The sequence below is a fragment of the Trichosurus vulpecula genome, chromosome 6 (assembly GCF_011100635.1).
Source record: "Trichosurus vulpecula isolate mTriVul1 chromosome 6, mTriVul1.pri, whole genome shotgun sequence".
NCBI lineage: Eukaryota > Metazoa > Chordata > Mammalia > Diprotodontia > Phalangeridae > Trichosurus > Trichosurus vulpecula.
In genome coordinates, this window is record NC_050578.1 from 269,272,460 (window position 1) to 269,344,548 (window position 72,089).

At 37.8% G+C, this 72,089-nt stretch overlaps 2 protein-coding genes and 1 pseudogene across 2 annotated transcripts; all 3 read left to right on the forward strand.

Annotated features, from left to right (window-relative positions):
- Positions 1-4,401: 4,401 nt before the first annotated feature.
- LOC118855178 (olfactory receptor 9G4-like) lies at positions 4,402-18,676 on the forward strand (the record flags this gene model as incomplete). The annotated part of the gene is made up of 3 exons (XM_036765270.1): positions 4,402-4,408; positions 9,296-10,233; positions 18,659-18,676. Coding segments are annotated over exons 1-3 (963 nt in total), but the record flags the coding sequence as incomplete, so codon positions are not given.
- A 16,587-nt stretch (positions 18,677-35,263) lies between these two features.
- Positions 35,264-36,282, forward strand: LOC118855179 (annotated as a pseudogene).
- A 22,474-nt stretch (positions 36,283-58,756) lies between these two features.
- LOC118854358 (olfactory receptor 1013-like) lies at positions 58,757-59,686 on the forward strand. The gene has a single exon (XM_036764718.1). The coding sequence runs from the start codon at positions 58,757-58,759 to the stop codon at positions 59,684-59,686; it is 930 nt and encodes a 309-aa protein (XP_036620613.1).
- Positions 59,687-72,089: the final 12,403 nt, after the last annotated feature.

Genomic DNA, 72,089 nt, shown 5'->3' on the forward strand with positions numbered 1-72,089 from the left:
TGGCCATTGTGGGGGCCTTGCCTTTTTTGCTATGTTGTACTCCTTTAGTGCCGAATATGTTTTGGGGCCCTGTATACAGCCATTGATTCATTGGCCCAAAAACAAAAAGGGAGAGTCGTTATGGGCCAAGTTAGAGCCCAGCCCTGCCCTCCTCGGACCTCCACGCCCAGGGTCTGCTGAGATAAACTCAGGGCTCTGAGATATGGGTGGAGCCAGGAGGAGGGGTCTCGCCTTTGTTGCCTCCATAGGAATTCCAGGTCTTTGCCCAAACCTGCTTGACCGCATGGCACTTCTGGCTCTCTGTCTGCACTTGCCAGTGTACATGGAACCTCTGGTTCTTTTCCTGGACTGTCTGCCCACAGGGAACTTCGGGTTAGGGCGGGAAGGGAAGGGGAGGAGAGTAGGTGGGACCAGGGCTGCCCTAATGCCTATGTAACCAAAGATATAAAAATGCTGCTTGCTGAAACAATAAACGGAATCACTCAACACCTTTGGCTCCTGCCCCATACATTGTCCGGGAGATCAGGCCCTTTGCTAGGCAAAGGCCTGGGTCTTGGGGGGGTAACAGACTCCGCTGAGTTGGTTGTTGAGGCTGAGGACTCACAACAGCCAGTCACTCCATTGCTGGCAGGTTATTGAGTGTCAACTGTCAACTCAAGCCATTGATGTGATGGGCTCAGCAGGTAACTCCTTGGGCGTGCACTCACTCCATGGACTTGGCTGCTGTGAGCACTAAAGTCTGTGCTATGAACTCCCATCACTCGGTCTTTCAGAGATTATAATTTTGTTTTTTCTCCAAATCTTACTAACTGAAAACCAGGAAAGAGTAAACACAACAGAAAAAAAGGAAAAGCTGTGTTCAAACCACATGATATTCATTTTCCTTAACAGATGGTTCATGATTCTCCTTCTTCATGCAAAATCAACCATGGAAAAAGAAAGTTCATCAGCTTCTACTTTTTGTACTCATATTCAGTTCCAACGCAACAGCCAATTTGCAGAATTTCCACCTCTATTCAATAAGGCAAAATGATATAATCATAGAATATGTCCCAATGCTTTCAGCTATGGCAGAGATCCCTCATTGTGCATCACCAGAAGCAGGTCCACCATATCTCCATTTAGATTGTCAACAGGAAGACTATCCCAGGCATGCTGCAAAGGCTAAACCTTCATTAGCCAGTTTCCAATTACATAAAAATGACAAATCATGGAGTCATCAATTTACAAATGCAGGAAATGCAAATGAATTATATTGTTTTGTTAATATTAATGATCAGAGCCACTACTAACTTTAATCTCTACTCTAGGTGCACCAGGTAATTCATGTTGTTCTTGACTATGCTATAGTCAATATAGTAACTTAGAATTGCCTAAAATTAGGTTAGCGCATTTTGTCTATTTCTGTTCAGATGAATGAATTAATTATTCATCAACTCTCAATGATCATTATTTTGCGTAAAGGAGTTGCAATCGGCATCTTCAACATTGCCAAACTCACCAAAACATAAAGTAGGAAGTCTTGAAGTAAGAAAACTTTAAAGTAAAACGTACTTGTAGAAGTACCTTTATAATCATAGGCTCCCTTACATTTCTGTGTTTCCTCAAAACCATATAAATGTTGAAATTTAAGACTTTCTGGAAAAGGTATGCGCCTAAAAATTATGTGGCTCAAAATTCATTATCTCGATTCCATATAAAACAAAGAGATCATGTCATTTTCAATTTATCACTTTGGTATTGTCCATGGAGTTTTCTTGACAAAGATACTGGAGTGTTTAGCCAATTCCTTCTCCAGTGGATAAATTTTTGTCAGAACTTTCCACTATGACTTGTCCATCTCCATTATGACTTGTCTGTCTTGGACAACTGTGTATGGCGTAGCTCACACATTCATTGTGAGAAAGGGTCAATAGAATTCCTCAGAATTTCAAAGATGTTCATGTCATCAAAATGTTAATAATTCTTTCTTTAATATCTGAGGAGTCATTGGCCAACCCTGTCCCCTTCCATAGCATTTATTTTGCTTCTCATTTCCCTGAGGTAAAGGATGTGACTGTTGATAGTCCAGGGGAAGTGATAGTGATGAAACTTCACTGACACACCAGGTTAGAGATGGAAGTTTTCTTAATAAAAAAAGGAAGCTGAAAGTCATGTTGTTGAGTCCCCATGAGTCTACCAGTGAAATATTGTTTTATAATGATGAAAAACTGAGAGAGAGCAATACCAGATGGAATGTCTCATGTATTTAATATTGTTTTCTAATTGCTATTCACAGAATCATAAAACTTCAAAATTGAAAAGAAACTCAGACACAATCTAGTCCAAAGAGTAACTGAATTAGAATGCAGAAGTCAAGTAGCCAGATAAACAATACCCTTATAAATAACAGATTTTTTTGTTCTCCAAGCCATCAAAACATTTCCTATCTTCTGAAATGGGCAGTAAAATGATTCAAGGTGACCAGCATGACTCTGTATTATGGGAACATACACAGAAAGAGTGTATGGTTCCATAAAAGCCTATTCCATTCAATTCAATAAATTTATTAACCAAATTTATGGAATGGAAGGCTCTGTGCTGAGTGCTGGGAAATATGCCAAGACTCAGTTGTATGACTGAGAAAATTAATGTGGCATCCCTCCTATTACTGAGGAATTCTTTTTAAAAATTATTTTCCATAAGTCCTCTGTAGATTAATCAATCCACCCATCAATAAAAATTTATTAAGTGTGCCAGTCAGTATCATAAGTTCTGGAAATACAAAGAGAGTCAAAAGACAGCCCTTCCCTCAAGAAGCCTATAATCTAACAGAGATTGAGTGTGTGTGTGCTGGAGTTCCTGTAGGTCTCTTTGAATTTCATGGATTCCCATGCAGAACTCAGGTCAACTGATAAATGTCTTTATCTTATTAGACCTTATTTTGACCATCAAAAAAAATGAATGAGTTGTACAACATGGCCTCTGAGGTTCCTTCTCACTGGAAATCAGTGATCCTAAAATTAGTTGTTTTTAGCTTTTACTTCATTGTAAATCTTTCTCTTCTGATTGTGCTTTTCTTTGATGCTATGTCCTCTCCCATTCTTTTCATTTAGGTTTTCAATGGAAATCTATTTAACACTTCTGGTGCCCACATTACAATTCTCCCTTATATGCTGAGATATTTGAAAATTTCATTTTTAGGAAATTGTGATTTTCCAACATTTAACCCACAGTTTATCATTAGCATATTAACACAAAGGATTGAACATTGTACATGAGAACTGGAGATACACGAACAAAAAACACATACATGCAATATCCTTGACTTCAAGAGACTTACAGTCTAAAAGTAGGAAATACACAGGGTACACAAAGAAAGTTGCTACAAGGTAAAATATTAAGGGGCAAAGATCCAGACAAACCATTCTACGAAAACTTGCAGAGTGAAAGGAATTAGCTGAGGGACCAAGGAAGAGATTATGGAATAGCAAACATCTGAAGTAACCTTTGAAGGAAATTAAAGATTCTCGTTGGTAGAGGCATTTGAGATGAGTGAATTCCATCTACATAGAATCACTTGTGCAAGTGTATAGTATTGGAAGATCACAGACTGAGATCAGGAAATAGCTAAAGGTGTAATTTACCTGGAATATAGAGAAAGAAGGGCATTAATATTCAAGACAGCTAAAAAGGTAGATTGCATTTCATTTCTTGGGTGTCAGGTCTAGGAAGAACGGCATTGAATATCAAGATTTTCACAAGGAGAGTGCATAATGACAATAATGATTCAATGACCTGCAATTGCATCCCATCTATGGTAAAGAAAATCAAAAATTGTTGCAATAGTAATGCCAATGAAAAATCAATCATCAATCAGTCGAGATCTCTCAAAACTTTGGTGAGCTAATCTTCAGACGACAAATAGAAAGTGTGTCACTAGACCCAACCTTTCCAGCTCTGTGAAATTGGCCAAAATCTACCTTACACTCTTTTATTATTTGAAAATCTAAAATTCCTTCCATACTACAACAAGACATCATGGTAGGACTACAATAGAACAATAATAATAGCTCACATTTATTTTACACTTTGAAGTTTTTACAACTTCATTACACAAAAACAACCTTCTTTGGTAGGTCATGAAAATATGATTTCCATTTTATAGAAGAGTAAATAGATTCTGAGAGATTAAGTACATTTCCAAATGCCATAATGTTAATGTTTGAATAGGGATTCAAATCCAATGATACCAACTCTAAGCAAGCCCCTTATTGATCAGTGCCTCAGTTTCCTTGCCTGTAAAATGAGGGTGTTGAACTTGATGACCTCCAAGGTCCATTAGTATTCTTTAACCATGATCCTATGGCTCTCAGGCTTGCACTCTTCCACAACAGCAGAATAGCCCCAATATGACGACAAATGGAAGGTAAAACCACCATGAGAGCAAAAGGACAGATTAGAAATCAAATGAAGTGGTATGAATCAAAATGATGTAAAGCTTAGAATACAAGTCAGAATAGGCTAAGAGCCAGAAGAGAAGAGGAATCAAATCAGTTTCATTAATTTCTAGTTGAGGTCAACAATGAAGCATTCTTGGATGAATGGACATGAACCAATTCTTGATAGATAGGTAAAATTTTGACAGGCATAGAGAGGAGTTATAAGGGCAAAATGAAAAAGGGAAGGGAGCAGTGGGTTTGCATTACAGGAAGATAAAACATAATAAGCAATGATATAAATGCTAAAAAGAGTCCATAGTATGTTTGTTTGGGATCAAATTGATTATCCTCTTTGACTAGTATCCAGAGGGGCCATAATGAATGATAGCTTTAGAAAGGCACCCTAGAAAGATATGTATACCAAACAGATGGCACAGATCAAATTATTTTTGTACCAGATGGTACAAGGTCTTTCAATGTGAAAAAAAGAATTCAGATTTTGTTCTCATAATTTCCTAGACTGTGGGACATTCAGGTCAGCTGGTCCAATCTCATCTTACGGATGAGGAAACAGGATTTGAAAGCTTAAGTACTTTGTCCAAGGTCACATAGTGAATACCTTGAAGGCCTAGGTCTAGGATTTGAGCCTAGGTCATTTGTCTTCCAATTCAGGGATTTTCATCCCCTTCCCTCATGCACTGTACCATGTGGAACTTTCTACTGATTCAGACGATGGACATCCAGGAGTACCTTCAGGGAATCTTTCTTCTCAACATTAGTATAAACAAGGATATTCACAAAGGAAAAGCATACTTTGAACAAAATATGACATATTTTCTTTGTTTCCAATTAACATGTCATCCCTTAACTCTGGAAAACTCTAATTGATTCTCTGGAGAATGAAGTGCGGATTTCTGAGAGATGATGTAGGAGAGGTCCCAAAGGAAGCAATAGGAGATATGCCTGAGTCCAACAGAATGCATATCAGAGCTGAAGAGCAAGAAACAAACTGACTTTTCCCACAAGCTGTCCATTGCCAGACTGAAGGTAAGTGGCTGGAAGTAGAAATTGCTATGTTGGCACAAAGTGAGCGGTATCTAATGTATCAAAGATTTTAGAGTAGGAGAGAACTTTGAGATGATTTTGCGTTACATTTTATTTTAGAGATGAAGAAACTGAATGTCAGAGAGATTAGGAAGGACCTTTCCCAAGACTACACGAGTAGAAAATAGCAGAACCAGGGTTCATAGCATAATAAGATCATCAGTAAATCAATGGCAGGGAACATAGAGGTTGCTCAGTCCTACCTCTTCATTTTACAGTTAAGGAATGAGTCCCAAAGATGTTAAATAACATATCCTAACTCACCTTGGTAGTACCAGAGTCAGGATTTAAAATGAGGTCTCATCCCTTCAAATCAAGTGCTCTTTCTACTACAGTAGACTGCATCTTTAATAATAATATACTGTTCCTGTATTATGCGACGATGGTAAGTAACATTTTTCAGCTTTCCTTTCTTACATATGGGAATTCTAATTGTAGCTCTACCAGTTCTGACAGGATTATGAAGACAAGTGCTCTCCCAACCTTAAATTGTTATTTACACACTACAATTTTTTAAATCACTTAATATCAATTTTCTGATTTATCGTAATATTGCTGCTGTTTTTCTCCTAAGTGATTGTCCTGGTTCATGTCTCTCAATCCTCACCCTCTCAGATCCATCTTCCATACTGTTGCTAAAGTGTTTGTCCTAACAGTCAGGTTTGATCATGTCAATACCTTACTTAACAAACCCCAATGCTTCCAATTACTTCTATGATCCAATATAATGTCTTCCGTATGGAATTAAAAGCACTTCATAATGTGGCCTATTATTATCTTTCCACTCCCTTAGCATATTCATCCCACATAATCTAAAACCTAGCTATCTTGGCATACTTTTTACACTCTTGTCTTCCACTTTTTTGTTTCTTTCACTGCCTGTCCCCCATATGTGCAGTGTACTTTCTCTCCTCACTTCCAGCTCTTAAGGAACAAAAAAAGTTTCTTTCAATACTCAGCTCAAATACTCCCTCTTGCATGAGCTTTCTCAGTCCTTTTAGCCAACACTGAGTTTTCTTCCAAATCTACTTTGCATCTGCTCTGTATTTATTTTGTATGGATGAATTTTCTGTTATTTCTCCCATTAGCAATGTAAGCAATTCAGGGCAAAAACCTGGTTTGTATTTTCCTTTTACTCTGTAGCTCCAGCATGTAAGACAGCACCAGTCATGTAATTAGCAATTGAAAAATGTTTGTTGAATAATTGATTTAGTAATTGATTAATTAAATGATTAATAGACAGTAATACAGTCATTTCTCCTCACTGTATCTTCAGTATATCCTGTATGCCAGAGTGGAAAAGACACTGGCTCCAGATTCACAGAATGTGACATCATATCTCATCCATGATGCTTACTGCTACTAACCTATATGACCACAAAAAAAGTTATTTCAACTTTCTGGGCCATAGTTGTCTCATCTATGAAATGAGAGAGTTAGAAATGAAGAGAACCATTAAAAAGACTTTAAAATCAAATGAAAGAGGTTGAGGAAAAACTAAAAAAAATAAGAACAATACAAGAAAAAAGAAGAAAAGTGTGAAAAGAAAGTCAACCAATTGGAAAAGGAGATCTAGAATCTTTAGGAAGAAAATAACTCCTTGGAAATCAGAATTGGATAAGGGGAAGGCAATGTAGTTATAAGAGATCAGGGAACAATAAAACCAAGTAAAAAGAATAAAAATAGAATACAATGTGAAATGTCTCAAAAGAAAAAGAACTGATATGGAGAACAGATCAAGAAGAGAAATGGACTGGAGTATACCTGAGGTAAAACCATGTAGGAACACCTAAAAAGAGTATATTTACCTTTTACAAATGAAAGGCTTAAGCAATGGGAGGGCATGGTAGGGGATAGAGGCAAAGTAGAGGAATCAGAGAGATAGAAAATAAGAGATACGCACAAACCTAAAAAGAATATCAGGAATAGAATTTGTCTATGGTAAAAGAGCCAGGATGGTAATGATGAACTTGGACAAAGTAAAAACTAAATAGATTTAATCAAAAGAGAAAAATAGGAAAGCTACAATATGTGTCAGCCATATTTATCAACATTGTTTCAGATTATTTGAAACAACTAGAGAGTGTAAGGTCAGAATATTGCTTTGATGTGTAAAATAATGAGTTGGTGGACTTGGAAAAATATGGAAAGACATTGAATTACAAAGTAAGAGATTATCCACTCTCAGAGAAACGGAGAATAAATAAGTGTAGTGTGGTCTTACATAGATGAATATGAATGTATATGTTTATATATGACTATGGTTATCGATATTTAAGTATGTTCATGTATAAGTGTATGAATGGATATATGCATGTATATGCACATACGTATATCTTTGTGTGCACATGTGTATTATGATAACACATGCATAAATATGTATGTATATGCATATATGTGTATGTGAATGTACATGTGTACATATATGCACATGGGCACATGAACTTATATGCTGCATCTATTTGAACCACACATATGTGTGTATATATGCACATGTGTGTACATATGTATGCACATGTGTATACACCTATGTGCATATATGCTCTTGAGCATATGAACATATATTATATACACACACACACATTTGAGCCTCACACATGTACATATACATATATACATTCATATACTTATACATGCACATACTTAAATATCATATTGAGACATATACATTCATATGCATCTATGTAAGACCATATTACACTTCTCCATTTTACTGAGTGTGGAAAATCTCTTCCTTCATATTTGTGCATATGTACGTGTATATACATACATACATACATACATACATACATACATATATATACACATACATACATACATACATACATACATACATACACATGCAGGTATGTGGATACATTAATTGTAGCCTTCTGGGTAAGGGGAAAAAGGGAGGGATAAGAAAAAAGTTACACTTGCAATGCAGAGAACAAAAGAAAACTTACAAGGAAGAAAAGAAAAGATAGAGACCTGAACACAATGTGTAGTATTTATTATATAGGGTTTCTTGAAATGGAAACTTATTTCTGTATATTTTGAATCCTTTCTCGTGTTCTGCTCTTCACATCGTAATGTGTTTTTTTTTTCTTTTCTTATTTTGTGCTATATTAGTATTTAATTTTGTTTGGTTTGTTTTCTTATTTTGTATATGAGCTTAGCATTAAAAATATAAAAAAAGAAAGAAAAGAAAAGATTTTTAAGGGCGTTTTCAGCTTTTCAACCATGATTCTATGATGTATAAAATGAGAATGCTTGAATACATGATATCCAAGCACCTACATCTCTCTGGCATTCTGTGTTATACTCCAAAGCCTTTTCTAATTCACACACACAATATTCTACACATAGATCTAATAGTCTCTGTTCCATATTCTAAGTGTCTTCGAGATCTGAAATTTTAGGATATCCGGGTTCCCCGTCCATGAAATGATGGGAAAAATCTAGATAGCAGTTAGATACCATTTAAATGTTGCTTTAGGTTGTAAGGGGAACTTTCCATGTTTCATCTCATCTGAGCTACACAATAATCCTATCAGATGGGTGCTGTTACTATGCTGTTTTTACAGATGAGGAATCTGAGGGACATAGAGGTTAAGTGATGAGCCCGGAGTCACACAGATGAGAAGCACCTAAGGCAGAATGTGAATTCAGTAATTTGCTGCTTCGAGTATAGAGCTCTATTCTCTGTGCCAGCAATCTGCCTCCTGGGATCACTGCACATCTAAATCGCATTAACTAATAAATTCTCTATATATCTTTTATGGTTCTAGTATTCTCTCGCGTTGCCACCACTATGTCTGTGGAAGTGGGGAATCAGACCACCTTGACTGAATTCATCTTAATTGGCTTCTCAGCTGACCCACAGATGCAACTGGTAATCTTCACAACTTTTTTGGCTCTTTATTTGGTTACATTGGCAGGGAACATGACTCTAGTTATCTTAATCAGAATTGACTCCCGTTTGCATACCCCAATGTATTTTTTCATTGGGAGTCTGTCATTCTTAGATTTCTGGTACATATCTGTGTACACCCCCAAAATCCTGGCCACCTGCATTTCAGAGGACAAACGTATGTCCTTAGCAGGATGTGGTGCCCAATTTTTCTTTTCCTGTACTGTGGTTTATACTGAGGGTTACCTCCTTGCTGCTATGGCCTATGACCGTTATGTAGCAATCTGCAACCCCCTTCTCTATTCAGCTGCCATGTCCAGGTCCGTCTGTGTTGGCCTGGTTGCTGGGTCCTATATAGGTGGGTTCTTGAATGCCATAGCCCACACTGCTAACACATTTCGCTTAAAATTTTGTGGGAAAAACATTATTGATCACTTCCTCTGTGATGCACTACCCCTGGTAAAGATGTCCTGCACTGATACACAGGTCTATGAGAAGGTGCTCCTGGGAATGAATGGTTTCACAGTTTTGTCTAGCATACTAGCCATCCTGACATCCTACTTCAATATCATCCTGGCCATCCTTCGGATCCGCTCAGCTTCAGGGAGGAGGAAGGCATTCTCCACTTGTGCTTCCCACATGATCTCTGTCATGCTTTTCTATGGGTCCCTCCTCTTCATGTACTCAAGACCCAGCTCCACCTATTCCCTGGAGAAGGACAAGTTGGCTGCTGTGTTCTACACAGTGGTGAATCCCTTGCTGAATCCCATGATCTATAGTTTTAGGAACAAGGATGTGAAGGAGGCTTTCAGGAAAGCAATACAGAGAATAAAAGTACCCAGGTGATTTTTATTGATTTCCAAGATATTTTTTATCACATCCTTAAAATAAGGGACAAATAAATCATGCGTTTCCATGTATTTTGTTACAAATAATAAAATATGATAATTCATTATGTTAATTTAGGAAATAGTTGCAAGAGGCAAAGGGGCAGCAAAATATCACTGAAGAATCATTTACTAGAAGACAAGAGAATAGAGCTCTACTCTCTACACTACCAGTATTCTAGGGAAAGTAATATAACTTTATTAGCCTTAATTTCTTTACATATATATGTATATATATATATATATATATATATATATATATATATATATATACATATTAGGAAGGCAGAATTTATGATTTCAAAGAGAATCTAATATGTGCCTAAAAGGTCTGGAACCGCAGGATATAAGGAATTCTCTAGGCAGAAGGCAGGAGAACTAAAGCATGTATTTACACTCCACAGTGACAAGCCCACAAACCAGCATCCCCATTTTGATATTTTCATCAAAAGCTTCCAGGCCCAATAATTCCGCCTCACAAGGGTAACCAGGGGGCCACAGAAAAGCAAGATGGTATAAGGCAAAATTGTATACATGCTTCCCCTCTACGGTAAGAAGATTACCCACTAGCTTCCAGTCAGCTCTGCTACCAGCAGCTCAGCTTCGGCTATAGGCATCTCTGGCTCCAAGCAGAAAAGGAAGAGAGGATCTTCAAGCTGTTCTCTCACCTGTTATAGCATTTTGGACATCATCAAGCGCCGCCTGAATGACCAGGGCCGATTGGTTCTTGACTTGGCTCCTCCTCCTAGCGTAGACCAGGTTAACACACCTCCCCTCAACCAGCCCCATGACTCATCACACAGGAAGTTCTCTGATTCCTGGCATGGTCGCTGGGCTTTCTGCCCCGGAAGAGCAAGCCCCAGTGTCCAGGGTAGCTCAATGAGGTAAGCTGAGCCATTCAAAGAAAACAAAGTCCATTCTGGTTACAATATATAAAGTGGGTGTTAAAATAAATTCCAAAGTCCTGATAAGTTCCAAAACTTAATATTATAATTCAGTTCAATTATAAAAGTATTTATCTAAGCAGTGACAAAATTTAGATGTAACATAGTGTTTGTGAAACTCTTCTTCTTGATGTTTTCTTCTTTCACACATGTTCAAAACTTTATGATCACTGTGAACTCCATACTAACCAAGGCAGCAGTGTGTTATGGTAGATTGTGCCCAGATTTTCCCATGAAGACAAATCTTTCTATACATGTAACCCTGACAAATAACTTAACTTCTGAATGCTCTTGGAAACTCTGTGAGATTTTATACACACACACACACACACACACACACACACACACACACACACACACAAATACATACATACATATACACACATGCATATGTGTGTATGTATGTGTGTATGTAATAGGTGTCCTGCAATGGTAGTGGAATGAACTTAGCTTAAAAAGGTCAAGGTCTTCCACTGCATCCTGGGACATCTCTAGTTGTCCTGATTTATAGGTACATCTGTAGATTTATCTGGCCATTGGACCCAGATTGCTCTGGAGAAATAAGCAAGACTTGTGACTTTGCACAGCCATCCCTCACTCAAATGTAATTCAATTACAAGTCATGGCATCATCTTCCTGATGTCATGGTGTTATTTGAGAATGAAGGAGAAACAATAATGAGGACATATTCTCAAGAAGGATTTCTCTAAAATAATTATATTGAAGTTCCAGTTGTTATTCTGATCACATGAAAGTAAAACATAGGAACTTTCCATAGCTTGTAGTGGTAAATCATCCATCCCATTGTCAGAGAGAGAAGATACATGGAAGGAATGGAGATTGAGGGTTCTAAGGTTTATGAGGAGAGAGAAAGAGAGAGAGAGAGAGAGAGAGAGAGAGAGAGAGAGAGAGAGAGAGAGAGACTATTGAGAATACTGTGAACAGAGGTGGATGGTGCATTTTGAAATACATATAATTTCACAAAAGGCAAACCATTTAATGAATTATTTGGTCAAGTGCTTAACATCATTTGTTCCTAATAAAATTCTTTTTTTAAAATGAACTATTTGACAATGATTTCATTTATTCTCCAATATAATAATTAAAACTCCTTTGGTATGTGCTCACTCCATGGGCTCGGCTGCTGTGAGTCCTAAAGTCTCTGCTATGAACTTCCATCACTGGGTCTTTCAGAGGTCATAATTTTGAAATTCTGCCTTAGACATTTATCATGTGTGACCTTGGAGAAATAACTTAACCTCCTCCAGCCTCAGTTTTCCCATCTGAAAAATGGAGTTAACTATAGCACCTACCTCATGAGATGGTTGTGAAGAACAAACAAGATAATATGTAAAGTATTTGGCACACACTAAAGCACTGTATAAATTAGAGGCATTATTATTATTATTAATCAGTCTATTCATTTAAACACATGCAATTTATTAATTCTAGAGACATTCAGGAGCTTACAAGCTTGATTCTCTTGTTTCACATCTTTCAACAGAATAGTAGCAGGAATTTATAAAAGGTAGTACAGAGAAGTGGGAGTGTGAAAGGAAATACGCTGAGAAGTTGTTACTAAAGGTCTAGCAGGGGTGAGGAACCTCACAAATTCTTTTATTAAGGGGATTTGTTCTGTTAAGTTTGGATTGAGTCAAAGGGCTGCACTTGAGGACCTAGAGGACCACATGTGGCCTCAAGGCTGGCAGTTCCCCATCCCTGGTCCAATGGCAGCCCGAAAAGAATGGATATAATATAGGAGCAACTATCTAATCTACCTCACTACAATATGGAAAACACAATAACTGATGTTGATAAGGACCCCAGTGTCACTAAACAAAAGTTAAATTTTATTCAATTTCACTCCTTCCTCCCTCTCTCCCCTCTTTTTTCTTTTTTGTTTCCCCTCTCTCCCTCCATTCTTTCCATTCTTATTCCCTTCTTTCTTCCCTTCCTCCTTTACTCTCCTCCTTTCCTAACACTTATTCATCACTTGGATATTTTATAAGTTTTAATTGTTGTAGAAGTGTCAGTTATGTAGATAATAACTATTCTCCACTAAAGTCATCCTCTGAAACTCGATGTTGGTGGGAAGGATACCCTGGCATGTTGAAGGCTATGCCTCTAGAGCACAAGTGATAATAGGTCCTTCCAAGCTGCAAAAGGCTTGGTCATAGAGTGTTGGTAATCTTTGGACCCCTCTAGCTAAGTTCAGAGAGGCTCATAATCAGATTTGAGGAAGGTCAATAGATTATTCAGCAAGAGAAATTCCTCAAACACCAGATTCCCAGTCATAGGGGGTTGGGTTGGAGATAGGGTTGAGGAGGGATCTGTGATCTTCATCAATAGACAAAGCTCCCACACCAACTAAATCTCTGACTCGGGAAGTGTAACTTTTCTGTGGAATGGCATTTTCAAGGTGCTGGAGGAGAAAGGAAGATGAATAAAATTTTTACTCCTTTGATGAAGGAGAAAGACAGGTAGAGGAATGCATAGATAGATAGATAGATAGATAGATAGATAGATAGATAGATAGATAGATAGATAGATATACACATTGAGATGGATGGATATATAAATAAATGCACAAAGATTTAAAGATAGATATAGATAGAAATGCTATTGTAGGAAGACACACATTTGTAAAAATCAAACAAACAAGCCTCACATACTAAGGAATTATCTGCTATGTAAGCTATACTGAAAAATATGGATAGAATCATTTCAAGTGACAAGGCAAAGAAGAATTTCAATGTGAATGATAAGAAGAAATACCCATACCCACAAGATCACAACTATTTGAAAACACTAATGTATATATCCAAGCTTGGATACTTCCATGGACCTGAGACCTCCTCAATTTGGACACTTCTTTCACCCCAACCATCTGATAATCTATCCATGCCTTATCTGTCTAAGTGAGTCTTGTACTTATATACTATAAAGTCATGACAGTAAGTTCTCTGGCTGATAGAAGGAACAATTTCACAGGTTTATAATCTATCAACATATAACCCCATTATGTTATATTCTCATTTATTAAAGTATATAAATTTTCACAGTTCAATTTCTAAACTAAAGTCTACAAAAATTGTCTATTTTATTAAGTAGTGAAAATTCATTTAACTCCGTTCATGTTCATCCACTTTGTAAAGTCTCCATAACTTGAAAACACTTAATTCAAACATCTGAGACCTCTCAGTAGTATGATTCTTTAAATGTGACGAGCTCAGTGGTATGGTGGGATTTTTCATCATGTTGTCATTTCCCACCTCACAGATCTATAACTTTTTCCCCCCTAAACATGGAGCCTATTATCATAGTCTATCTAAAGTATAAATAAATTGAAAATTTCCTTCCTAGTTCCTAACTCATATTTCTGCTTCCTTTTTCCTGCCTGCCCCATCTATTCTTTGTATTACAACTGCAAAAATAATTTTACTAAGGTAGAGATCTGAACATGTCACTACCCAGATTAAAACTCTTTGTTGTTTCCTCAAGGCTTCTAGGATAAAATAAAAATTCCTCAACTGAGACTTCAAGAATCTCTGCTTTCTCCCTACAACTTACTTTTTTCACACTAATTGTGCATTCCTTATCTTTGTCCACTATAAATTTCAGCGAGATTAGGAATGCTGACTGATCCTTAACCTCTGCCTATCTCCCTCCATCCTCTGTGTATCTGTACAAGCTGTTCCTGATGGCTGAACTACATTTTCTCATTATCTCCAACTTCAAAAATATTTCTTTTTTTTCTTCTAGAACTAACTCTTATTTCTTATAGCATTTGGTCTAGACATCTTCTTTGTCCTCATTCCATCCTACCATATACAAATCATTTTTTTCCTAAGCTCCCTGAGGATAAATATTAAGACATATACATATGGAATAGGGTGAAGGGATGCATAGCTTTGTTTTCCATTTATTTATTTTTAAGGTTTTTTAAATTGTATTTACTATTTTAGCTTTCTTGTCGCATGCAAAAACATTTTTGTTTGTTTTTGAACATCTGTTTTTAAAACTTTGAGTTCCAAATTCTCTCCCCTCTTCCCTTCCCACCCACCCTCCCTTAGAAGTCAAGCAATTCAACATAGGCCACATGTGTTTCATTCTGTATAACACTTCCACAATACTCATGTTGTGAAAGACTAACTATATTTTGCTCCTTCCCAACCCATCCCCCTTTATTGAATTTTCTCCCTTGACCCTGTCCCCTTTCCAAAGTGTTTGTTTTTGACTACCTCCACCCCTATCTGCCCTCTCCTCCATCAAACCCCCCCTTTTTTATCTTCTTCCCTCTTCTTTCCTGTGGGGTAAGATTCCCAATTGGGTATGTATGGTATTCCCTCCTTAGGCCAAATCTGATGAGAGCAATGTTCACTCATTCCCCCCTCATCTGCCCTCTCCCCTCCTCCCACAGAACTGCTTCTTCTTGCCACCTTTATGGGAGATAATCCATCCCATTCTATCTCTCCTTATCTCCCTCTCTCAGTATGTTCCTCTCTCATCCCTTAATTTGATTTTGTTTCTTTTAGATATCTTCCCTTCATCTTCAACTCACCCTGTGTCCGCTCTCTCCCTCTCTCCCCCCCCCTCTCTCTCTCTCTCTCTCTGTATATATATATATATATATATATATATATATATATATACATACACACATAGATATATACATACATAAACATTCACACACACACACACACACACACACACACATATATATATATATATATATATATATATATATATATATATACACATAAACATATATGTATGCATATTCCCTTCAGCTACCCTAATACTGAGGTCTCATGAATCATACACATCATCTTTCCATGTAGGAATGTAAACAAAACAGTTCACGTTTAGTAAGTCCCTTGCAATTTCTTTTTCTTGTTCTTTTTCTTGATTAACTTTTCATGCTTCTCTTGATTCTTGTGTTTGAAAGTCAAATTTTCTATTCAGTTCTGGTCTTTTCACTGAGAAAGCTTGAAAGTCCTCTATTTTATTGAAAGTCCATACTATTTTAGTTTTCAATATTGATTTCCACAAGATTTTGAGTTACAGTTTTTCTCCCCATTCTACCCCCCATTCCAAGATGGCATATATTCTGATTGCCTCGTTCCCCAGTCAGCTCTCCCCTCTTTCACCCCACTCCCCTCCCATCCCCCTTTCCCTTCCCTTCTTGTAGGGCAAGATAAATTTCTGAGCCCCATTGCCTGTGTATCTTATTTCCTAGTTGCATACAAAAACTTTTTTTTTGTTGTTTTTGAACATCTGTTTTTAAAACTTTGAGTTCCAAATTCTGTCCCCTCTTCCTTTCCCACCGACCCTCCCTAAGAAGGCAAGCAATTCAACATAGGCCTCATGCATATCTTTATGTATAACCCTTGCACAATACTCATGTTGTGAAAGACTAACTATATTTTTCTCCTTCCTTACCTATCCCCCTTTATTGAATTTTCTCCCTTGACCCTGTCCCTTTTCAAAAGTGTTTGTTTTTGATTACCTCCTCCCCCTATCTGCCCTCCCTTCTAACATCCCCCCTTTTTATCCCCTTTCCATTACTTTCCTGTGAAGAAAGATCCCTTATTGAGTGTTATGTTATTCCCTCTGCAAATTGAATCTGATGAGCATGATTCATTCATTCCCCCTCACCTGCCCCCTCTTCCCTTCCAACAGAACTGCTTTTCTTGCCACTTTTGTGTGAGATAATTTATCCCATTCTATCTCTCCCTTTTTCCCTCTACCCCTTAAATTTATTTCATTTTTTTAGATATCATCCCTTTATATTCAACTCATCCTGTGCCCTCTGTCTATATACCCTTCAACTCCCCTAATAATGAGAAATGTCTCCAGACTTACACACATCATCTTTCCATGTACGAATGTACACATAACAGTTCAACTTTAGTAAGTCCTTTATGAATTCTCTTTCTTGTTTGCCTTTTCATGCTTCTCTTGATTCTTGTATTTGAAAGTCAAGTTTTCTATTCAGCTCTAGTCTTTTCACTGAGAAAGCTTGAAAGTCCTTTATTTTACTGAAAATCCATATTTTGCCTTGGAGCATTATACTCGGTTTTTCTGGGTAGGTGATTCTTGGTTTTAATCCTAGCTCCTTTGACCTGTGAAATATCATATTCTAAGCCCTTCAATCCTTTAATATAGAAGGTGCTAGATCTTGTATTATCCTGATTGTGTTTCCATAATACTCAAATTGTTTCTTTCTGGCTGCTTGCAGTATTATCTCCTTGACCTGGAAATGCTGAAATTTGGTGGCAATATTCCTAGGAATTTTCTTTTTGGGATCTTTTTCAAGAGGTGATCAGTGGAGTCTTTCAATTTCTATTTCACCCTCTGGTTCTAGAATATCAGGCAAGTTTTCCTGGAAAACTTCTTGAAAGATTATGTCTACGTTCTTTTTTTGATCATGGCTTTCAGATAATTTTTAAATTATCTCTCCAAAATCTATTCTCCATGTGAGTGGTTTTGCCAATGAGATATTTCACATTGCCTTCCATTTTTTTTCATTCCTTTGGTTCTCTTTTAAAACCTTGGTTTCTCAAAAAGTCAGTAGCTTCCAACTGCTCCAATCTAATTTTTCTGCTAGTTTTGTTGTTGATATGATCAATTATGCTAATAGTTTTCCTAATATTGAACCAGCCTTGCATTCCTGGAATAAATCCTACCTGGTCATAGTGTATTATTCTCATAATGACTTGCTGCAATCTTTTTGCTAATATTTTATTTAAAATTTTTGCATCAATATTCATTAGAGAAATTGGTCTGTAATTTTCTTTCTCTGTTTTAACTCTACCTGGTTTGGGTATTAGTACCATATTTGTGTCATAAAAAGAATTTGGTAGGACTCCTTCTTCACCTATTTTCCCAAATAGTCTACAAAGTATTGGAATTAGTTGTTCTTTAAATGTTTGATAGAATTCACATGTAAAACCATCTGGCCCTGGAGATTTTTTTCCTAGGGAGTTCGTTGATGGCCTGCTCAATTTCTCTTTCTGATATGGGGTCATTAAGAAATTTCACTTCCTTCTCTGTTAGTCTGGGCAGTTTATGTTTTTGTAGATATTCATCCATATCTCTAAGGTTGTCAAATTTATGGGCATATAGTTGGGCAAAATAATTCCTAATTATTGTTTTGATTTCCTCTTCATTACAGGTGAACTCACCCTTTTCATTTTTGATACTGGTAATTTGATTTTCTTCTTTCTTTTTTTTAATCAAATTGGCCAAAGGTTTGTCAATTTTATTGGTTTTTTCATAAAACCAGCTCTTTGTTTTATTTATTAATTCAATAGTTTTCTTGGTTTCAATTTTATTAATCTCTCCTTTGATTTTCAGTATTTCTAATTTGGTATTTAATTGGGGGTTTTCAATTTGCTCTTTTTCTAGCTTTTTCAGCTGTATGCCCAGATCATTTATCTCCTCTTTCCCTATTTTATTCATGTAGGCATTTAGAGATATAAAACTCCCCCTAAGAACTGCTTTTGCTGCATCCCATAAGTTTTGGTATGTTGTTTTATTATTGTCATTCTCTTGAATGAAATTATTAATTGTTTCTCTGATTTCTTCTTTGGCCCACTCACTCTTTAGAATTAAATTATTTAGTTTCCAATTAGTTTTTAGCTTATTTTTCCATGGTACTTTATTAAAAATGATTCTTATTGCATCATGATCTGAAAAGGATGCATTGACTACTTCTGCTTTTCTGCACTGGATTGTGAGATTTTTATGCCCTAGTACATGGTCAATTTTTGAGTATGTGCCATGTACTTTTGAGAAGAAAGTATATTCCTTTTTATCCCCATTCACTTTTCTCCAGAGGTCTATCATATGTGCCTTTTCTAAAATTCTGTTTACCTCCTTAACTTTTTTCTTATTTATTTTGAGGTTAGATTTATCAAGTTCAGAAAGGGGGAGGTTGAGGTCTCCCAATATTATAGTTTTGCTGTCTATTTCTTCCTGTAACTCCCTTAACCTCTCCTCTAACAATTTGTATGCCTTACCACTTGGTGCATATATGTTAAGCAATGATATTGCTTCATTGTTTATGGTGCCTTTTAGCAGGATATAATGTCCTTCCTTATCTCTTTTAATTAGATCTATCTTTACTTTTGCTTTGTCTGAGATTAGGATTGCTACACCTGCTTTTTTTACTTTAGCTGAGGCACAATATATTTTACTCCAGCCTTTTACCTTAACCCTATGTGTATCCCCCTGTTTCAGATGCGTTTCTTGTAAACAGCATATTGTAGGATTATGGTTTTTAATCCATTCTGCTATCTGCTTCTGTTTTGTGAGAATGTTCATCCCCTGCACGTTCAGGGTTATGATTTCTATCTGTGTCTTTTTCTCCATCCTAATTCCCCCTGTTTATGCTTTTATTTCTCCCTTTCCCCTTCTCCTCCTCAACAAAGTTTTGCTTTTGACCACCGCTTTCCTCGGTTAACCCTCCCTCTTTATTCCCCTCCCTTATCTTACCGTTACCCACTTGCTACTTCTCCTCTTCCTTCTGCCCTCCCCCCTCCCTTTTTCCCCCCTTTCCCTCCCACTTCCCGTAGGACAAGTTAGATTTCTAAACTTATCAGAGTATGTTATTCCCTTCTTGAACTAGATCAGATGACAGTGAAGCTCAAATACTGCTCTTCTCCCTCCCTTCTTTCCCTCTACTATAATATGTTTTTGTGCCACTTCCTTTGGTGTAATTTACCCTTTTCTACTACCTCCTTACCACTTCCCTCATAGCCCTCCCTTTATATCTCTTATTTATTTTTTATATCTTTACATCGGTGAATTTATACAGGCATTCACAACCTATGTATATCCCTTTCATTTGTCATAATAGTTGTACCATTCACAAGAATGACTTATATATGTGTATATATATATATATATATATATATATATATATATATCCATAAAAAAACATACATAAGATGATATAATCCCACTTAAAGATGTAAACAACCAAAGCTTATTGGTTAATGAGGTTTGTGGGGTTTTTCCCCCTGGTTGCCTTTTTATGTCTCTCTTGAGTTTTGTATTTGGAGATCAAATTTTCCATTGAGTTCTGGCCTTTTCATCAGGAAGGTCTGGAATTCCCTTATTTCATTGAATGTCCATTGCCTTGCCTGGAAAATTATGCTTAGTTTTGCTGGGTAGTTGATCCTTGGTTGTATTCCCAGCTCCTTTGCCCTTCGGAACATCATATTCCAATTTCTCCTGTCTTTTAATGTGGAAGCTGAGAGATCCTGCGTGATCCTGACTGTAGTTCCACGATATTTGAATTGCTTCTTTTTGGCTGTTTGCAGTATTTTATCCTTGAGTTTATAGCTCTGAAATTTGGCTATAATATTTCTTGGTGTTTTCAGTTTGGGATCTCTTTCAGGGGGTGATTGGTGAATTCTTTCAATGACTATTTTGCCCTCTGGTTCTAGGACCTCTGGGCAGTTGTCTTTGATAATTTCTTCGAAGATACTGTCAAGGCTCCTTTTTTCATCGTGGATTTCCGGTAGACCAATAACTCTCAAATTGTCTCTCCTGGATCTATTTTCCAGGTCAGTTGTTTTGCCAATCAGATATTTCACATTTTTTTCTATTTTTTCATTCTTTACGTTTTGTTTTATTACTTCTTGATGCCTCATAGATTCATTAGCTTCCACTTGCTCAAGTCTAATTTTAAATGAGTTAGTGTTTACATTTTGCTTTTGAGCCTCCATTTTCAATTGGTTGATTTCACCTCTCAGGGTGTCATTTTCTCTCTTTAGATTCTGTATCTCCGTAGCCATTTCGCCAATCTTATTCTTTAGGGACTTTTCCATTTTTTCCATGTTTTCTTTTACCTCCCTAATTTGGTTTTTAAAATCCTCCTTTAGCTCTTCCAGCAGTGCTTTTTGGGCTGGAGACCAGTTCATATTAGCTTTTGTGGTATCTGATGTATCTACCGTGTCAATGCCGTACTCCTCCATATCGATATTTTGATCCTGCCTGTCTCCATAAAAAGAATCTATTGTCCTCGGTTTTTTTGTATTCTTCTTCATGTTTGTTGTTTTCCCTTTTCCTGGAGTTACAACGAATTTCTATCTTTGGGCTCTCTTTCCCAGCTTTCTTATTCTGGGGGTTGTGAGTCTAGAATTAAAGCCATCAGTTTCTTGAGGTGTGGGGGAGGGGTCTGGCTCCCTGGCGTCTCACTCCCTATGGGTGCTCTCCAGCACTTGCTTTTCAGCAATGGTCTCAGCTGTTTGTTGTTTGAGCTGCTGTCTGGCACTTCCCCTGGGGGAGCAAGGTTACGTCTGGGCTCCTGGCATTGACTCCTTTCTAGTATTTGTCCTGTGAGGCCCCGCTACTCTCTCCTCTGTTTCAGTTCTCTTTTTTTTTTTGCCCCGAGGAATTCTCTGGGTGGGGAGGGGAGGGATTAGAGCCTTTTACCTCACCATTGAGTCTTCCGGAAGTTCAAGAAGCCGAGTTCCTGGGTTTTGCAAGCGTCAGGAGTGTGTGTTTTCACGGCTGGTGGCGTTGTGCTGCCTCTCGTAGCTCCCACAGACTGCCGTCCTGTGTTGGGAGTCCTGGGGATCTCCGCCGGTTTCGGGCGCCCAGCTTTCTCCCAGCCCGTCTCCCACATGGATTTCCCGGCCAGCCGCTTCCGCCTTGGTCTGGAGCCGCTCCGCACCGAGCACTCTCCGAGCCTGCAGGTTCGTTCCTCCGGCCTTTCAGACTCTCCCGGCTCGGAAATTTGCCCCACGCAGACTGCTCGCGGTTTCTGACTCTCTCAAATCTGCTCAAATTCACTTTTTTATAGGAATCTGACAGACCTTGTAAGAGAGCTCCGGTAAGACGCTGCCTTCATGCGGCCATCTTGGCTCCGCCCCTCCAATCTAATTTTTAAGGTAGTATTTTCTTCAGTGGTCTTTTGGACCTTTTTTTCCATTTGATTAATTCTGCCTTTCAGGGCATTGTTCTCCTCATTGCCTTTTTGGACATTTGAGTTAGTCTAATTTTTTATTTTTATTTAATTTATTTAATATATTTAGTTTTCAGCATTGCTTTCCACAAGACTTTGAATTACGAATTTTCTCCCCATTTCTACCCTCCCCCCACTCCAAGATGTCATATATTCTGGTTGCCCCATTCCCCAGTCAACCCTCCCATCTGTCACTGCATTCCACTCCCATCCCCCTTTCCCTTCTTCCCTTGTACAGTAAGATAAATTTCTATACCCAATTGCCTGTGTATCTTATTTCTTAGTTGCATGCAATTTTTTTTGTTTTTGAAAGTCTGTTTTTAAAACTTTGAGTTCCAAATTCTCTCCCCTCTTCTCTCCCCACCCACTCTCCCTAAGAAGGCAAGCAATTCAACATAGGCCACATGCATATCATTATGTAAAATCTTTCCACCATATTCATGTTGTGAAAGATTAACTATGTTTTGCTTCTTCCTAACCTATCCCCCTTTATTGAATTTTCTCCCTTGACCCTGTCCCTTTTTGAAAGTGTTTGTTTTTGATTACCTACTTCCCCTGTCTGCCCTCCCTTCTATCATCCCCTCTTTTTTATCTTCTTCCTCCTTCTTTCCTGTGGGGTAAGATACCCAATTGAGTGTGTATGGTATTCCCTCCTCAGGTCAAATCTGATGAGAACAAGATTTACTCATTCCTCCTCACCTGCCCCCTCTTCCCTTCCTAATGAGCTGCTTTTTCTCGACACTTTTATGTGAGATAATTTACCCCATTCTATCTCTCCTTTTCTCCCTCTCTCAATATATTCCTCTCTTAGCCCTTAATTTGATTTTATTTTTTTAGATATCATCCCTTCATATTCAACTCACCCTGTTCCCTGTGTCTTTATATATATATATATATATATATATATGTATATATATATATATATACACATATATATATACATATATATATACACACACACACATACATACATACATGCATAGACACACACATATGTGTATGTATATATACATACACAAATACATGTATACATATATATGTGTGTGTATATATATACACATACACAAATACAAGTATACATATATGTGTGTGTGTGCGTATATATATTATATATATGTATATGCATATTCCTTTCAGCTACTCTGATACCGAGGTCTCATGAATCATACACATCATCTTTCCATGTAGAAATGTAAACAAAACAGTTCAACTTTAGTAAGTCCCTTATGATTCCTCTTTCTCGTTTACCTTTTCATGCTTCTCTTGATTCTTGTGTTTGAAAGTCAAATTTTCTATTCAGTTCTGGTCTTTTCACTGAGAAATCTTGAAAGTCATCTATTTTATTGAAAATCCTATTTTGCCTCGGAGCATGATACTCAGTTTTGTTGTGTAGGCGATTCTTGGTTTAATCCTAGCTACACTGACCTCCAGAATATCATATTCCAGGCCCTTCAGGCTCTTAATGTGGAAGCTTCTAGATCCTGTGTTATCCTGATTGTCTTTCCACAATACTCATATTGTTTGTTTGTGGCTGCTTGCACTATTTTCTCCTTGACCTAGCAGCTCTGGAATTTGGTGACAATATTCCTAGGATATTTCTTTTTGGGATCTTTTTGAGGAGGTGATGGGTAGATTCTTTCAATTTGTATTTTACCCTCTGGCTCTGGAATATCAGGGCAGTTCTCCTTGATAATTTCTTGAAAGATGATATCTAGGCTTTTTTTTGATCATGGCTTTCAGGTAGTCCAATAACTTTTAAGTTATCTCTCCTGGATCTATTTTCCAGGTCAGTGTTTTTTCCAATGAGATATTTCACATTGTCTTCAGCTTTTTCATTCCTTTGGTGCTGTTTTATAATATCTTGATTTCTCATCAAGTCACTAGCTTCCACTTGCTCCAGTCTAATTTTTAGGGTAGTATTTTCTTCAGTGGTGTTTTGGGCCTCCTTTTCCATTTGGCTAATTCTGCCTTTCAAGGCATTCTTCTCCTCGTTGGCTTTTTGGAGCTCTTTTGCCATTTGATTTAGTCTGTTTTTTTAAGTTTTTTGTTTTCTTCAATATTTTTTTTCAGTATTTTTTGGGTCTCCTTTAGCAAGCCATTGACTTGTTTTTCATGGTTTTCTCACATCCTTCTCGTTTCTCTTCCCGATTTTTCCTCTACTTATCTAACTTGCTTTTCCAAATTCTTTGTGAGCTCTTCCATGGCTTGAGACCAGCTCATGTTTTTCTTAGAGGCTTTTGATGTAGGCTCTTTAACTTTGTTGACTTCTTCTGGCTGTATGTTTTGTCTTTTTTGTCACCAAAGAAGGATTCCAAAGTCTGAGACTGAATCTGAGTGCGTTTTCTCTGCCTGGCCATGTTCTCAGCTAACTTACTTGACCCTTGAGTTTTTTGTTGGGGTATGACTTGTTGTAGAGCAAAGAGTACTTTGTTCCAAATTTGAGGGGATGTGCCATTGATTTCAGAGATATTTCTATGCAGCCAGCTCTGCCACACCAGCAGTCCTCCTTCCCCAAAACCACCAACCAGGACCTGAGGCAAATCTTAAGTAGGCTCTGCACTTCTGCTCTGATCTGTCACTTAATTCCTCCCACCAGGTGGGCCTGGGGCCGGAAGTAATTGCAGCTGTAGTTATGTGGCTGCACCACCCCTGCTGCCCCTGGGGTCCTGGCTGAACCATGAACTCTTTTCACTCTGTCCCCTGCAGCTTTTCCCACTAACCTTCTCTGTTCTCTTTGGTGCTTGTTTGTTGAGAAATCTGGTAACTGCCGCGCCTCCCTGATTCAGGGTGCTAGGGCCTGTTCCACCCGACTCCTGGTCTGGCTGGTTCTTCTGCCCCCCATGCTGAGCTCCTCTCTGCTCCCAGCGCCGTGTGTGATAGACCTCATCCAGTGATTATCCAGGCTGTCCTGGGTTGGCACCTTGCTTCCCTCTGTTATTTTGTGGGTTCTGCAGTTCTAGAATTTGTTCAGAGCCATTTTTTATGGATTTTTGGAGGGACTCGGCAGGGAGCTCATGCAAATCCCTGATTTCCAGCCACCATCTTGGCTCCGCCCCCCAGGTTAGTCTATTTTTAAGGTGTTATTTTCTTCAGTATTTTTGGGTCCCTTTTAGCAAGTCATTGACTTGTTTTTCAGGGTCTTCTTGCAACACTCTCATTTCTCTTCCCAATTTTTCCTCTACTTTTCTCAATTACTTCTCCAAATCCTTTTTGAGCTCTTCCGTGGCCTGAGACCAATTCAAATTTTTCTTGGAAGCTTTTGCTGTAGGCTCTTTGACTTCATTGACTTCTGGCTGTATGTTCTGATCTTCTCCATCACCAAAAAGGTATCTAGAGTTTGAGTTTTAGTCTGAGTTTGAGTCTGAGTTCGTTTTCACTGCCTGTTCATGTTCCCAGGCAACTACTTGACCCTTGAGCTTTTGTCAGGGTATGACTGCTGGTAGAGTAGAGAGTACTTTGTCCCAAGATTCAGGGTCCAAGCACTGCTGTTTTCAGAGCTACTTCTACTCCACCATCACCCCAGGCCCTGTCAAAACAGCATTCTTCTTCCCCCAAGAAGTGCCAACCAGTATTGCAATACAGATCCAAGCATGGCACAGTAAGAGAATCTGCTTTTTTCCCCCAAAGCTCTCCTTGTAGTCTCTCTGCTAGATTTCTCCCACCATGTCAGCCAGGGACTAGGGAAGCAGCCCACACTGGGGCTCTGGAAGTAGTCTCAGGATCTTCCTGATGCTGCTACTGCCACTGCTGCCCTACTTCCTCCACCCCCAGAGCTGCTCTGAACTTGATCCTGCAGTTTCCCCCAACCTACTATTTGGTGTTTGTGGGTTGATAAGTCTGGTAATTGACACAGCTCACTGTTTCATGGCCCTATGACCTGTTTCGGCTGGCTGACTGAGGGTCTTGTCTGTCCCAGCACAGCCCACGCTAGGCCTCCCTCTGTTCTCAGCAACTGTGATAGACCCTTCCTGGCGACCATCCAGGCTTTCCTGGGCTGTAGATCTGTTTTCCTCTGCTATTTTGTGGGTTCTACATTTCTAGAATTTGTTCAGAGCCATTTTTTACAGGTGTTTGGAGGGATTTGGTGGAGAGCTTAAGCAAGTCCCTGCTTTCCAGCTGGCATCTTGGCTCTGTGCCATAGCTTTCTTTTCCAAACTTTTTTTATGGCCAGTACCTAGCACAGTACCTTTTATGAGCTAAGGCTATTATTAAATTTTTGGTATTCTAATATATCCAGGAAGTAAGAATGTAAGGGAAGGAGAAATTGAAGCCAGCACAGGATGAAAAGACAAATCACCTCCAAATGCTCCATATTTGTGTTATTTATGCAAGTGGCTCAGCAATCACAATATTAAACACAGAGTAATAGAAAGAATATGGGGTTTAGAGCTCCAGATCTTGGGCTGAAGTCTCAACTCTTTAATCGACTGCTGTGTAACCTCAGAACTGGTCCTCAATTAACTCATCTTTAAAATTACTGGGTGCAACATATAATCTCTAAGATTTTCTCTGGCTCAAAATCAATGTTAATAAATAAACCGTTAGGCAGAAATACTCTCTTATGATATACGAAGATTAAATATAGAATGGTTTACAGATATAAAAAGGTGGCAGCACAGGCTTAGTTTACTTTGAAATATGCTTTCTTGTTAACTTTATCAATTAATCCTCGTACTAGTTTCTAAGGTCAAATGAACAAGTTTAATACCTTTCCCTTTAATCAGTCCCTCAAACACTTGAAGACAGATATAAGATATGATGTCTTCTTTTTAGTTTTCCCCATAACAAAATTGTCTAATTCTTTCTTATTCAGTTCCTATCTGGCATAGTTTCTAGTCATCTCACCAACTTGGTTGCTTTCCTCTTGATAGCATGGTGGTTTTTCATCATTTTTTGAGCCACGGTCCCCTTTGACAGTCAGATGAAGTCTATGCATCCCATCTCAGAATAATATGATAAAATAGATGGGATTACAAAGGAAATCAATTGTGTCTAAAGAGCCATTAAAATATATTTCTTATAATTGAATAGAGCCCCTGAAATCTATTCATAGGCCCCTTGGGGGGGCATGGAACTCAGCTTAAGAACACTCATTCTAGCTGATCAGAATTTCTCTTGAAATATCGCCCAAGAATGCACCTTTACACAGAGAGTAGAAAGCATGGAGAGGTATAAGGGTATTATTAGGGTTGGTATTTCCCCAGGTAGAGCAGGCAGCTGCTTTTATTTTAAGATGTAAAAATTTTAAAAGTTATCCTACTACCTACCCCAAAGCTTTCCATCCAACCGGCCCACTGATGATGCCTAGAAATTCCACCAATGCTCTCTTAATTACTTTAGGGCAAAGAATTTTCCTTAGTTCAAATGCAAATATGCCAGGTAGGTGGATCATTATGTCATAGATTTAAAACTGTCAGGGAATTTGGAGATAATCTGGTCCAGTGCCTTTGTTTTACTGATCAGGAGACCAAGAAGAGAAATATCTTCTAAATGATCAGTCACACAAATAATAAGAAGGAATGATTTGGACAAAAGACCTCAACTTCAAATTGAAGCCTTTTAAAATTAGCGCTTCCCCTCCCATATGATACCATTATATTTTTTTTCTTTGGTCTCATTTTTAATATAGATATGCCAATTGTCTACCAAGGCATATGTAAGGTCTGTGAGGTGCTGAGGATAAAAACAAAACAAAACAAAAACAACAACAACAACAACAACAAAAACAAGGCACAACATCGCTCATGTAGAGATGACATTCTAATAGTGTATGGAGGTAGAAGGAAGAGGATACAACTTTTATACAATATGTTTATATTAAAAGACCTCTAAAAATAATAGTCAATTTTAAACACTTGAGTCTTTGCTCTGAATTTGATGGATACCTGAAACAAGCTTGGCTACCCCTGAGATCTTAGACTGAGGTCAGGAACTGTTGACCAAAGGACCTAGGATTTTTTTAACTTTGATCACTATATTTCATGGTAATTGATTTCCTTTGTAGTCCTTTATGCATTAATAAACATTATTCTTGGAAGGTTTCCATGGGCTACTCAGATTGCCAAAGGGGCCAACACACACACACACACACACACACACACACACACACACACATACACGTTAAGAAACTCCATACTATGGAAAAGATTCCAGCACATCGAGGAGATCCTTTACAAAAGATCTACATAAAGACTTAAGTAAGAAACACAGGTTGAAAAGGTGTATGGAGAGTAAAGTGTTAGCAATCTGCTCCAGTGCAAACATCCTCACCTGACAAATACATGGATCCCACAATAAATTCAAGTATTTTTTTCCCTGTCATTTTCATTATCCTTAATAAAGTTCAGGTTGAGGGTAAAGAGAAGGAGATGAGACTCCAAAAGGGAATGTCTACCTTAACACTTACCCTAAGGCTATGATTTTTAACTAGGGCTTGGCCATGGAAATATCCCAAATCCAATACGTAAGACACACAACGTCATTGAAACTCCCTTTTAACAAAGAATACAACATGGCCCTCTCAGTGGTATCCAAAGAAGCATGTCATCCAACAAAGGTGGGGAGGTGTGGAGGGCAAAGGGAATAACCAAAGCAGTTTTAAATAACAAAAACAAAAAACCTAGTATAATTTAAAATAATTCCATTGGGTCAAATTTTCACTTTTTGAAAATTTTTGTTTTGTTGTTGGAGGTGAACTAGCCTCACAGCCAAAAGATAGTCTGGGGGAAAGAAGTAAGGGCTTTAACTGTCCATTCTGGAAGCAACTGTAGGATGAAACCCATCTGGTGTAAAATGGTCAAAATAGAAACATGAAGTTTTCATGAAGGAAATATGTCTGTATATGTGTGTAAGCACAAATGTTTGTGAATGTGTGTGTGTGTATTCCACGAAATACCCAAGAGTAAGATGGATGGAATTACTATACCTCCAAAATCACGTTCCAACTTGAGAGTTTTCTTTCTTATTTTTTGAATAAGGAAGTGTAGGCATGTGACCAGGACAGTTAAGTCTCTAAGCAAGCCAAGGTTCATCACTTTAGGAGCCAGCTCCATCGGAGTGCTGAGATTCTTGAGGGATAATGTCCTAGGCCAACAATTAATCTCTAATGACTTCTGAGGTCTGGCTGTGAGGATTCCCCTCCTCCTTTTATTCTTTACATTTAATATTGTTTCATGACATTGATTTACTAATCTCCTCCTATTGTGAGTGATGTGATTTGTCCTAAATTATTCAGCTTATAATGAGTTTCAGAATCTCTTAGTGGCTTGTGTCAATGTGAGTGGCCTCATTGTGAAGGGTTTGAGCTAGTATACTTGCTATTTGATCAGTAATCAAGCATTTATTAAATACCTATGACATGCAAGGCAATATACTAGAAACTGAAGATACATGGCAAAGAATTAAACAATCCCTATCCACAAGGAGAAACTTATAACGAAAGGGAAGACACATACATGTTATATCTTCACACATACGTACATACATGCAGCATGAATATAAAGTAAATAACTATGAACACATTCGAAGAAGTTCAATGTTTGGAAGGTGGTAGGACACTATGAAACACCTTATTGAACCTTGATGTGACAGTTGGCATCACTGGCCTACATTCCATTTTCTTGGTCATTCAGAAAAAAAAAAATATTTTATTAGTGGCAATTCTTTTGGATTTAAATATCTCATTTTTTCATCAGGGAGTTAGTTTCTAATTATGGATGCATGGTTTAAACATGATGAAATTTATCTACATCATGTTTAAATTCTGGACTGATTCCTCTCTTCCACCCAACTATTGTCAAACCAATTCTTATCAGTAACAATCTTCTGTTTACTAACTGGTTGTTTCCTCTTTTGCTTTTCTAAGCATCTCACACACTAAGCCTCTCCTGTTTGTGTAGATGGCTGGACATGATGTGACCTGTATGGCTTGTCAGTGCTAGTAGGTACTGGTTTTAGTCATGTGTGTATTCGTATACATGTTATATGAAAGAATGGAGATATGTTATGTATACACACAGATATACATATATAATGTACATCTCACATAATAAGCTGCCATTCCTATCTTCTTGGACAGTTGTCTGTGTTATGAATGTGTGTACAGATACTTGCACATGTGTAGGTGTGTTTAATATATACATAGGTGTATTCATATATATGGGTGTGTGTATACCCATACATAATACATATTGTAGATATAGGCAAATACATAATCATGACTGGTCTACTAGTCTCTCTTCCATCTCTCTGTTTATACTTCTCCAATTAAAAATACAAAAGTTCTTGCATGTGGATCCAAAAATAGAGATACGTATATTTGATGAATTATGAATTATGCATAATTAGTTAATGATTGCTTATACATAGAAATGATAAGGAGAGGGAGAAAGAAATTAACCTTTATTAAGTGCTATGTGCCAAACACTGTGCTAAGTACTTTACAAATATCTCCTTTGCTCTTCAAGCAATCCTATGGGGTAGGTGCTATTATTACCCCAATTTTTACAATGGAAGAAACTGGGGCAAACATCTGTCCAATGTCACACGGGATTTTAACTCAGGTTTTCCTGACTTCTGGACCAGTGGTTCTATCCACTGTGCCCCCTACCTGGAAACTGAAATATTGAAATGAGAGCGTGACAAAGAGACAGAGACAGACAGAGAAAGAGAAAGAGACAGACCCAGAGACAGAGTTAGAGAGAGAGAAAAGGAAACAGAGATAGAAAGACAGAGACAAAGAAACAGCAAGAAAGACAAAAAGAGAAAGAGACACAGAGGCAAGAACGGAGAGAGAGGCCTAAAAGTAGGAGTAGATCTAAATATGGCATAGACATAGATATGACCATATACATAGACTCAGATGTTCTTCTTGGGATGGGAGAGATCTCGGTTCTCAAAGGTATTACAAAAACCTTGCCCACTCTTAGGAGCCTGCTTGCCTGGACACACACGGCAAAATTATAAGCTGCCTCCAACATCAGGTTACTCTATCATGGTGTAGTAGGAAGAGTTCTGGATCAGAGCCAGAAAACCTGAATTCAATCCCGTATCTATCACTTACTGTCTCTTTTTAGGCAAGTCATTTGACCTCCTTGTAACTCCATTTCCTTATCTGTGAAATCAGAGGGATTGATTACGTGACCTAGAACTTTCTGTTCTAAATAGTTGATTCTATAATCCAGCATAAAAACTAAACTATTCTCAATTTCTGGAATATGGGCTCCATCATGAACTATTTGGCTAGCTGGAGGAGAGGCTTTCTTTGTAGTTATTGACCTAAAAAATGGCTCATGCATGAAACCATCTCATGCTCTCTCTCTCTCTCTCTCTCTCTCTCTCTCTCTCTCTCTCTCTCTCTCTCCACACACACACACACATATGTGTACATTTATGTATCCCATGTGTATACATGTCCACCTAGATGTATAAATATGTATGTACATGCATATATACATATATGTATGCACAGACACACATACTTTGAGAACGCTTTTAAATGATCCCAAAGGAAACTAAAACTCTGGCACTGCATGGTTCTCTCTCTCTTACAAGTGGTGCAGATAAACTGACCTTTCTGTTCCTCAAACATCAAACCAAACCTCTCATCTCTGCACCTTTGAATGGGCTGTTCCCCATGCCAGGACTGGGCCGCTGAGGCCCTGGAATATTCTCTTTATTTTCTTCTCTGAACTCTGCTGAACCTTCTACATGAAGTCTTTCCTAATGCTCTAGGCACTATCGCCTCCTCACAAAAAGGGTTTTTCCTCATTTTTATCTTTTGTGTATTTATATATATATATATATATATATATATAATTTCTGTACATATCCTTCATCCTTCTCCCTCACAAGGGAATATAAGCTCCTTGAGAGCAGGGACAGTGACTCTGGCATCTTTATAGCCCCAACACATAACACATTATCTGAAAAGTAATATACATTTATGATATCATTTTGGATTGCTTGCCTCTCACATTGTATTTAGTGAAATGCTAAATCACACAAAAAGTTTCTTAAATATGATTTCTCATGGAAATAATTTAATTGAAAGGATAATTATTGTGAGAGGGCAAATGAAGAGGAGTAGCACCTCCCAAAAGCGAGCAAAACCTTAATTGCATTCACAGGGAGAAGAACGCGGAATCCAACGGGGAAAGATCTCAGTGTGTGATCTCCACTGTCCTCAGTCCAAGGGCAGCGCACAGTAGGGCAACTTCAGATATGAAACTGGACAACAATATTCACACTCTGGTCAAAGGCCCAGAGCCTCCCCGGGCTCATAGTTACATAAAGATTTGGCCAAGCACCCATGTCAGTAATCCTTAGGGGAAGACTGTAATTTAGTCAGACTAGTTAACTAAGAGATTTTTAATTTACTAATAAGGAGTGAGGAAAGATGGGTACAAACAAAGGGAACTTAACTCTCTGCCATCCACTAAGAATTAGCATCCAGATCTACTAGTTTTAATGTACATATATCCTGCAAGCAGATTGAGAGTGATCAGCTACTGATCGAACTTGTTTTCGTCAGCTTACAGATATAGAATCCATAAATGATTTATAGCCATTTGTGAATTGTGGTCTCTATATATGTACAGATACTTAAAATTTCAAACAGTGTGTAGAAACCACTCTATAGTCAGACATGCTTTTAATAGTCTTAGTTGTTGGGTCCTTTTGTTCAAAAGAGAAGTAATTTGAGACAGAGCTCAAGCTATGCTCATATTTTAGGACAGAGTAGTTTTAAGGAAACTAACAGTTATATGATAATTTAATCTCCCCCACCTCATGTCTTCCAACTCCAGTTCAGATCTTTCTGTACATGTAACCCTGACAAGTAACTTAACCTCTGTATGCTCTTGGAAACTGTGTAAAATTACATGTACATGTATATGTATATATACATATATAATATGTATGTATATATATGTGTGTATATACATGTATATACGTGTATGTATATATGCATGTGCATATACATGTGTATATGTATATATTTCAATATATATTCAGTATTCATATTATTATATATTCAATATGTATATTGAAAAAAATATATACATATATATTTCAATTTGGATTTTTTCCATATGGACTATCAAGGACACGAAATTTACTACTGTACCTTGTTTTTTGTAGTAATTCTGTAGTAACTAACTTGAGTGATATACATAGTGAGAAATCTCCCTCCTCCATACTTAATCAATTGAAGCCAATTTAATTGGATTTGTATGAGTCTCGGAAAATTCATTCTTGCCAGGCTATATTCAGTATATTCTATTGTTTGCCAGGATTTCTTCATCCTTATATTTTAAGCTATCATGCAAATTACATTGTCAGAAATCAGTTAGTCAATAAACATTTATTGAGCATCTACTATGTGCTGAACTCAGCATTGAATATACAAAAAAGCAAAAGACAGTCTCAATCCAGGAGGCAGAGAAGAGGAGAGGAATGTTCCAGATATAGAGACTAGCCAAGTCACAAGATGGAATTTCGTATTTGAAGAACAACAAGGAGGCCAGTGTCACTGTATCATGGAGTAAGTGTAATTGGAGATGAATAAGGTGTTAGAAGACTAGAGATGTAGGGGCCAGGTTATGAAAGGCTTTGACTACCAAATAGAAGATTTTAGAATTTCTCCTGCAGATGATAGGGAGCCTCTGGAGTTGATTGAATTTATTGAGAGGGGTGACATGGTCAGACCTGTGCTTTTAGAAAATCCATTTGACTGCTGAGTGGAGAGTGGATTTGAGTTGGAAAGACTTGTACCAGGGAGACCAATCAGCAGCCTATTGCAATACTCGAAGGATGAGATGGTGAGGGCCTGTACCAGAGCGGTGGCAGTGTTGTAGGAGAGAAGGGGGTGTATGTGAGATATAATGAAGGTAAAATTGACAGACTTTGGCAACAGATTGGATATGGGGGAATGAGAGGGAATGAGGAACCAAGGGTCACACCTGTTTTGTAAGCTTGAAAGACTTCTTAGCCAGCTCTTTGTTTCTCAAATTGATTCTTCTCTTTTCTACATTTTGATTTTATTAGGAAGGAGTGAGGAAAACAGTCTGTCCAGATGGACCCAAAATATTTGCCCAAGACTTCCTAATGAAATATCATTTGTGCCCACATGAATCATTAGAATTAGCTAGTTGTTTTCCATGTTGACAGGTCTTAGGAGATTCTTTGCTCTGCCTTGGATAAAAGCAGACTTTTCTATTGCTTTTACAAGAACAAAAATAGCTGTCTCAATGTTTTTGATAATGAATCAACAACTACTACAAAACACTCTCGAACCATTCTGTTTGCTTCTATATCTGTACAGTATCATTGTTTGGAGCACAAGCAGCTTCCTCCTCTTCTGAGCATTTTCACTCTTCCTCTTAAGGAAAAAATTAAGTATTTTTCCTCTATTTAAATCTTTTCCCATCTCTTTCTCCTCTCTGCACTATTTTTCCACTCCAACATCCAGATAATTTTAGCTTTTAAAATAATAATTTATGGATTTTTATATGTGTACCCTAGTGAATTATCATCTCTCAATAACTTCATATCCCCACTTAACTTTCTTTCTTTAGGGTCAACAACTCAGTAGCCATGCTCCATTTTTCCTTCAGCCTGGCACAAATCACAAAATTACTGATTTTCACCACTCACCAGTCCACTCCATCAATTTTAGTTTAAACTTTAACTGTTCCCATTACCTCTTATTAATTAGTTCACTTTGCCTTGTTAACTATTTTCTTTTTATTTCTTCCTTCATCTTCTGCTTCAGGTCCTGAAGTAATTTGCAATTTCCTTTTCAAAGCATTGGCCATGATTGTTCTAAGCCAGTCTTTTTTTCTCTTTCACATATAGATGGAGCCATAGCATCACAGAGCTGAAGAGTTGGAAGACATCACAGTCCCCATAAGTGATCATACAACTTCCTGAAAATGACCTTTGTCAGGGATCTTATTATATACCAAAGCAAACATTCCGTTTTGAAAAAATATTAATTCCTAGGAATTCCACAGCCCCCTTTTACACTCTTTGCAGCTATGGAGAAAGTTAATCACACTGTAACTGAGCTCATTCTGATGGGTTTTTACCACAGAACCTGTGATACAGCTGCTCCTCTTTGTTGTGTTCCTTCTAATGTATGCTGTAACTGTGGTAGGGAATATTACTCTGATTACATTAATTTGTACAGATTCACGGCTCTACATAGCCATGTGTTTCTTCATTGGGAACCTGTCTTTTCTTGATCTCTGGTATTCCACTGTTCATACCCCCCAAATCATGTTGAAATATGTCTCTGAGGACAAGAGAATTTTTTTGCTGGTTGTCTAGCTCAGTTCTCCTTCTCAGCTGTGCAGGCATGTAGTGAATGTTACCTATTGGCCACTATGGCATATGACCGCTATATGGCCATCTCTAAGCCATGGCCCCACACTCAGGCTGTCTGTCCAAGATTATCTTCCTATTTGGTAGCAGCTTCTTATATTGGAGGATTCACTAGCTCCATTATCCTCACAAGTGAAATGTTCACCTTGACTGTCTGTGGGGATAATGTTATTGATGACTTCTTTTGTGACTTGCTCCACCTCATGAAACTGGCATGTGATGTGAAGGACAGTTGCCAGGCTGTGCTCTATTTCCTCCTAGCTGCCAATGTTATTATTCCCACTGTGCTCATACTGGCCTCCTACCTCTTAATCATTGCTGCCATGTTGCAGATTCACTCCATCCAGGGCAGACTTAAAGCCTTCTCCACTTGTGGCTCTCACGTGTCAGCTGTGACAATGTACTATGGCTCCATGCTCTTCATTATTCCCATCTTAGTACTGGCTACTATCTGCAGAGGTGTAAGATTGTGTCTGTGATCTGCACTGTGGCAATACCCATGATCTACAGATTCAGGAACAAAGATGTGAAAGATGCCTTGAAGAAAGTGCTAGATCGAATATGGGTTTCCTTAATAGAAGTTACAGTGTTGAAAAGGAAGGAAAATTGTATATGTATTCTTCATTATAGTATTCTTTTCAAAAAATTAAAAAAACCCTTTTTTTCGGGGTAGATAAATCATTCTATATCTCCAGTTTTAAAACTATATGTTATATTGACATGTGGCCTGTTTAAATGCATTTATTAAATGTCTTACAATAAAAGGAGGCTCAGTTACCTCCTTTATGTTTATTGTAGTCTTTGCTATTTGAAAGCATGAAGGACCTTAGTTGTTATCTATTCCCACAAACTCATTATTTTTAATTTAATTTATTTAATATATTTAGTTTTCAACATTGATTATCACAAGAGTTTGAATTATGAATTTTCTCCCCATTTCTACCCTCCCCCCACTTCTGGTTACCCCATTCCGCAGTCAGCCCTCCCGTCTGTCACCCCACTCCCCTCCCATCCCCTTTTCCCTTACTTTCTTGTGGGGCAAGATAAATTTCTATGCCCCATTTCCTGTGTATCTGATTTCCTAGATGCATGCAAAAAGTTTTTTTTTGAACATCTGTTTTTAAAACTCAGAGGTCCAAATTCTCTCCCCACTTCCCTTCTCACCCCCCCTCCCCAAGAAGGCAAGCAATTCAAAATAGGCCACATGTGTATTATTACATAAAACCATGTTTTACGCAATACTCATGTTGTGAAAGACTAACTATATTTTGCTCCTTCCTAACCTATCCCACTTTATTGAATTTTCTCCCTTGACCCTGTCCCTTTTTGAAAGTGTTTGTTTTTTATTATCTCTTTTCCCTATCTGCCCTCCCTTCTATCATCCCCACTTTTTATCTTCTTCTTCCTTCTTTCCTGTGGGGTAACATCCCAATTGAGTGTGTATGGTATTCCCTCCTCAGGTCAAATCTGATGAGAACAAGATTAACTCATTCCCCCTCAACTACCCCCTCTTCCCTTCCTACAGAACTGCTTTTTCTTGCTACTTTTATGTAAGATAATTTACCCCATTCTATCTCTCCCTCTCTCCCTCTCTCAATATATTCCTCTCTCATCCCTTAATTTGATTTTATTTTTTTGGAAATCATCACTTCAAATTCAACTCACCCTGTGCCCTCTGCCTATATACATATACATACACACACACACACACACACACACACATACATACACACATATATACATACACACATATGTGTGTATATATACACATATATACATACACACATATGTGTGTATATATACACATATATACATACACACATATGTGTATATATACATATACACATACACATATACATATACATATATACACACACACATATATGTGTGTGTGTGTGTGTGTGTGTGTATGCATATTCCCTTCAGGTACCCTAATATTGGTGTCTCATGAATCATACACCTCATCTTTCCTTGTAGGAATGTAAACAAAACAGTTCAACTTTAGTAAGTCCCTTATGATTTCTTTTTCTTGTTTACCTTTTCACGGTTCTCTTGATTCTTGTGTTTGAAAGTGAGATTTTCTATTCAGCTCTGGTCTTTTCACTGAGAAATCTTGAAAGTCCTCTATTGTATTGAAAAGTCTGTTTTGCCTTGGAGCATGATACTCCGTTTTGCTGGGCAGGTGATTCTTGGTTTTAATCCAAGCTCCACTGGTCTAGGCAATATTGTATTCCAAGTCCTTTGATCCTTAAATGTAGAAGCTGCCAGATCTTGTGTAATTCTGATTGTGTTTCCACAATACTCAAATTGTTTCTTTCTGGCTGCTTGCAGTATTTTCTCCTTGATCTGGGAGCTCTGGAATTTAGCGACAATATTCCTAGGCATTTTCTTTTTGGGATCTTTTTGAGGAGGCGATCTGCGGATTCTTTCAATTTCTATTTTACCCTCTGGCTCTAGAATATCAGGGCAGTTCTCCTTGATAATTTCTTGAAAGATGAAATCTAGGCTCTTTTTTTAATCATGAATTTCAGGTGGTGCAATAATTTTTAAATTATCTCTCCTGGATCTATTCTGGACATCAGTGGTTTTTTCAATGAGATCATGGCTTTCAGGCAGTCCAATAAATTTTAAATTCTCATTCCTGCATCTATTTTCCAGGTCAGTGGTTTTTCCAGTGAGATATTTCACATTGTCTTCCACTTTTTCATTCCTTTGGTTTTATAATGTCTTGATTTCTCATAAAGTCTCTAGCTTCCACTTGCTCCAATCTAATTTTTAAGGTAGAATTTTCTTCAGTGGTGTTTTGGACGTCCTTTTCCATTTGTCTAATTCTGCCTTTCAAGGCATTCTTTTCCTCATCGGCTTTTGGAGCTCTTTTGCCATTTCAGTCAGTCTATTTTTTAAGGTGTTGCTTTCTTCAATATTTTTTCAGTATTTTTTGGGTCTCCTTTAGCAAGCCATTGACTTGTTTTTCATGGTTTTGTCACATCATTCTCATTTCTTTTCCCAATTTTTCCCTACTTCTCTAACTTACTTTTCCAAATCCTTTGTGAGCTCTTCCATGGCCTGAGACCAGTTCTTGTTTTTCTTGGAGGGTTTTGGTGTAAGCTCTTTGGCTTTGTTGACTTCTTCTGGCTGTATGTTTTGGTCTTGTTTGTCACCAAAGAGACCAAAACATACAGCCAATATGAATGAATATGAAAATGTTTTTACTTGATTTAGTATGTGTAGGTGGGACTAGAGGTGAGAAAGAGGGAGAGACTTAGGAACTCAAAACTTTAGAAGGAAAAAAAAATCAAAAATAGGTAACGAGGGGCAGCTAAGTGGCACATTGGAGAGCGTACCAGCTGTGGAGTCAGGAGGACCAGACTTCAAATCCAGCCTCAAACACTTGACACTTACTAGTTATGTGACTCTGTGCTTGCCACACACACACACACACACACACACACACACACACACACACACACACACAAATTTTAAAGTACTTTTGAAAATAGCATTTCTAGCACAACTCCTCTTACTATTCTTACTAGTAAGTGTTGTTGAGTTGAATGGTATTTGGCATTTTAAAAGAATCTTATTTTTTGTTTATGGAATAAACAAGCATTTCCATAACATAGTACAATAAAAAGGATGATTGCACTTGAAACTGAAAATATATTATGCACCATTTGTTATTGCTTTCAAAAATACCACAAAATTATAATGCAAATTTCTTTTTCCCTTTTTTCTTCTGTCCTTTCTGCCTTAGAGATGGCTACTATTAGACACAAAAGATACAAGTATATATATATATATAAATATATATATATATATGTATATATATATATGTATATTTATATATATAAATTGTTCTATGAATACTTCTATTTAAAGTTCCTTTCAGTGGATGCAAATACTGTCTTCGTATGTCCTTTACAGTTAATTTTGGTCTTTGTAATAGAAAAAATAACTTATTCACTCACAGTCATTCTTAAAACACTACTGCTGTTACTGTGTACAACGTTATCTTGGTTCTGCTCATTTTACTCTTTATTATTTCGTGCAAGTCTTTCCATGTTTTCTAAAATCACTGAGCTCATCATTTCTAATAGCAGAGCAAAAATCCATCAAAATCCTATACCAAGGGTTATTCAATTATTCTCCGTTTTAGGGGGATCCCCTCAGTTTCCAGTTCTTTGCCAACACAAAGAGAGCTCCTATAAATCTATTAGAAATGCAGATTCTTTATCTTTTTCCCTAATCCTTTTTGGAAATAGAACAAGTAGTGGTGTTGCTGGGTGAAAGGGTATAGGTAGTTTAATAACTCTTTGGGCATAATTCCAGACTGCTCTCCAAAATGGTTGGATCATTTTACAATTCCAGTAACAACGAATTATGGTCTCAATTTTTCCACATCCTCTCCAACTTTTGTTACTTTGCCCTTCTAACATTTTAGCCTATCTGGAAGATTCAAATGTTATCTCAAGGTTGTTTTAATCTTCATTTCAGTAATCAATAAGACTTAGAGTGTTTTACAGGACTATAAATTATTTTGATTTCTTCTTTGGAAAATTCCCTGTTCATACCCTTTGACTATTTATCACTTGAAGACTAACTCATATTCTTACAGATTTGACGAAATTCTTTAAAAACTTAGATACAAGACCTTTATGTGAGAAACCCACTATAAAACTTTTCCCCACATTTTTAGCTTTCTTTCTAATCTTAGCTATATTCATTTTATTAGTACAAAACCTTTTAATTTGATGTAATCAAAATTATCCATTTTATACCTAACTTTGCTCTCTCTCTTATCTATTCATAAATTCTTCATCTATGCATAAATCTGATAAGTAATATGTTTAATGTTCTTCTAATTTTCTTTTAAAATCTTTATATCAAGGTCATGTATCCATTTTGATCTTATCTTGGTAAGTGCTATGAGACATTGGCCAATGAGTAGTTTCTACCACACTGTTTTCCAATTTTCTCAACAATGGTTTTTTTTTTTTTTTTTTTTTTTTTTTACCAAATAGTGAATTCTCATCTCAACATGTTAAGTCTTCACACTTAGCATATACAAGGTTATTTTATTGTCTTCTGTAAATTGTATGTCTGTTCTATTCTATTGATCTATCTTTATAATTCCTAGCAGTGGCAGATAGTTTTGGTAATTACTGCCTCAAAATGCAATTTAATATCAGGTACTGTTTAACTTCCTTCCTTCACAATTTATTTTTATTATTTCCTTTGATATTGCTTTTTGTTTGTTTTTACAGGTGAATTTCATTATGTTTTCTAATTCTAATTAAAAAAATACTCTTTTTTAAGATTATTATTTTTTTATTTAATTCCTTTTTTTTAATTTAAATTTATTTAACATATTTGGTTTTCAGCATTGATTTTCACAACAGTTTGAATTACAAATTTTCTCCCCATTTCTACCCTCCCCCCCCACTCCAAGATGGCATATATTCTGGTTGCCCTGTTCTCCAGTCAGCCCTCCCCTCTATCACCCCCCTCCCCTCTCATCCCCTTTTCCCTTCCTTTCTTGTAGGGCAAGATAAATTTCTACACCACATTGCCTATGTGTCTTATTTTTTAGTTGCATGCCAAAAACTTTTTTTTGAACATCTGATTTTAAACCTTTGAGTTCCAAATTCTCTCCCCTCTTCCCTTCCCACCCACCCTCCCTAAGAAGTCAAGCAATTCAACCTAGGCCACAAATGTATCATTATGTATAACCCTTCCACAATACTCATGTTGTGAAAGGCTAACTACATTTTGCTCCTTCCCAACCCATCCTGCTTTATTGAATTTTCTCCCTTGCCCCTGTCCCCTTTCCAAAGTGTTTGTTTTGATTACCTCCACCCCCATATGCCCTCCCCTCCATCATCCCCCCCTTTTATTTTTTTTTCTTCCTCCCTCTTCTTTCCTGTGGGGTAAGATTCCCAATTGGGTATGTATGGTATTCCCTCCTTAGGCCAAATCTGATGAGAGCAAGGTTCACTCATTCCCCCTCACCTGCCCTCTCCCCTCCTCCCACAGAACTGCTTCCTCTTGCTACCTTTATGCGAGATAATCCACACCATTCTATCTCTCCCTATCTCCCTCTCTCAGTATGTTGCTCTCTCATCCCTTAATTTCATTTTATTTCTTTTAGATACCTTCCCTTCATCTTCAACTCACCCTGTGTCTACTCTCTCTCTTTTACATATATATATATACACATATACACGTATATATATATATATAAACACATATATATACACATACATACACATACATACATATACACATAGATATATACATACATACACATTCACTTACATATATACATAAACATAAACATATATATATATATGCATATTCCCTTCAACTACCCTAATACTGAGGTCTCATGAATCATACTCATCATCTTTCCATGTAGGAATGTAAACAAAACAGTTCAACTTTAGTAAGTCCCTTGCAATTTCTGTTTCTTGATTACCTTTTCATGCTTCTCGTGATTCTTGTGTTTGAAAGTCAAATTTTCTATTCAGTTCTGGTCTTTTCACTGAGAAAGCTTGAAAGTCCTCTATTTTATTGAAACTCCATATTTTGCCTTGGAACATGATACTCAGTTTTGCTGGGTAGGTGATTCTAGGTTTTAATCCTAGCTCCATTGACCTCCAGAATATCGCATTCCATGCCCTTCAATCTCTTAATGTAGAAGCTGCTAGATCTTGGGTTATTATGATTGGGTTTCCACAATACTCAAATTGTTTCTTTCTGGCTGCTTGCAGTATTTTCTCCTTGATCTGGGAGCTCTGGAATTTAGCGACAATATTCCTAGGAGATTTCTTTTTGGGATCTATTTGAGGAGGCGATCGATGGATTCTTTCCATTTCTATTTTGCCCTGTGGCTCTACAATTTCAGGGCAGTTCTCCTTGATAATTTCTTGAAAGATGGTATCTAGGCTCTTTTTTTGATCATGGCTTTCAGGTAGTCCAATAATTTTTAAATTATCTCTCCTGGATCTATTTTCCAGGTCAGTGGTTTTTCCAAGGAGATATTTCACATTGTCTTCCATTTTTTCATTCCTTTGGTTCTGTTTTATAATATCCTGATTTCTCATAAAGTCTCTAGCTTCCACTTGCTCCAATCTAATTTTTTTTTATTTTTATTTTTAGTTTACCACGGACGGTTCTACATAGATTTGAGTTCCAGTTTTTCTCCCCTCCTTCCCCCCTCCCTCCCCAAGACGGCATGAAGTCTCATATAACTGTCATGTATATCTTCGCATTGAATTAATTTATGCACTAGTCAAGTTGTGGAGAAGAATTTTGACCAATGGAATGAATCATGAGAAAGAAGAAACAGAACCAAAAAAAAAAAAAAAACAAAAAAAAAACAAACAAAAAAAACAAAACCCAAAAACAAAAACAAAAGAGAAGCAGAAAAGGTGAGCATGTAGTGTGCCTCATTCTGTATTCAAACTTCGCAGTTCTTTGTCTCGATGAAGACAGCATTCTCCATCGTGAGTCCCCTGGAGTTGTCCTTGCCCCTTAGGTTGCTGAGAAAAGCGCAGTTTGTCAGGGTTGGTCCTAACGGAATCCATATATCTGTGGCTGTGCACAACGTTCTCCTGGCTCTGCTCCGCTCACTCAGCATTATGTCGTGAAGCTTTTTCCAGGTTGTTATGAAGTCTGCATCATCCCCATTTCTTATGGCACAATAGTATTCCATTACCTTCATGTACCACAGTTTGTTCAGCCATTCCCCAATTGATGGGCATCCCTTTGATTTCCAATTCTTGGCTACCACAAAGAGAGCCGCTATAAATATTCTTGTACATATGGGTCCTTTTCCCGCTTGCGTGATTTCTTTGGGATACAACCCTAGAAGTGGTATTGCTGGGTCAAAGGGTATGAACATTTCTATAGCCCTTAGGGCATAGTTCCAAACCGCCCTCCAAAATGGCTGGATCAGCTCACAACTCCACCAGCAATGCAACAATGTTCCAATTTCCCCACATCCTTTCCAGCATTTATCATTCTCCTGATTTGTTATTTTAGCCAATCTGACAGGAGAGATGTGGTATCTAAGAGTTGTTTTGATTTGCATTTCTCTAATCAGCAGCGATCCAGAGCATTTTTCCATATGTCTGTAGATAGCTTTAATTTCTTCCTCTGAAAACTGTCTGTTCATATCCTTTGACCATTTCTCAATTGGGGAATGGCTTGTATTCCTATATATTTGGCTCAGCTCCCTGTATATTTTAGAGATGAGGCCTTTATCAGAGATACTAGTTGCAAAGATTTTCTCCCAATTTTCTGCTACCCTCCTAATTCTTGTTGCATTGGCTTTTTTTGTACAAAAACATTTCAATTTGACATAATCAAAATTATCCATTTTGCATTTTGTAATGCTCTCTATCTCTTGTTGGGTCATGAATTCTTTACTTTTCCACAAATCTGATAAGTAAACTATTCCTTGCTTTCCCAAATTACTTAGAGTATCACCTTTTACTCCTAAATCATGAACCCATTTTGACTTTATTTTGGTATATGGTGTAAGATATTGGTCTATGCCCAGTTTTTGCCCTACCATTTTCCAATTTTCCCAACAGTTTTTGTGAAATAGTGAATTATTAGCCCAGAAACTGGCCTCTTTGGGTTTATCAAAGAGTAGATTGCTAAACTTGTTGATTTCACCTATTTGTGTACCTATCCTATTCCACTGATCCACACCCCTGTTTCTTAACCAGTACCAGGCAGTTTTGATGACTGCTGCTGTGTAGTACAGTTTAATATCTGGTGTGGCTAAGCCACCATCTCTAGCATGTCTTTTCATTGATATCCTAGATACTCTAGACCTCTTGTTTTTCCAAATGAATTTTGTTATTATTTTGTCCAGCTCAGTAAAAAAATTTTTTGGTAGTTCGATTGGTATGGCACTGAATAGATAGATTAATTTAGGTAGAATTGTCATTTTTATTATATTAGCTCGGCCTAACCATGAGCAACTGATATTTATCCATTTATTTAGATCTGATTTTATTCGCGTGAAAAGTGTTTCATAGTTATGTTCATATAGGCCCTGGGTTTGTCTTGGCAAATAGACTCCCAGATATTTTATAGTGCCTTCAGTAACTTTGAATGGAATTTCTCTTTCTATCTCTTGCTGTTGGGCTTTGTCAGTAATGTATAGGAATGCTGAGGATTTATGTGGGTTTATTTTATATCCTGCAACTTTGCTAAAGTTGTTTATTATTTCAAGTAGTTTTTTACTTGATTCTCTAGGATTCTCTAGATAAATCATCATATCATCTGCAAAAAGTGATAATTTAGTTTCTTCTTTTCCTATTCTAATTCCTTCAATTTCTTTTTCTTCTCTTATTGCTACAGCTAATGCTTCCAGTACCAAATTGAATAATAGGGGTGATAATGGACATCCTTGTTTCACCCCTGATCTTATTGGGAATGCATCTAGTTTATCCCCATTACAAATAATGCTTGTTGATGGTTTTAGGTAGATGCTATTTATAATTTTGAGGAAGGTTCCACTTATTCCTATGCTTTCTAGTGTTTTTAATAGGAATGGGTGTTGTACTTTGTCAAAGGCTTTTTCTGCGTCTATTGAGATGATCATATGGTTTCTGCTAGTTTTGTTGTTGATAATAGTTTTCCTAATATTGAACCAGCCTTGCATTCCTGGAATAAATCCTACCTGGTCATAGTGTATAATTCTCGTAATGAGTTGCTGCAATCTTTTTGCTAATATTTTATTTAAAATTTTTGCATCAATATTCATTAGAGAAATTGGTCTATAATTTTCTTTCTCTGTTTTAACTCTACCTGGTTTGGGTATTAGTACCATATTTGTGTCATAAAAAGAATTTGGTAGGACTCCTTCTTCACCTATTTTCCCAAATAGTCTACAAAGTATTGGAATTAGTTGTTCTTTAAATGTTTGATAGAATTCACCTGTAAAACCATCTGGCCCTGGAGATTTTTTCCTAGGGAGTTCGTTGATGGCCTGCTCAATTTCTTTTTCTGATATGGGGTCATTAAGAAATTTCACTTCCTTCTCTGTTAGTCTGGGCAGTTTATGTTTTTGTAGATATTCATCCATATCTCTAAGGTTGTCATACAGTTGGGCAAAATAATTCCCAATTATTGTTTTGATTTCCTCTTCATTAGAGGTGACCTCACACTTTTCATTTTTTATACTGGTAATTTGATTTTCTTCTTTCTTTTTTTTAATCAAGTTGGCCAAAGGTTGTCAATTATATTGGTTTTTTCATAAAACCAGCTCTTTGTTTTATTTATTAATTCAATAGTTTTCTTGGTTTCAATTTTATTAATCTCTCCTTTGATTTTCAGTATTTCTAATTTGGTATTTAATTGGGGGTTTTCAATTTGCTCTTTTTCTAGCTTTTTCAGCTGTATGCCCAGATCATTGATCTCCTCTTTCCCTATTTTATTCATGTAGGCATTTAGAGATATAAAACTCCCCCTAAGAACCGCTTTTGCTGCATCCCATAAGTTTTGGTATGTTGTTTCAATATTGTCATTCTCTTGAATGAAATTATTAATTGTTTCTCTGATTTGTTCTTTGGCCCACTTACTCTTTAGAATTAAATTATTTAGTTTCCAATTAGTTTTTAGCTTATTTTTCCATGGTACTTTATTAAAAATGATTCTTATTGCATCATGATCTGAAAAGGATGCATTGACTACTTCTGCTTTTCTGCACTGGATTGTGAGGTTTTTATGCCCTAGTACATGGTCAATTTTTGAGTATGTGCCATGTACTTTTGAGAAGAAAGTATATTCCTTTTTATCCCCATTCAGCTTTCTCTAGAGGTCTATCATATGTGCCTTTTCTAAAATTCTGTTTACCTCCTTAACTTTTTTCTTATTTATTTTGAGGTTAGATTTATCAAGTTCAGAAAGGGGGAGGTTGAGGTCTCCCAATATTATAGTTTTGCTGTCTATTTCTTCCTGTAACTCCCTTAACCTCTCCTCTAAGAAATTGTATGCCTTACCACTTGGTGCATATATGTTAAGCAATGATATTGCTTCATTGTTTATGGTGCCTTTTGGCAGGATATAATGTCCTTCCTTATCTCTTTTAATTAGATCTATCTTTACTTTTGCTTTGTCTGAGATTAGGATTGCTACACCTGCTTTTTTTACTTTAGCTGAGGCACAATATATTTTACTCCAGCCTTTTACCTTAACCCTATGTGTATCCCCCTGTTTCAGATGTGTTTCTTGTAAACAGCATATTGTAGCATTATGGTTTTTAATCCATTCTGCTATCTGCTTCTGTTTTGTGAGAATGTTCATCCCCTGCACGTTCAGGGTTATGATTTCTATCTGTGTCTTTTTCTCCATCCTAATTCCCCCTGTTTATGCTTTTATTTCTCCCTTTCCCCTTCTCCTCCTCAACAAAGTTTTGCTTTTGACCGCCGCTTTCCTCAGTTAACCCTCCCTCTTTATTCCCCTCCCTTATCGTACCGTTACCCACTTGCTACTTCTCCTCTTCCTTCTGCCCTCCCCCCTCTCTTTTTCCCCCCTTTCCCTCCCACTTCCCGTAGGACAAGTTAGATTTCTAAACTTATCAGAGTATGTTATTCCCTTCTTGAACTAGATCAGATGACAGTAAAGCTCAAATACTGCTCTTCTCCCTCCCTTCTTTCCCTCTACTATAATATGTTTTTGTGACACTTCCTTTGGTGTAATTTACCCTTTTCTACTACCTCCTTACCACTTCCCTCATAGCCCTCCCTTTATATCTCTTATTTATATTTTATATCTTTACATCGGTTAATTTATACAGGCATTCACAACCTATGTATATCCCTTTCATTTGTCATAATAGCTGTACCATTCACAAGAATGACTTATATATGTATATATATATATATATATATATATATATATATATATCCATAAAAAACATACATAAGATGATATAATCCCACTTAAAGATGTAAACAACCTAAGCTTATTGGTTAATGAGGTTTGTGGGGTTTTTCCCCCTGGTTACCTTTTTATGTCTCTCTTGAGTTTTGTATTTGGAGATCAAATTTTCCATTGAGTTCTGGCCTTTTCATCAGGAAGGTCTGGAATTCCCTTATTTCATTGAATGTCCATCGCCTTGCCTGGAAAATTATGCTTAGTTTTGCTGGGTAGTTGATCCTTGGTTGTAGTCCCAGCTCCTTTGCCCTTCGGAATATCATATTCCAATTTCTCCTGTCTTTTAATGTGGAAGCTGAGAGATCCTGCGTGATCCTGACTGTAGTTCCACGATATTTGAATTGCTTCTTTTTGGCTGCTTGCAGTATTTTCTCCTTGAGTTTATAGCTCTGAAATTTGGCTATAATATTTCTTGGTGTTTTCAGTTTGGGATCTCTTTCAGGGGGTGATCGGTGAATTCTTTCAATGACTATTTTGCCCTCTGGTTCTAGGACCTCTGGGCAGTTGTCTTTGATAATTTCTTCGAAGATACTGTCAAGGCTCCTTTTTTCATCGTGGATTTCCGGTAGACCAATAACTCTCAAATTGTCTCTCCTGGATCTATTTTCCAGGTCAGTTGTTTTGCCAATCAGATATTTCACATTTTTTTCTATTTTTTCATTCTTTACGTTTTGTTTTATTACTTCTTGATGCCTCATAGATTCATTAGCTTCCACTTGCTCAAGTCTAATTTTAAATGAGTTAGTGTTTACATTTTGCTTTTGAACCTCCATTTTCAATTGGTTGATTTCACCTCTGAGGGTGTCATTTTCTCTCTTTAGATTCTGTATCTCTGTAGCCATTTCGCCAATCTTATTCTTTAGGGACTTTTCCATTTTTTCCATGTTTTATTTTACCTCCCTAATTTGGTTTTTAAAATCCTCCTTTAGCTCTTCCAGCAGTGCTTTTTGGGCTGGAGACCAGTTCATATTAGCTTTTGAGGTATCCGATGTATCTACCCTGTCATTGCTGTCCTCCATATCGATATTTTGATCCTGCCTGTCTCCATAAAAAGAATCTATTGTCCTCGGTTTTTTTGTATTCTTCTTCATGTTTGTTGTTTTCCCTTTTCCTGGCATTAGAACGAATTTCTATCTGTGGGTCTCAGGGCTTTCTGTCCCAGCTTACTTATTCTGGGGGTTGTGAGTCTAGAATTATAACCTTCAGTTTCCTGAGGTGTGGGGGAGGGGTCTGGCTCCCTGGCGTCTCACTCCCTGTGGGTGCTCTCCAGCACTTGCTTTTCAGCAATGGTCTCAGCTGTTTGTTGTTTGAGCTGATGACTGGTGCTTCCCCTGGGGGAGCAAGATTACGTCTGCGCTCCTGGCGTTGACCCCTGCCGACTCTTCCCCTCTGGAACTAATGAGGTTCTAGTATTTGTCCTGTGAGGCCCCGCTACTCTCTCCTCTGTTTCAGTTCTCTTTTTTTTTTTTCCCCGAGGAATTCTCTGGGTGGGAAGGGGAGGGATTAGAGCCGTTTATCTGGCCATTGAGTCTTCCAGAAGTTCAAGAAGCCGAGTTCCTGGGTTTTGCAACGTCAGGAGTGGGTGTTTTCACGGCTGGTGGCGTTGAGCTGCCTCTCGTCACTCCCACAGACTGCCGTACTGTGCTGGGAGTCCTGGGGATCTCTGCCGGTTTCGGGAGCCCAGCTTTCTCCCAGCCCGTCTCCCACGTGGATTTCTCGGCCAGCTGCTTCCGCCTTGGTCTGGAGCCGCTCTGCAGCGAGCACTCTCCGAGCCTGCAGGTTCGTTCCTCCGGCCTTTCAGACTCTCCTGGCTCAGAAATTTGCCCCACGCAGACTGCTTGCGGTTTCTGACTCTCTCAAATCTGCTCAAATTCACTTTTTTATAGGAATCTGACAGACCTTGTGAGAGCGCTCCGGTAAGAGGCTGCCTTCATGCGGCCATCTTGGCTCCGCCCCTCCAATCTAGTTTTTAAGGTAGTATTTTCTTCAGTGGTCTTTTGGACCTCCTTTTCCATTTGGCTAATTCTGCCTTTCAAGGCATTCTTCTCCTCATTGGCTTTTTGGAGCTCTTTTGCCATTTGAGTTAGTCTGTTTTTTAAGGTGTTGTTTTCTTCAGTGCATTTTTCAGTATTTTTTTGGGTCTCCTTTAGCAAGTCATTGACTTGTTTTTCATGGTTTTCTCGCATCCTTCTCATTTCTCTTCCCAATTTTTCCTCTACTTCTCTACCTTGCTTTTCCAAATCCTTTTTGAGTTCTTCTATGACCTGGGGCCAGTTCATGTTTTTCTTGGATGCTTTTGTTGTAGGCTCTATGACTTTGTTGTCTTCTTAGGCTGTATGTTTTGGTCTTCTTTGTCACCAAAGAAAGAATCCAAAGTCTGAGACTGAATCTGGGTGCGTTTTCGCTGCCTGGCCATATTCCCAACCAACTCACTTGACCCTTGACCCTTGACCTTGACCCTGCTGGTAAGCAGGGACTAGAGTGAGCTCCGTACCGAGTCCCTCCAAAAACCTATAAAAATGGCTCTGAACCAATTCTAGAATGGCAGAACCCACAGAACAGCAGAGGGAAGCAGGGCTCCAGCCCAGGACAGCCTGGATGGTCTCTGGGTGAGGTCTATTCCACACGGAGCTGGGAGCTCGGAGCTGGGATGGGAGTGGAGCAGAGCCCAGCCTGTGCAGTGTGGAACGACCAAACTTGGAGTCGGGTGGATGGGGCCCCTAGCGCCCTGAATATGTGAGCTGCGGCAGTAACCAGACCCCTCGACCCACAAACACCAAAGACTGCGGAGAAGGTTAGTGGGAAAAGCTGCAGGAGTGGAAGGAGTTCACGGTTCAGCTTCCAGCCCCGGGGGCAGCGGAGGTGGGGCAGCTACAGTTGCTGCTGCTTCTGGCCCCAGGCCCACCTGGTGGGAGGAATTAAGTGACAGATCAGAGCAGGAGTGCCACAGCCTGCTGAAGATCTAAGCCCAGCCCGGGCTGGGGGTTCTTGGGGAAGGAGGAGTGCGGGTCTGACAGAGCTGGCACCTCCCCCCCAAACATGGAACATAGAACTCGTTAGTCTACAAGCAGTCATACCCCACTAAAAAAATAATCTTTGAGAGAGAAAAGCAGGAATAGGTGTGGGTCTTTAAACTTACTGGACCAATACCATGGGCCTTTTCCCAGATAGCTTTACAAATATTGTCACATCCTGGATACAGATCAGGATTCAGAAGAGCAAAGAACTATAGTGGGCATCAATAACCCTGCAATAGAATTTTTGACTTTTTTGCATCTCATCAGTCATTTGGGTCTCCTAGCTTTTGGGACTCTGGCTTCTCTCAGAGGGACGTCTCTCATAGACTAAAAATTGGGGAATAAAAGGCAGACAATGAATGTGAATAGTGTCGATGGGGATGAGAGGCAAACTTTGCAACCTGGACCATATATCTCTTAGTCAGGAAGCTCACCAGTCCATCAACCTATATCAGAACAGCCCTGATCATGTCAGGCCATAGAAATTGACCTCCAAAGTCTGACTGAAATTTGTTATCACCCAGAAAGTTTTCCTCTTTACAATCTATCTCACTTAATTAGTTACTTCGCAACTTGTTTAGGAATGAGGAATGAAATTGGCTCCAAGTTTGGTAATTGTTTGTCTCTCAGCACTCAATCAATCTTAATAGTGCCCAGAGCAGCTTTTAGAACTGGGATCAATAGCAATTTCTGGTCCTTGGGGGCCTCAACCAACACTGGGAGAAAGAGGTCACAGGAAATCCTTAGTCTTTCATATTCCTGAGGCCAACAGAATTAAGTCTTGGTCACCTAAGGCTTCCAACCCAGTGGGCTTCAATTACTTCCCTTTGGACCTTTTATTCTCCAGTGAATAGAGAAAACTCTACATCTCTTTTGCCCCCAAGAGGCAACACACTCTTCTACCTCTGGCTTTGTTCAAACTTTTGTCTGTGCCTAGAACTGAATTCTTCTGCCTTTTGAATTCACACCCATCCTTTAAAAGCCCATCCCAAATAGCACCTCTTCCAAGAAGCCTTCGGTGATTACTCAGTCAGCAGTTGCCTTTCTGATAAAACACATAGTATTTTTAGCATCTTATTAATATATTTTATTATTCCATATTTTGCTTTGCTTTTTGCTTTCCAATTAAATTGTTTCACAAAGCCAAGATATTACCTTTTAACACTTGGTTTGTATTCCAGTGTTCAACATTGTACTCTTTTTCTATATTAGGCGAACTCCTTTCACTCTGTCCCCGCAGCTTTTCCCACTAACCTTCTCTGTTGTCTTTGGTGTTTGTGGGTTGAGAAGTCTGGTAACTGCCACAGCTCACTGATTCAGGGCACTAGGGCCTGTTCCACCTGGCTCCTAGTCTGGTTGGTCCTGCTGCCACCCACACTGGGCTCTGCTCCAGTCCACTCCCAGCAAGGTGCGGTAGACCTTACCCAGCAACTATCCAGGCAGTCCTGGGCTGGTGTTCTGCTTCCCTCTAATCTTCCTTGGGTTCTGCAGCTTTAGAATTTGTTCAGAGCCATTTTTATAGGTTTCTGGAGGGACCTGAGGAGGGAAGCTCATGCAAGCCCCTGCTTTCCAGCCACCATCTTGGCTCTGCTCCCGATAAAGAAACTTTTAACAAGGATGAAAGGTAACAGACAAGAGACCTAACCTCCAAAGGATGATCCAAGCCAATAAGCACTGGCCTCCAGAGAACCAGTTTCTGAACTGAAGTCAGAGATGAAAAAATGGGGCCTCAGAAATTTACAATATATGGAAAGTCATACACAATAGTTACAATCACAAAGTGGAACCACAATCACTGACCAGTCACAATACAAGTCCTACTAAGAATGTCCAAAATCAGGGACTAATTCTGAAAAAAAAATTTATATGACACTAAGATAACTGAGAGAACTTAGTATACAGATACAGAGAAACAAAAAGCCAAAGCAGTACAACAATAAACATAAATATTAATAAACATTAAGTCTCCTTTTGGTTTAGTAACCCCTTCCCATTGTCCATTCAGTCAACACATTTCATCTTGGTCTCAGACATGCCACGCAGTTGTCAAGTCCCTGACACATCTTTTCTTGGGGCAATCTCAAACACATTGTGTCCTCAGGAGCACCATTTCAATGGATTTCCTTTCTGGTTCCAAGTTACTTGTAAAGATTCCCTAGATGTTTCTGTTAAAATGTTTTGCAAAACAGATCTCCATGGAAGATTTTCATACATCTCAAACTTTACTTCTTCAACAACTAGTTCATGTGGTGAAAACCAGCTACAACCTTACTGTTCTGATCTCATTCATAAAAGAGCTATAAGGGAGGACACCAAACTAGGATCCTGTAGTTTACTTGAAACTTGAGAGAATTTAGGTTTTAGATACCCCTATTTTCTATCTTTATCTTCACTCTGTATCTGGCATAAACACTGCTAACAACAAGCTAAAGAAATAATCTTCTAAAAAATCTGTGCGAATCTGACTCATAAATGAGTGCTTCTCATGAAAAATTTCATATTTACTAAAGTAGACAGATAAAGTAGGGATAAGAGTGCTTTTCTAAATTAGCATTTACTCTACTATTATTTAAATTTTATGATGAAAGTGGGAAAATTGTTAAGTTGACACATTTAAGAGATTCAAATACAAACTGAAAAGTCAAAATCTAAATATTTTAAAACGCCACAGAAAGCAGAACTCAAAACTTTCTGAATTTCATATCTATATCTATGCATGTGTTTGTATATGTATCTATATATATAGATATACATACACACAGGTATGTATATGTACATTCATATGCACATGTATGTGTATGTATATATAACTCATTCGACATTGTTTTCTCAAAATTTTTATTCAAATTTTACTTTACAATTTTTACTTTGACTAGAATTTCAGACTCCACATTTAAATGCCAATACTTTATTAACTATGCCACTTAGCTGTTTTACTTATACTAGATACAATACATTCCCTTAACATTTACTGTTCTCAAATTATCAATAATGTTTGGAGACATGGTGGTTTGAATACATGACTAAATCTGAAAAATACTAATAGAAAACTAATGATTGTGCTGTTGCTACTCTCCAGAGGTTTCTCCCGTATTATTTAATTGTAGAATAAAACATGGGCCATGCCAGGCACTCATGGTCTCCAGAGTTAATCTCTCCATGACTTTCTTTCTCTTATTGAAGCCTGGAAAATTCAGAATGAAACCACTCAAGCTTTTTGTCCCACAGCCCAATAGATGTTGTGATTCTGGGGTGAGAGGATAGGATCTGTGCCCAAATGGAATTGACATAACTTCTTAAACTGGCTTAGGGTCCTGTCACTACCACCACCATCCCCAAAGTTACATCCCCACGTTACAATGGAGAAAAAATTTTCTAGGAGAAAAGAAACATGGACGGAAATGCTTCTTCATGTTTGAGATTCATTTTACCTATCTCAGATGCATTAAGTGCCCAACAGATACATAAACCAAGTCACTGAAACAATAACTTCCATTTATTTTGTTTGTTTGTTTGTTTTGGAGGGGGGAAGGCAGGGCAATTGGGGTTAAGTGAAGTTACTTATATGACTTGCCCAAGGTCACACAGCTAGTAAGTGTGTCAAGTGTGTGAGGCCAGACTTGAAATCAGGTCCTCCTGACTCCAGGGCTGGTGCTCTACTCACTGTGACACCTAGCTGCCCCACAATAGCTTCCATTTCTATAATCCTGGATGGAAGTATGCATTACCTCGAAAAGAGGATTGTGGGCACAGGATCTGAATTTGAATCTTGGCTCATTTTTTACTTGTCTGACTTGGGCTTGTTTACTACTTGGTGACTATTGTGACAGTAACTCAAGAACTCAGTCTCAGTTTCCTCACCTGTAAAGTGAGGAGGTCAGATTAGGTGGACTAAGGTACCTTTCAGCTCCATGTTTACTTTGCTGCAATGTTTGAATTTACAAAATGCTTTCAATGCAATAAGAAGCGCATATTATGGTAGAAGCATAGTGCTGGCCGTAGGAATACGGAGAAAAAAAAACAAATTAAGTTTGATCCTCAAAAAAAATCTATATTCTAAGGGAAAGTTATAACGTGCAAATGGTTGAGTAAGTTCAGTATAGATACAAATTAGCATGAAATAATTAAATAGTTTTAAGAGGGAAAGAAGAGTGGGAGTGGGGATCAGGAAAGGCCTCAAGTAAGATGTAGCATTTGAGCTATGCTTTGGAGGAATCTAAAGGTTCTATGAGATAAAGATGAGGAGGACAGTCGAGAGACATAGAGATAAAATGCTGAGGATGTGTGCGGGGAATACTTTTTCACTACTAAAGGGGATGGTGGTGGTGGTGGTGACAGGACACTAAACCAGCTTGAGAAGTTACGTCAATTCCATTTGGGCACAGAGCCCAACATCTTACCCAAGAATCACAAAATCTATTGGGCTGTGGGACAAGTGGGCTTGAGTGGCTTTATTCTGAATTCTTCAGGCTTCAGTAAGAGAAGGAAAGTGATGGAGAGATCACCTTAAGAGATCATCACTCCCTGGCATGGCCCATGATTACTTCTGCAATTAATTAATAAGGGAGAAACTTCTGGGCCAGGAAACCTGAGTTGAGTCTGATTCCCTGGGGAACCCAGAGAAAATAAAAAAGGCTCCACTATTTGGAACCTGGGACTGCATCATGATAACAGTATTGCTGTGGGTGTTGGTAAGTTGTATGTCTCAAGATTCCAGGAGCAGAAGAATTTTCTTTTTCTTGCAGTGAGGGCTAAAGGTCATATTAGGTGAAATACATAGTTGCCCATATGCTATGATGTGAGAGGCAAAGCAAGGTCTTTCTGAGCCCAAGTGTTAAAATGTCTGATTTTCCATCTTTAGAATAATTGTTTTGAGGTTAAGACACTAAATCCAGGAGTATCATAGATTTAAGTTAGAAGGGAGTTAGAAGATATCTTCTCTATCACCATTATTTTACAGACAGTGATCCTGAGGCCCAAGTAGGTTAAGTAACTTGTCCAAGGTCACACAGATAGCAGTGGCAGAGGAGGGATTCAGACCTGGGTCCTTTTACTCCAGCCCCAGGATGCTTTGCAGAGAATCAGGACGGATTCCATTGAAATGCAAAGATTGCAGTTGCTAGCTATTTTCCCAGGATCTTTGCTCCCATAGCCCTCTTGAACCTAGTCATGAAATCAGAAGGATGTAACGGGTCCTATGAAATTCTATTTCTCTTAAAACCTATGACCTAAGTTCTCCTTCTCAGAGTTGCATTTATGTACTTGACATACATTGATATCTACTCTGGTTATCTAGTTCCTGAACATATAGGTTAATGGAGAAAATTAGAAAATTAGTAAGGAGAAATAACTGCTTTTTATAGTAATAGTGCTGAGAAGTAAGAGCGAATACTAGAAAAGAAGAAAAGACAGAAAAGTACAAAACTTGCTTTTTATCTTTTGGCATTTATGATAAAGTCAATCATCCAGGCACACCTTCATAGACCCTGAGGTCTGAATTGTGTCTTATTAGGAAATAGTGATGTTTTTTTTTTATTTTTTAATGAACATGGAATGTTAAAGTTGCAGTACATGAAATACAGTCCACTTTAAGTGTGTACCAAGTTTCATACACTATACTTTGCCCTAGAGATAGAAAAGAAAAAACGTCTGTAGAGCAGGGGTTCTTAAAGTATATTGTCTCATGGACCCCATTGGAAGTCTGGTGAAATCTGTGGACTTTTTCTCAGAATAATGATTTTAAATTTGCAAAATAAAATACAAAAATTACAAAGGAAATGAATTATATTGAAATATAATTATTAAACTATTTACCAAAACAGAGGTACATGGACCCCGGTTTAAGAGTCTCCGTTATAGGAATGAATCTTGCTCTTTCCTCCAGACCAGGCTGCCCCTTCTGCCCAGGGTCAAGGGAATTGTTTGCTCCATGATCTGGAGTTTAGTCTCCCTTTACCAACTGGGAGTATCAGATAAGGCTACATGAAGGAAGGGGAGGAATTCAACAGGAGAGAAGGAAAGAGGGAATTCCAGACTTAGGAAAGACTATAGGTAAAGCCATAGAGCAGGCAAGACTAATAATTTTTTAATTAACAGAGCTTTGATCTTACCTGGCCTCAGAAATCTGAGGCTCCCATGAGAATGGCATGAGCTTGGTGCCTCCGTTGAGTTACCTATCTCTCCTTCATGCCTAACACAGTGTGTACAGCCCCACTCATTGAGTGAATTCAAGAAGCACATAAGGCTCAAGAAAGAAAATAGAGGCTTCATTTTAAGAGTGAAAGTGCCCAAAAGCCAGAATTACTATCATTGAGTGACTTGTTTTCTCTCTTCCCAGTTGGATATCTCTTTATTATTCCCAGCTTTCTCCTTCCTTCTGACTCAGCAGAACCTGGAGGGGAATTCTCTAGGGCTACAGAAATCAGGAGAGAGTTAGACTTTCTTGTCTCGTTAATGGTGCCTACCTTTCAGGGTTCAGAACGCAAAGTGTAGACATGGAGGGAAAGAGAAGATAATCTAAACTTGTCTTTCTGGCTCAGCAAGGAATTGTATGATATTAATTCATTGCTTTATGTCTGTTTAAGGTTTAGGGGAGGGGAGGATCTTGATTTCATCAGGTAGCATGCAGATGCAGACTGGCAATTGCATTCTAACCTATATTCTTGGAGAGTTGTCTGGGTCATAGAAGATTCAAATGGTTTTCCTTTCTCATATAGCTTAGTCAAAGGTCAGCCTTCTGCCAACTGTTTCACAATACCTCTTCAGGCTCCAGTGGACCACCTTTATTTAAAATTCTGCAAATTTAATAGCAGAAACTTTTGTTATGACCCTACTAGATGAAAAGCACTGGACTAGGTACTGAGGCAATAACTCAAAAGCCCTGAAGTCAAGTTACAAGGGTATAATATAGTGATAAACATAATATGCCATGTTACATTCTAGGGGAATCAGAGAGTTGTCAAGTAAGGTGTTGAGTGAGGTTGGAGAGAGGGGTTTCAGAGAAGGCTTCATGGAAGAGATGGCATTTAAGTTGAGTGTTGAAGGTGGGGTAGGAATTCAAGAGGAGAACAGGAAGGAGGAAATTCCAGACTTAAAGAAGACTAGGAGCAAAGACACAGAGAGGGTGGGACCAGTGAGTCTTTGGTAAATAGAGCATTGTTACATCTAGATAGGTTTGGGGCATATGTAGGGGAACAATAATAGGTAAGTTTGGAAAGGTAAACTGGTGTCAAAATGTAGAAGATCTGGAAAGTTTGCAAAAAGGCAGAAAAGTTTGCAATGGACTCTCCCACTTCTGTGCCTGGTACCCTCATCCTTTTGGATACCAAGATTCATGAGCTTGATATCATTCTTGACGCCTCTTTTTCTCTCACCGTACAAATCCAATCATATAGCAAGTCTTCTCTATTCAATATCTACAAAGCTTCTTAAATCTTCCCCTTCTTTCCTCTCATTTGGTCAACATTCAAGCCCTTATTTCTTCTCACCTTGAAAATTTCAAAAGTCTCTATACTAGCCACCAATGCTCTTTCATTCCCAGTACATTCTACTCAGAGTAGCTACCATGGTGACAGTCCTCTAGCCCTTTCACAAACACACACGCACATTCATGTACATATATACACATAATGTATAAAATTATAAACATGTACATATGTGTATATATGTTTGTGTTTATACACATACACATGTTCTGATGTATGCATGTGTGTATGTAAAACAGGAAATATCTTATTTGTATCTTTGTATCTCCAAAACCTACCAAACTGTTTATCACATAACCAGATACTTAATAAATGTGTTGATGGATTTATTAAATGAATGCAAGTGTTGAATTTCTAGTAGACTTGAGATTTCAATTGAGACATGATAACTACTTAAAAACCAGGCAGAAAATAGAACAGAAGGTCCATATAGGTTTCTATATACACAAAGCCTAATATAGCCTACATCCCAGGCACAGGGTAGGTTCATGAATTTAATTAATACTGGTTGAATTAATGAATGAAAAGATAGGTAACTGGGGTACAGAATTACAAAGTTTTCATTTTTATATTGTTCTGGGTTATCTAGTGATCAACAGTATTTTTTCAACAACTTTACCAATGTATCGACCACAGTACTTCGGAAATGCACACTCTCCTTAATGAAGTGTCGATGAGATCCTCAGAAACTATGGAGAGGGTTAATCACACTGTAACTGAATTCATCCTAGTGGGTTTCACCCAGGATCCCATGATGCAGCTGGTGCTCTTTGTCCTTTTCCTCATGGTGTACTCTGTGACAGTGGTTGGGAACATCACTCTAATAATACTAATCTGTAAAGACTCCAGGCTGCACACCCCAATGTATTTCTTCATTGGGAATCTGTCTTTTCTGGATCTCTGGTATTCATCTGTTTACACTCCTAACAACCTAGTGACCTGTGTCTCTGAGGACAAGAGTATCTCCTTTGCTGGTTGCTTGGCTCAATTCTTCTTTTCAGCTGGGTTAGGATATAGTGAATGTTACTTATTGGCCGCAATGGCATATGACCGTTACATAGCCATCTCTAACCCATTGCTCTATGCTCAGGCTATGTCGTCAAAGCTTTGCACCTGTCTTGTAACAGCTTCATATCTTGGAGGCTTTGTAAACTCCACTATCATTACAAGTGAAACATTTACCCTTACTTTTTGTGGGGATAATGTAATTGATGACTTCTTCTGTGACCTACCACCCCTGGTGAAGCTGGCATGTGATGTGAAGGCCAGTTACCATATTGTGCTCTATTTCCTTTTGGCTTCCAATGTCCTCATGCCCATTGTTTTCATTCTGACCTCCTACCTCTTCATCATTGCTGCCATCTTAAGGATTCGCTCCACCCAGGGTCAACTCAAAGCCTTCTCTACTTGCTCCTCTCACTTGATCTCTGTCACTTTGTACTATGGCTCCATACTATACATTTATTATCGCCCCAGTTCTAGCTACTCCTTAGAGCAGGATAAAATTGTCTCTTTATTTTATACTGTGATTTTCCCCATGCTAAACCCTATGATCTACAGCCTAAGGAACAAAGATGTGAAAGAAGCCATGAAGAAACTGTTCAAAATGACAGCTTCTTGAAATCGAAGAAAACATTTTTCATCTTTTTTTCAATGAAATCATGGAAATATTTGATTTAACAGTCACCTGAAATATTTCATACTCAGGCAAAGAGTTTCTACCAAAAAATGTCTTGAATGTCTCCCTTTGTCTCTTTTAGTTTGCTCTAGAATGGAACTGTGATTATATGTTGTCCCATCTCTCCAATATTTTTAAGCATGCATAGATATTCTGTACCTGCCTATGAGGAGCCAGACAGAAATTTGTTCATGCAAAAATATCTTCTTCCCTACTCAAAGGGGCCACCAAGCTCCACATGTAGTGGGGATACCACAAGCCTGGCCTATATTAAGGTAAATGATTGTCTTTGCCTCTTATGTGTTTTATTATTTTAACATTGACCTAAAGAGCATTAGAAAGTCCAGAAAGGAAAATAGTATGGCAGAAACTGGATATAGGCCAATATCTTACACCGTATACCAAAATAAAGTCAAAATGGGTTCACGATTTAGGAATAAAAGCTGATAACATAAGCACTTTGGGAGAGCGAAGAATACTTTACCTATCAGATTTATGGGAAAGGGAAGAACTCGTGACACAACAAGAGACAGAGAGCATTACAAAATCCAAAATGGATAATTTTGATCCCTAAATTGAAAACTTTTTGATTAAATAAAGCCAATGCAACAAAGATTAGGAGGGAAGAAGAAAATTGGGGAAAATCTTTACAACCAGTGTCTCTGTTAAAGGCCTCATATCTAAAATATACAGGGAACTTATCCAAATTTATAGAAGTACAAGTCATTCCTCAATTGAGAAATGGTCAAAGGATATGAACAGGCAGTTTTCAGAGGAAGAAATTAAAGATATCTACAGGCATGTGAGAAAATGCTCTAAATAACTATTGGTTGGAGAAATGCAAATCGAAACGACTCTTAGATACCACATCTCTCCTGTCAGATTGGCTAACATAACAAAACAGGAAAGTGATAAATTCTGGAGAGGTTGTGGGAAAATTGGAACATTGTTAAATTGTTGGTGGAGTTATGAACAGATCGAGCCAGTCTGGAGAGCAATTTGGAACTATACCCAAGAGACTATAAAAATGTTCATACCCTTGGACCCAGCAATACCACTTCTAGGGCTGTATCCCAAAGTGTTCACAAATGGAGGAAAGGTACCAATATGTACAAAAATATTTATAGCAGCTCTTTTTGTGGTAGCAAAGAATTGGAAATCAAGGGCAAGCCCATCAATTGGGGAATGGCTAAACAAGTTGTGATATATGAACGTAATGGAATACTATTGTAATTTAACAAATGGGGATATGGACTTCATAATAACCTGGAAAGAACTACATAATATGATGCTCAGTGAGAGGAGCAGAACCAGAAGAACATTGTACAACCACAAACATATTGATTCTGTGATGACTAGCTTTGATGGACTTGGCTCTTCTCAGAAATACAAGGTTCAAAGACAGCTCCAAAGGACTCATGAAGGAAAGAGCTAGCTACATGCATAGAAAGAACTATGGAGTCTGAATGTGGATTGAGGCAAATTATCTACTCTTTTTTTTCTGTCTAATCTTTTTGGGTTCTGTTTCTTCTTTCTCACGAATCACTCCAGTGATCATGGTTCTTCTTTATGACTTGACTACTGTATAAATATATTTAATGCAAAGGTGTATGTAGAACATATATCAGATTCCAGGCCATCTTGGGGAGAGGAGGGAGGGGAGGGAGGGAAAGAAAATTTGGAACTCAAAAATTTGTTTCACTAAGTGTTGTAAACTAAAAATAAAAAAAAAAATCTTAATAAAAGAAAGTCCAGAAAGATCTGTGAGTGATAACAAGAAGCATATTCATTCATTTTTCCCCATGCCTGGAATGTTTTCCCTCCTCACCTCTGCCTTCTAGTTTCTCTGGTCTACTTAAAGTTCCAACTAAAATCTCACCTACTGGAAGCCTTTTCCAGTTTCCCTTAATTCTACTGTCTTCCTTCTCTTAATTATCTTCAATTTATTATATATACATGTATATGTGTATATATGCATGTGTATATATGTGTACATATGCATATATATATACACACACATACATATACACATATACATATATGTATACATATACGTATATTTGTATACATATCTATATCTAGATCCATATATCCATATATATCTATATCTATATATCAACATATATCTATGTATCTATCTATCTATACATCTTTCTATCTATCTATCTATCTATCTATCCATATACAGGGTATTCCTAAACCTGGACACAGGCAAAAATGCATAATTTCAAGAAAGGAAATGAATGAAATTTTCAACAACATTTTATTTCATTTGAATATTAACAGCTAACACCTCCAATATGATTTCCATCATTTGTATTGGAAAGGTTGATGCGATTTACAAGATTCACGTGAACTTGATGCAATAACTCCACATTGCTGTCAATTTTGGCATATTCACTACGCATTCAATCAAGTGTGTTGCATCTGTGATTTTCATTGAGTACACCTTCTCCTTTAGCATACCCCAGAAAAAAGAAGTCAAGGGGGCTAAAGTCTGTTAATATTTCAATTCCATAATATGTTGTTAAAAATTTCATTCATTTTATTTTTTCCTGTGTGTCACAATTTAGGGACACCCTGTATTGTTTGTTTATATGGAGTCTTCCTGAGAAGACTGAGCTTCTTGAGGGCAGGGATTATCTTGTGCCTTCTTTATATTAACAGCACTTAGTAGAGAGACTGACCCATAGTAGGTGATTAATAAATTGTTCTTGACAATAGAAGTTCCTGGAGACATTACAGGTGCATTTGTAACCATGATGGTTCCAGTAGCAGCTTTGGAAGTAGGCTAGTATCTATTATTATTACCAGTTATTAATATTTTAATTATTAATGTACATAAAATTTGATATTGTTAATTTAATGATTGATGCAGATAATATGAATATAGCAATAATTGTTAATATTAACATTTGGCATCAAGTAAAGCCTCTCCCTTAGAGAAAAAGTAAGGCAACTGGAAAGGAAATTCTCATCGATGTTTGATTGCACTGTGCTCAGTAAGGGCAAATTGTAAATTTACTAATTACCATAGTAGCCTTGCAAAGAACTGTGTCCCAACAAGTCTTGAATATTAACTTCCCATGACCTGTGCTAGTCATGATAGTAACAGGACTCTAATGTAATCATTTCATGATTTGTTATTACTTGCTCTCTTTTTTCTGTCCAGGAATGAAGACTATGCTATATATGACTCATGTTTATACACAATTATTTTTTTACTTTCCTCCTTCTGAGGAAATTCCTTAGACTTGAGAACACACAGCTACATGGCACAATGGACAGAGCACTGGACCAAGAGTCAAAAAAAGCTGAGCTTATATAGATCCTAGTCACTTACTAGCTACATGACCTTGGGCAAGTCACTTAACTTCTATCTGCCTCATCTTCTTTTACTGTAAGATAAAGATAATAGTACTTCCCATATTGTTGGGTAGGTAAATATGAGACACTATTGGCCAATCAAATTGTAAGCCTTGAAGAGCTGTATATTTGCTAATTATTAAAGTATTCTTTTACATCATACTCAATTCTATAAATAACAACTTAATTTGGGAAATTGAGGTATGAAAGGTTGAATGACGCACTTGGAAGCCTAATTCCCAAGAAGATGGTTTATCCAAGTTCATTGAATCCAGAACAAACACTGTGACAGGCAAAGCACAATCACTGGTGTGTGTCATCAGTCCTGTGACTTCAGCCAAGTGATGCTCAAGTAGGTACTACATTAGGTAAGCCTTGAAGAGATTCAGGTTACAATGTGAAGTCCCGTATCTGCAGAGTGTGAAATTAAAATTTGTAGCAAAACAGAACTGTAGAACCAAAAGTATAATTACAAATTATTTAATGCTTCCTTTTAATGCACCTCCTTATATTCACACACACACACACAGGTACACACACATGTACACACACACACACACATGTACACACACACACACAGGTACACACACACACACACACACACACACTTTCAAATTGTGTTATAAATGGGTGACTCTAGGAAAGAGTTGATTATTACTGTCAATGAAATGTTTAAATTCCTACTGGTTTCCTTGTCTGACTATATTGCCCATGCAGGCTCTTTGATAAGTATCACTGATGTACAAATCAGTCAATTAAATAGTCCCTGGCAGATTGAGTCTATCTCTGACTTTTCAATGGATTTGTCCCAGGGAGTTGCTTGAGGCCTATAGAGGGAAGATGACTTGGCCAGAGGCACATTTGAATCCATATCATTCTGGTTTCACATCTATCACATAACGCTAGCTTTACACTTTACTAAAAAGTATTTTATATTTATATAAGTTTTCAAGCATCCTCCCTAAGGCCTTTTTTTAGTCATATTTTAGATGCAATATGTATTGGTGGAAGAATTTCTTATACAAGAGCCTTCTTTAACTGGTGAAATCACAGATCTGTTTTTATTTTCATATGTAGACATATATAAATATGCATATGTAAATATTTACACATATTTCATATATAAACTCGAAGTTGTATATGCACACATATAAATATTAATATACCTGCAGAAGTGTGTATACAGAGGGGTGTGTGTGTGCATGCGCATGTGTGTGTGTGTGCGCGCGCGTGCCTGTGTATGTGTATAATGATTTCAAGTTTTACAAAATTCTTTCTTCACAACAACCTTATTGAGCACAATCAGCCCCATTTTACAGATAAGAAACCTAAAACTAGGAGAAAAAAAAGAATTCTTTGTGGTCACTCAGTTAATAAGTGTCAGAACTGAGATTTGAAACTTTTTACACAAAAGTATAGAGAATTTTCCAATATACTGTATTCTCTTCATTCTAGGTTGTCACACTGCTTTCTCCTCCTATCTCTGATGGCCACTTCCACTTTTCAGTCTGTTTTGCTGGTTCTTCATCAATGTAACACATAAAATTAATGAGTGTGATGTAAATGTGTCACTCTGAATGTCTGTCAAATCTCTGATTTGGCCTGCCTTTTCTTTTTGCTGTGTACTTGGGGATTTCAGCAGCTCTCAAGGGTTAAATCATTATCTCTACAGAAAAAAATCCTTGATGTATATATCTAGCCCTAGTTTCTCTGATGAGCTACAGTCACACACCTCTAACTGCCTCTTACAAGTTTCAAAATGGGTGTCCCAACAGGTATTTCAAACTCAACATGTACAAAATAGAACTCATTATCTTTCTGCTCCAAAAGATCCTTCTCCCTTTTGAACTTTCCCATTCTTTTTGAGGGCAAGATAATTTTCTCAGTTACCCATACTCACAACCTTGATGCCATTCAAATATTCTTACTCCTACTCACCCTGTATTTCTAACCCACTGGTAACTTGCCATTCCTACTTTTCCAACATTTCTCTCGTTTTCTCCTTTCTACTCCTACTGCTACAACATTAGTTCTGGCCCTCATCACCTCTTTCCTGGACTACTAGTTGATTTTCTAGCCTAAAATGTCACCCACTTCTTTTTCATATGGTATTTGAAATGTGTAAGAGGCATGCAATTTTCTTCTTTATACAATTCAATTTAAGAAATATTTCATTAAGAAGTCATTATTTTGGTGGTTGGTTTCTTCTATACATTAATGAAGTCATTCAAATTGGGCACTAAGGATAAAGCCTTAAACAGATTTGGTACCAAATAAAAGATTATAATTAACTATGAAGTAATAAATAAGCTATAAATAATTCAAAGCATTTCACTGAATTCACTCACTCACTCGCTCACTCATTCATTCATGAATGCTTGCACTAATTCCATAGGTAAAATCATTATAGAATCACAGAATGTTAGGGTTGAAAGGGGCCTCAGTAGCAAACCACACTGAGATCGAATCTTCACTATAATATAATTGAAGAGCAATCATCATATATGTTGGCCTCTTGAAGGCCTTCAATGAAACACTCAAATAACTGAGAGAACGTTCTTCATTACAACCTTTTCTGATCATGACCACCTTAATCAATAGCTTCTCCTAGATTTTTTTTTCATCTCTTTGAGTACTTTCTGGTTCCGTTTTTCTTCATCCTGCTCTTGTGGGTATGTACACTGAGTGTAGAAGTCCCCACTTATCCTATATCTGTATTTTTAGTTAAAGATACACATCGAAACAGAAACACTCACAATGCCTCACCAGCAGGCCTTGTGACAACATGAAGGGACCACAGGTTTTAGAAGCAAAGGTCCTACATTAAAATTCAAGCTCTGATCCTTGCTACCTATGTTCCCTTAGGAAGTGAAAGACCTGAGGGTAACTCTCTAGTTCTCATGTTCTATCTTTCAAATGAGAGTTTTGGAGTTCACTGGGTCTGGTGGTCTTTAAACAAAGGGTAGGATGTTGTGCAGGTTTGTCCACAGTGGTTGACATATCACCTTTTAGGTACATTTTCATCATTCTTATGATCTTTCTACAAAGGAAGCTAAGTAATAATGTTGAAAATAAACTAACATTTATGTAGCACTTTGAAGTTGAAAAATCCTGACGTATATTATCTAGTTTGGCCTTTCATAACAGTTCTGTGAAGTAGGTACTATTATTTTCCTCATTTTATAAATGGGAAAATTGAAGCTTAGAGAGATAAAGTAACTTACCTAGTGTCACACAATTATTACATATCTAAGATGGGACTTGTACTATTTCCCCCCTTTTTACCGATGAATATACTGAGACTTATACAGATAAAATGACTTCCCTAGGGATGTAAGAATAGCTATTTCCCATACATAAAGCAGGAATTCCATCTCTTTGTCTGTGTGCTTTTGCAAAAGCTGACCTCTTCCACTGCCCCCCTCCCAATATAGAATGTATTTCATTTTTATTTCTACCTCATACAACCCTAGCTAATTTCAAAGCACTCTTCAGGTGCCATATTCTACATCAGACATTTTCAGTGGGTTTGGGGTCCCAAAGCTTTGACCTCATGAAATGTAAGGTGATGCTGCACTATTTGGGCTTCAGTGGGAGCTTTGCTGTTTTGGTGTGTTGAGTTGGAAGTGACTATGAATATAAATGGAAGAAAGAACCTGATGAACTCTCTCTTTCTCTCCATGGTAGCTTTTGAGTGAGGAGGAAGGAGAATCATGAAAGTTTTGTTAAGGAAGCTGAATGTTACCTAGTTTGAACACACATTTTCCTTCTTTTTTGTTGTGTTTATTCTTTCTTCATCCTAGGTCAGTGATATTAGGAAATAGAACAACCTTACGATCTCTGAAGATCCAGTAATGGGAGTTCATAGCAAAGACTTTAGTAGTCACAGAAGCCAAGCCCATAGAGTGAGCATATACCCAAGGAGTAACCTGCCTAACCCATCCCAGTAATTAGTTGACCTGACAGCTGACACTCAATAACCTGACAGCAAAGGAGTGACTTGCCTATCAGCTATGCAATATTCAAAAGTGAACTTGGTGAAAGGCATGCTTTGTAGCTACTATTTAAAATTTGACCCTAGTCTCACCAAGGGCCCAGGTGATAAAGAAAAGAAATGACCCTTTGTTTGAGGGGGGTATATTAGGAAGGCAGAATTTATGATTTCAAAGAGAATCTCATATGTGCCTAAAAGGTCCGGAACCGCAGGATATAAGGAATTCTCTAGGCAGAAGGCAGGGGAACTAAAACATGTATTTACACTCCACAATAACAAGCCCACAAACCAGCACCCCCATTTTGATATTTTCATCAAAAGCTTCCAGGCCCAATAAGTCTGCCTTACAAGGGTAACCAGGAGGCCACAGAGAAGCGAGATGGTATAAGGCAAAATCGTATACATGCTTCCCCTCTACGGTAAGAAGATTACCCACTAGCCTCTAGTCAGCTCTGCTACCGGCAGCTCAGCTTCGGCTGTAGGCGTCTCTGGCTCCAACCGGAAAAGGAAAGGAGGATCTTCAAGCTGTCCTCTCCCCTCTTATAGAGTTTTTGACATCATCAAGCGCCGCCTGAACGACCAGGGCCCATTGGTTCTTGATTTGGCCCCTCCCCCTAGCGTAGACCATGTTAACACACTTCCCCTCAGCCAGCACCACGACTCATCACACAGGAAGCTCTCCGATCCCTGGCATGGTCGCTGGGCCTCCTGCCCCGGAAGAGCAAGCCCCAGCGTTCAGGGAAGCTCAACGAGGCAAGCTGAGTCATTCAAAGAAAACAAAGTCCATTCTGGCTACAGGGGGTGGTGAGATATTTTATTAAAACCATTTTAATTTTGTGCCCAATATCCTCTGGTTGTATCTACCTCCCTATTCAGGTATATAGAGAAAATGCCCTGTTGTGGGGTGGGGCAGTATTCTTGTACTTTAGTCTTTGATGTATCTTCTCATTAAGTATTCTTTTATAAAAGCTAATTGAGGTTAATCAGCTAAATTGACATTAGGGGCATTAATTACTTATTAGATGATATTGAAAAGAAAATAACAGAGTGAATGACATAAAGGAAAGTACAGCAGATGAGGGAATCATGTGTGATGGTGTTAGAAAGACAACCTAGTCTCTTGCATTTTTCCTAAAACTACAATGGGGAGGAGAATTAGCCTTTTTTCAGGGATCCAACCTGCTAATCTGAGTATAAATTCTTAGAGTAGACCAGAGCCTAACAGAGGTATCATCTGTTTATTTGCTGATGATTGATAGACCTAAAATTGCACACTCAGAGGATCTAATTGTTTTACTTACTTTTCTGAGTCCTGGTGCTCTTATGAGAGTCTGTTAGCCCATGACATGCAACTTTAATATTCCATCAATTAGACTCAAGATCCAAATAGACAACAGAAATCTAATTTTTCACATGGTCAGAGTCACAAAATATCTTCAGGCTATGTTAAAAACCATTAAATAAGGGAATGAAGAAAATGAAGTACTGTATCAGTAAGGCAAGATTAATGATCTCAAGGATGGCTATGAACTTGCCTGTATAGTTCAGAATCACAAAGTATAAAAGATTCTATAGATAGAACATAGACAAAACATAACATTTATTTAGACACCAGAGGATCCAATCCAAAGACCAATAACCCCAATTTGATATAGCAGTAATTATATTCCAAAACCAGTAAGCCCACCTTAATTCAGCAATGAGAAAATTACCACACAGTATTATAACAAGGAACAAAGTCATCCAGTAATCTGCCCCCCTGCTAGCGCCTTCCCATAGACAATCATTCATAAATACTGTCTGCTTGCCTGTGTCCTCTCCCACAGCTCTGAAAGCCCTTGAAGTTCTCAGAGTCTTTGCCGTCTCCTGGATTCTCTGCACTCTCAGCTCTTCAGTCTCTCTCAATGCTGGCTCCCTCTCAATGTCTGCTGCCTCAATGTCTTCTTGATGTCTACTTCTCAATTCTGCTTCTCTCAATTCTGCTGCTCTTAGTTCTGTTTCTCTTCAATTCTGGTTCTCTCACACTTTGGGCTCTCCTTATATACAGTCCTAGTCAGTTTCTCATTGGCTAGAACTCAGGTGTCTGATTGACTGAATTCATGATTGACTGGAACTCAGTGTACATACCATTGGCTCTGGTCTTAGCAACTCGCCTTAGGGCCCTAAGGGCTTCGTGCCCAAATTGGCTTACTACCTGGTAAGTAGAGTCTTTAGGCTTACTTTAAAACAAAGATATAATCAAGCTTTCCCAACCAGCCCCACCAGAGACCAACTGAATGGGTGGGAAGAGCTTTGATCACATTAATACTACAGGGACACGTATTCTCAATAGTGTGAAAGATGATTTTCATCAATGAAGTATAATAGTCAATCCTATATATGACAGTCTTCTTAGAGAAGACTGTCCCATGAAGCCAAGGTTTCTATAATTGCTTTGAGATCTTCAATTAGTAAAATCGCAATGGTCCCTTGTTCCTTTCCCCACCACCCAACTTTCCCACACTTCCTAAAGAACAGATTCTCTGCTTCTCTTTGGATATCTTGACAATGGTTAGAGCCTCAGAATACAGCAGAACATATCTTGATATTTTAAAGCACTGAAAATTCTAGAAATGAATAAGCCCCACATGTTAGAAATATAGAATGGGTGGGAGCATGTAAATTTACTATTTATTTATCCAATCTACCCTAATATTCAGTTTTATTAGGAAATCAGATCAATATTGATAGCTTGTTATTTTGAAGAATAAATGAAATCATTGCCATTGAGGGCTCAACATGGGGGTTTTAAAAAGCAGTGTTTTAAAAAGTTCAGTTTTTTAAAAAAGAGAATTTCATAAGGCACAAATACTCTTAAGCACTTGAATAAATCAATTCATTAATCACCCAATAAATCCAAGTGATACAGTGGATAGGATTTTGAACCTGGAGTCAAGCAGACCTAAATTCAAATCTAGCCTCACTAAATACTTAACTCTGGGCAAGGCACTAAAAATCTTTCCCAAGTTTTTCATTGGTAGGAGGTAATAATTTTTATAGAATAATGACAATACCAGGACCTACCACTCAGGGTTGCTTTGAGGCTAAACAGAGACAATTTTTCTAAAGAAATTTGCAAGCCATAAAGTGTTATATAAAAACTAATAACTAACTATGATATGGACAGCTAGGAGGCACAGTGGATAGAGTTTTGGGCAAAGAGTCAGAAGATCTGGGTTCAAATCTAGCTTCAGACACTTACTATCTGTAATCCTTGACAAGTCATTTAATCCTGTATGTCTCCATTTCTTCATCTGTAAAATGAGGTAAAAATGAGCTGGAGAAGGAAATGGCAACCATTCTGGTATTCTTGCCAAGAAAACCCCAAATGGTATCGTAAAGAGACAGACATGACTCAAACAACTGAACAACAAACTACTATCATCAGATCTAGAGTGAGAACTTTCAGCCTGAGGCTAGATTACCCCCAGACAGAGGTAGGATTTCTGAAATAATGAGACAATAATGAGAAACATATTGCACATGTTTCTATATTAGGTCATATATGGATTATATTGCTGATATCAGCTATCAAGCTCCTCATTCTCAAACTATTCATAGCATGGAGGGGACCCTGGGTTCCCATGGGAAATAGATTCTGGAAGATCCTAACAAGTTGGAAAGACTTTGAAGGCAGGCCAAAGGGGGGACTCCATGTGTGTCATCTAAGGACCAGCCTCATTTAATACAGAGAAACAACTCACTAGGGGAAGAGCTCTTAATGTATGTGCATATGTGTGTGTGTCTGTTTGTCTGTCATTATATGTATGTATTGGACTTTTTGGCAGTCAAGGGAAGCGTATGGACTTTTTCTCAAAAAATAACCTTACCAAATTCATTAAGTAAAATACATATGATTATAAATGAAATATTTGTTTTGAAATAGTATGTAATTTTCTCCATGCAAGTTCATGTAGCTCATGAAATCTATCATTGAGTCTCTTGGGGATCCATGACCCAAGGTTAAGAACCCCTGCATTAGATTGTTAAACAGTAGGGCAGGATTGTCCTTCAAAGCAAGAGAAGATCCTTTACTAAGAGGTAGAAGGGCTTAGTACCACTCTGTATTATAGAATTGCTCTATGTTAGTAGAGAGGAAATTCACTATGACAAAATCACTGGTCTCTTAGTGAATTCAACAACAACAACAACAACAAAAACCCAGTGTACATATAAAAAGATGACAGAAAGGCCAAAAAATCAAGATTGGTCCATTGATTTGATATATGGATAACGAAGAGTATGGTGTTCAAGATCATGTTTTGGTTACAAATCTGGGGTAAGAGAAGGATGTTGGTGCCTTGAAGAGAAAGAAGGAAGTTTAGGAGGGAGGTAGATTTAGAAAGAAAGATGATGATTTCAGGTTTTAGAAATGTTGAGTATAAGATGTCTCTGGGTTATGCAATTTGAAATGACCAATAAGCAACTGATGGTCCAGAGGAAACCTGAAGAGAGAAGTTGGGAGAATATTTCCACTATCACCGTTTTCCTAGTTAACTAATTTTGTGTCCTGGAGTCTTTATTTATTTATGTCCCTGATAACCAATCAGTTCCCAAATCTTATTGATTCTGCTTCCACAACAGTTTTCACATCATTCTCTTCTCTCCACTCCTAAATTCTACTGTCTCATCTTCTCTTACCTAGACCATGGTGATAGTCTCCTAAATTGTCTCTCTCCTTCTAGTTTCCTCTTTCACTACATCCTGAACAAAGCCATAGGTATGAACAGGTCCCTCCCATGCCAAAAACCTTCAATGTCATCCCAGTGCTTCTAGGATAAAATCAGAGATTTGTTAAAGTCTACTATAACCAAAATGATGCTTGTCCTTCCAGTCATTTTTTTCTTTTTATTTTTTTTAAACAAAGTCTATACTTTGTCAAGTAAGACTACTCCTCATTGCCTTAAATTATATATTCAATTTCCTGGAAAAGACCTTCATCTTGTA

Coding starts and splice junctions, on each gene's coding strand:
- LOC118854358 (XM_036764718.1), top strand. CDS start 58,757: ATGGAGAGGGTTAATCACACTGTAACTGAATTCATCCTAGTGGGTTTC.